This window comes from Aegilops tauschii, chromosome 6 (assembly GCF_002575655.3).
Source record: "Aegilops tauschii subsp. strangulata cultivar AL8/78 chromosome 6, Aet v6.0, whole genome shotgun sequence".
In the NCBI taxonomy this organism is placed as follows: Eukaryota; Viridiplantae; Streptophyta; class Magnoliopsida; order Poales; family Poaceae; genus Aegilops; species Aegilops tauschii.
This window is the reverse complement of record NC_053040.3, coordinates 115,832,465-115,903,839: the sequence shown is the minus strand read 5'-3', so window position 1 is coordinate 115,903,839 and position 71,375 is coordinate 115,832,465. Positions and strand designations below refer to the sequence as shown.

General features: G+C 45.8%; 5 protein-coding genes across 7 annotated transcripts; all 5 read right to left on the bottom strand.

Annotated features, from left to right (window-relative positions):
* Nucleotides 1-24,147: 24,147 nt before the first annotated feature.
* LOC109735494 (OVARIAN TUMOR DOMAIN-containing deubiquitinating enzyme 2) lies at nt 24,148-27,822 on the bottom strand. Its single transcript, XM_020294711.4, has 9 exons — nt 27,558-27,822; nt 26,902-26,997; nt 26,759-26,804; nt 25,937-26,045; nt 25,359-25,450; nt 25,220-25,282; nt 25,014-25,132; nt 24,520-24,595; nt 24,148-24,426 (listed from the first exon to the last, which is right to left on the bottom strand). The coding sequence occupies exons 2-9, from the start codon at nt 26,964-26,966 to the stop codon at nt 24,370-24,372; spliced, it is 627 nt and encodes a 208-aa protein (XP_020150300.1). The 5' UTR covers nt 26,967-26,997; nt 27,558-27,822; the 3' UTR covers nt 24,148-24,369.
* A 3,568-nt stretch (nt 27,823-31,390) lies between these two features.
* On the bottom strand, nt 31,391-34,466 carry LOC109735506 (pentatricopeptide repeat-containing protein At5g06540-like). Of its 3 annotated transcripts, none has more exons than XM_020294724.4 (4): nt 32,980-34,466; nt 32,224-32,296; nt 31,840-31,979; nt 31,391-31,748 (listed from the first exon to the last, which is right to left on the bottom strand). In XM_020294724.4, the coding sequence occupies exon 1, from the start codon at nt 34,406-34,408 to the stop codon at nt 32,987-32,989; it is 1,422 nt and encodes a 473-aa protein (XP_020150313.1). In that variant the 5' UTR covers nt 34,409-34,466; the 3' UTR covers nt 31,391-31,748; nt 31,840-31,979; nt 32,224-32,296; nt 32,980-32,986. The 3 variants fall into 3 exon arrangements, with proteins under 3 accessions (XP_020150313.1, XP_020150312.1, XP_073357251.1); XM_020294723.4 differs by having other exon boundaries at nt 31,874-31,979; XM_073501150.1 differs by having other exon boundaries at nt 31,391-31,979.
* A 2,450-nt stretch (nt 34,467-36,916) lies between these two features.
* Nucleotides 36,917-38,143, bottom strand: LOC109735500 (uncharacterized). The gene has a single exon (XM_020294717.3). The coding sequence runs from the start codon at nt 38,141-38,143 to the stop codon at nt 37,022-37,024; it is 1,122 nt and encodes a 373-aa protein (XP_020150306.1). The 3' UTR covers nt 36,917-37,021.
* Nucleotides 38,144-58,424: 20,281 nt separating this feature from the next.
* On the bottom strand, nt 58,425-59,169 carry LOC109735505 (uncharacterized). The gene has a single exon (XM_020294722.4). It carries the CDS (start codon nt 59,076-59,078, stop codon nt 58,716-58,718), a length of 363 nt encoding a protein of 120 aa, XP_020150311.1. The 5' UTR covers nt 59,079-59,169; the 3' UTR covers nt 58,425-58,715.
* A 474-nt stretch (nt 59,170-59,643) lies between these two features.
* On the bottom strand, nt 59,644-64,352 carry LOC109735493 (probable beta-1,3-galactosyltransferase 2). The gene is made up of 11 exons (XM_020294710.4): nt 63,559-64,352; nt 62,828-62,924; nt 62,567-62,628; nt 62,243-62,454; nt 62,088-62,151; nt 61,323-61,395; nt 61,074-61,194; nt 60,763-60,850; nt 60,546-60,671; nt 60,333-60,442; nt 59,644-60,227 (listed from the first exon to the last, which is right to left on the bottom strand). Exons 1-11 carry the CDS (start codon nt 63,657-63,659, stop codon nt 60,079-60,081), a joined length of 1,203 nt encoding a protein of 400 aa, XP_020150299.1. The 5' UTR covers nt 63,660-64,352; the 3' UTR covers nt 59,644-60,078.
* Between the last annotated feature and the right edge of the window lie 7,023 nt (nt 64,353-71,375).

Here is a 71,375-nt window from a genome sequence, read left to right as displayed (position 1 = left end):
ACAGGCCGGACGCCCGAGGACCCCTTAGTCCAGGACTCCCTCAACGTGCCTGCATCGTTGCCGACGGTAATGGTTGTGAAGTGGTAGAACAAGTTGTAGTCCTTGTCAGCACAAGAGTTTCCCAAACCCACCCACATTTTTGCTGGCTCCTTCCACTCTAACCAGAGCCATCTCGATCTTAGTGCCCTCATAAATTTCTCCATGTTAAGCACACCGAGACCCCCATATTTTAGTGGTCTACACACCATGTCCCAGTCAACCTTGCACATGGCACCAGTTGTCTTGTCCATTCCCACCAAGAGGAAGGCCCTCTGGAGCTTGCTGACGCTCTACAGGGTGGGCAGTGGGACGATGAGGGGGGTCATGGAGAAAACAACTTGAGAGGATAGGACGGGCGTGACAAGATCTGCCTTCTAGTGATGTTTTGGCCATCCCAAATGACTAACTTAGACACCGCCTTGTCCTCCAGATATTGAAAATCCACTTGCCTTAGCTGCAACACGAAGAGCGGAAGCCCCAAATACTTGATGGGGAAGGAGGCCCAGGTGACCAGAGGGGACTAAAGGATGTGCTGCAGGTTGACACTACCACATTGAATAGGGACAACAGAGCTCTTGAGGAAGTTGGTGTGCAGGCCCATAACATTCCCTAAGAGGCGCAAGATGTGGGAGAGATTGTTAATGTCGCCTTTGATGAGCGCCAGGACGACCACGACATCATCTGCATAGAGGGATGTGTTGGGGAACACAGTATTTCAAAAATTTACCTACGATCATGCATGATCTATCCAGGAGATGCATAGCAACGAGCGGGGAGAGTGTGTCCATGTACCCTCGTAGACTGAAAGCGGAAGCGTTTAGTAACGCGGTTGATGTAGTCGAACGTCTTCGCGATTCAACCGATCCAAGTACCAAACGCATGGCACCTCCGCGATCTGCACACGTTCAGCTCAGTGACGTCCCTCGAACTCTAGATCCAACTGAGGCCAAGGGAGAGTTCCATCAGCACGATGGTGTGGTGATGGTGATGATGAAGTTACCGGTGCAGGGCTTCACCTAAGCACTACGACGATATGACCGAGGTGTAAAACTGTGGAGGGGGCACCGCACATGGCTAAAGATAAACTTCTGTGTCTATGGGGTGCCCCCCTCCCACGTATATAAAGGAGGGAGGGAGGAGGAGGCCGGTCAAGGGGAGGCACGCCCAAGGGGGGGAGTCCTACTCCAAGTAGGACCCCCCCCTTTCCTACTTCCACAAGGAGAAGGGGGGAAGGAGGAGGAGGAGGAGAGAAGGAAAGGGGGGTCGGTCCCCTTAGCCCTAGTCCAATTCGGTTTGGGCTAGGGGGCGCGCGCCACTCCTTGGCTGCCCCCTCTCTTCCACCACTAGGCCCATAAGGCCCAATAACTTCCCGGGGGGGTTCCGATAACCCCCGGTACTCCGAAACTTATCCGAAACGACCCGAACCATTCCGGTGTCCGAATGTAACCTTCCAATATATGAATCTTTATGTCTCGACCATTTCGAGACTCCTCATCATGTTTGTGATCTCATCTGGGACTCCGAACAACCTCCGGTACATCAAATCACATAAACTCATAATACAAATCGTCATTGAACGTTAAGCGTGCGGACCCTACGGGTTCGAGAACTATGTCGACATGACCGAGACACATCTCCGGTCAATAACCAATAGCGGAACCTGGATGCTCATATTGGTTCCTACATATTCTACGAAGATCTTTATCGGTCAAACCGCATAACAACATACGTTGTTCCCTCTGTCATCGGTATGTTACTTGCCCGAGATTTGATCGTCAGTATCACCATACCTAGTTCAATCTCGTTACCGGCAAGTCTCTTTACTAGTTCCGTAATGCATTGCTACCTCTTGAGCACTGCGTTGGTTTTCCCTTGAAGAGGAAAGGGTGATGCAGTAAAGTAGCGTAAGTATTTCCCTCGGTTTTTGAGAACCAAGGTATCAATCCAGTAGGAGATCACGCACAAGTCCCACGCACCTACACAAACAAATAAGAACCTCGCAACCAATGCGATAAAGGGGTTGTCAATCCCTTCACGGTCACTTACGAGAGTGAGATCTGATAGATATGATAAGATAATATTTTTGGTATTTTTATGATAAAGATGCAAAGTAAAATAAACGGTGATAAAAATAGCTAAGTGTTGGAAGATTAATATGATGGAAAATAGACCCGGGGGCCATAGGTTTCACTAGTGGCTTCTCTCAAGAGCATAAGTATTACGGTGGGTAAACGAATTACTGTCGAGCAATTGATAGAATTGAGCATAGTTATGAGAATATCTAGGTATGATCATGTATATAGGCATCACGTCCGCGACAAGTAGATCAAAACGATTCTGCATCTACTACTATTACTCCACACATCGACCGCTATCCAGCATGCATCTAGAGTATTAAGTTCATAAGAATAGAGTAATGCTTTAAGTAAGATGACATGATGTAGAGGGATAAACTCATGCAATATGATATAAACCCCATCTTTCTATCCTCAATGGCAACAATACAATACGTGCCTTGCTGCCCCTGCTATCACTGGGAAAGGACACCGCAAGATTGAACCCAAAGCTAAGCACTTCTCCCATTGCAAGAAAGATCAATCTAGTAGGCCAAACCAAACTAATAATTCGAAGAGACTTGCAAAGATAACCAATCATACATAAAAGAATTCAGAGGACATTCAAATATTGTTCATAGATAATCTTGATCATAAACCCACAATTCACCGAATCTCGATAAACACACCGCAAAAGAAGATTACATCGAATAGATCTCCAAGAAGATCGAGGAGAACATTATATTGAGATCCAAAGAGAGACAAGAAGCCATCTAGCTAATAACTATGGACCCGAAGGTCTGAGGTAAATTACTCACACATCATCGGAGAGGCTATGGTGTTGATGTACAAGCCCTCCGTGATCAATGCCCCCTCCGGCGGAGCGCCGGAAAAGGCCCCAAGATGGGATCTCACAGGTACAGAAGGTTGCAGTGGTGGAAATAGGGTTTTTGCTCCGTATCTGATGTTTCCAGGGTATATGGGTATATATAGGAGGAAGAAGTACGTCGGTGGAGCAACATGGGCCCCACGAGGGTGGAGGGCACGCCTGGGGAGTTGGCGCGCCCCCTGCCTCGTGCTCTCCTCGTTGATTGCTTTACGTAGACTCCAAGTCCTCTGGATCACGTTTGTTCCGAAAATCACGTTCCCGAAGGTTTCATTCCGTTTGGACTCCGTTTGATATCCTTTTCCTTCGAAACACTGAAATAGGCAAAAAAACAGCAATTCGGGCTGGGCCTCCGGTTAATAGGTTAGTCCCAAAAATAATATAAAAGTGTATAGTAAAGCCCATTAAACATCCAAAACAGAATATAATATAGCATGGAACAATCAAAAATTATAGATACGTTGGAGACGTATCATGCATCATCCCCTAACTAACTCATTAGTCACATTGCTTGCAAGGCTTATAGTGATGTGCATTACCGAGAGGGCCCAGAGATACCGCTCCGACAATCGGAGTGACAAATCCTAATCTCGATCTATGCCAACTCAACAAACACCATCGGAGACACCTGTAGAGCATCTTTATAATCACCCAGTTACGTCGTGACGTCTGATAGCACACAAGGTGTTCCTCCGGTATTCGGGAGTTGCATAATCTCATAGTCAGAGGAACATGTATAAGTCATGAAGAAAGCAATAGCAATAAAACTAAACGATCATTTATGCTAAGCTAACAGATGGGTCTTGTCCATCACATCATTCTCTAATGATGTGATCCCGTTCATCAAATGACAACACATGTCTATGGCTAGGAAACTTAACCATCTTTGATTAACGAGCTAGTCTAGTAGAGGCATACTAGGGACACTCTGTTTGTCTATGTATTCACACATGTACTAAGTTTTCGGTTAATAAAATTCTAGCATGAATAATAAACATTTATCATGATATAAGGAAATAAAATAATAACTTTATTATTGCCTCTAGGGCATATTTCCTTCGGTCTCCCACTTGCACTAGTCAATAATCTAGTTCACACCGCCATGTGATTTAACACCAATAGTTCACATAACCATGTGATTAACACCCATAGTTCACATCGCCATGTGACCAACACTCAAAGGGTTTACTAGAGTCAATAATCTAGTTCACATCGCTATGTGATTAACACCCAAGAGCACTAAGGTGTGATCATGTTTTGCTTGTGAGATAAATTTTAGTCTACGGGTCTGCAACATTCAGATTCGTATGTATTTTGCAAATTTCTATGTCTACAATGCTCTGCACGGAGCTACTCTAGCTAATTGCTCCCCACTTTCAATATGTATCCGGATTGAGACTCAGAGTCATCTGGATCGGTGTAAAAGCTTGCATCGACGTAACTTTTTACGACGAACTCTTTATGTTGGGGAACGTAGTATTTCAAAAAAATTCCTACGATCACGCAAGATCTATCTAGGAGAATCATAGCAACGAGCGGGGAGAGTGTGTCCACGTACCCTCGTAGACCGAAAGCGGAAGCGTTAAGTAATGCGGTTGATGTAGTCGAACGTCTTTGCGATCCAACCGATCAAGTACCGAACGCACGGCACCTCCGCGATCTGCACACGTTCAGCTCGGTGACGTCCCTCGAACTCTAGATCCAGCTGAGGTCGAGGAAGAGTTCCGTCAGCACGACGGTGTGGTGATGGTGATGATGAAGTTACCGGCGCAAGGCTTCGCCTAAGCTCTACGATGATATGACCGAGGTGTAAAACTGTGGAGGCGGGCACCGCACACGGCTAAAGATTAACTTGTGTATCTATGGGGTTCCCCCCTCCCCCGTATATAAAAGAGGGGAGGAGGGGGCCGGCCGGCCTCAAGGGGCGCGCCCAAGGGGGGGAATCCTACTCCTACTAGGAGTAGGTCCCCCCCCTTTCCTAGTCCAACAAGGAGGGGAAGGAAGGAGGAAGGGGAGAGAAGGAAGGAGGGGGGCGCCGCCCCCACCCCTTGTCCAATTCAGACTGGGGGGGCGCGCCACCTCCTAGCCGGCCCTCTCTCTTCTAAGGCCCATGGTGGCCCATTAACTTCCCGGGGGGTCCGGTAACCCTCCGGCACTCCGGTTTTATCCGAAACACTTCCGGTGTCCGAACAACATGGTCCAATATATCAATCTTTATGTCTCGACCATTTCGAGACTCCTCGTCATGTCCGTGATGTCATCCGGGACTCCGGACAACCTTCGGTACATCAAATCACATAAACTCATAATACCAATCGTCATCGAACATTAAGCGTGCGGACCCTACGGGTTCGAGAACTATGTAGACATGACCGAGACACTTCTCCAATCAATAACCAACAGCGGAACCTGGATGCTCATATATATTGGTTCCTACATATTCTACGAAGATCTTTATCGGTCAAACCGCATAACGACATATGTTGTTCCCTTTGTCATCGGTATGTTACTTGCCCGAGATTCGATCGTCGGTATCATCATACCTAGTTCAATCTCATTACCGGCAAGTCTCTTTACTCGTTTCGTAATGCATCATCCCGCAACTAACTCATTAGTCACATTGCTTGCAAGGCTTATAGTGATGTGCATTACCGAGAGGGCCCAGAGATACCTCTCCGACAATCAGAGTGACAAATCCTAATCTCGATCTATGCCAACTCAACAAACACCATCGGTGACACCTGTAGAGCATCTTTATAATCACCCAGTTACGTTGTGACGTTTGATAGCACACTAAGTGTTCCTCCGGTATTCGGGAGTTGCATAATCTCATAGTCAGAGGAACATGTATAAGTCATGATGAAAGCAATAGCAACAAACTAAACGATCATAGTGCTAAGCTAACGGATGGGTCTTGTCCATCACATCATTCTCTAATGATGTGATCCCATTCATCAAATGACAACACATGTCTATGGTTAGGAAACATAACCATCTTTGATAAACAAGCTAGTCAAGTAGAGGCATACTAGGGACACTCTGTTTGTCTATGTATTCACACATGTACTAAGTTTCCGGTTAATACAATTCTAGCATGAATAATAAACATTTTTCATGATATAAGGAAATGTAAATAACAACTTTATTATTGCCTCTAGGGTACATTTCCTTCACTTTATTACCTCCATAACCGAGAAATATTTCCTTAGTCCTCTTAGGTAACTCAGGATAACTTTGACCGCTGTCCAGTGATCCACTCCTGGATCACTGTCGTACCCCCTTGCCAAATTCATGGCAAGGTACAATAGGTCTAGTACACAGCATAGCATACTTTATAGAACCTATAGCTGAGGCATAGGGAATGACTTTCATTCTCTTTCTATTTTCTGTCGTGGTCGGGTTTTGAGTCTTACTCAACTTTACACCTTGCAACACAGGCAAGAACTCCTTCTTTGACTGTTCCATTTTGAACTACTTCAGAATCTTGTCAAAGTATGTACTCATTGAAAAATCTTATCAAGCGTCTTGATCTATCTCTATAGATCTTGATGCTCAATACGTAAGCAGATTCACCGAGGTCTTTCTTTGAAAAACTCCTTTCAAACACTCCTTTGTGCATTTCCAGAAAAGTCTACATCATTTCCGATCAACAATATGTCATTCACATATACTTATCAGAAAGGTTGTAGTGCTCCCACTCACTTTCTTGTAAATACAGGCTTCACCACAAGTCTGTATAAAACCATATGCTTTGATCACACTATCAAAGCGTATATTCCAACTCCGAGAGGCTTGCACCAGTCCATAAATGGATCGCTGGAGCTTGCACACTTTGTTAGCACCTTTAGGATCGACAAAACCTTCTGGTTGCATCATATACAATTCTTCTTTGAGATATCCATTAAGGAATGCAGTTTTGACATCCATTTGCCAAATTTCATAAAATGGGACAATTGCTAACACGATCCGGATAGACCCTAAGCATCGATATGAGTGAGAAAATCTCATCGTAGTCAACACCTTGAACTTGTCGAAAACCTTTTGCGACAATTCGAGCTTTGTAGATAGTAACACTACTATCAGCGTCCATCTTCCTCCTGAAGATCCATTTATTCTCAATGGCTTGCCGATCATCAGGCAAGTCCACTAAAGTCCATACTTTGTTCTCATACATGGATCCCATCTCAGATTTCATGGCCTTAAGCCATTTTGCGGAATCTGGGCTCATCATCGCTTCCTCATAGTTCATAGGTTCGTCCTGGTCTAGTAAGATGACTTCCAGAACTGGATTACCGTACCACTCTGGTGCGGACCGTACTCTGGTTGACCTACAAGGTTTGGTAGTAACTTGATCTGAAGTTTCATGATCATCTTCATTAACTTCCTCACTAATTGGTGTAGGCATCACTAGAACTGATTTTTGTGATGAACTACTTTCCAATTTGGGAGAAGGTACAATTACCTCATCAAGTTCTACTTTCCTCCCACTCACTTCTTTCGAGATAAACTCCTTCTCTAGAAAGGATCCATTCTTAGCAATGAATATCTTGCCTTCGGATCTGTGATAGAAGGTGTACCCAATAGTCTCCTTTGGGTATCCTATGAAGACACATTTCTCCGATTTGGGTTCGAGCTTATCAGGTTGAAGCTTTTTCACATAAGCATCGCAGCCCCAAACTTTTAAGAAATGACAGCTTAGGTTTCTTACCAAACCACAGTTCATATGGTGTCATCTCAACGGATTTAGATGGTGCCCTGTTTAATGTGAATGCAGCCGTCTCTAATGCATAACCCCAAAACGATAGTGGTAATTCGGTAAGAGACATCGTAGATCGTACCATATCTAATAAAGTTCAGTTATGACGTTCGGACACACCATTACGATGTGGTGTTCCAGGTGGCGTGAGTTGCGAAACTATTTCACATTGTTTCAAATGAAGACCAAACTCATAACTCAAATATCCACCTCCACGATCAGATTGTAGAAACTTTATTTTCTTGTTACGATGATTTTCCACTTCACTCTGAAATTCTTTGAACTCTTCAGATGTTTCATACTTATGCTTCATTAAGTAGATATACCCATATCTGCTCAAATCATCTGTGAAGGTCATAAAATAACGATACCCGCCGCGAGCCAAACCACTCATTGGTCCGCATACATCAGTATGTATTATTTCCAATAAGTCTGTTGCTAGCTCCATTGTTCCGAGAACGGAGTCTTAGTCATCTTGCCCATGAGGCATGGTTCACAAGCATCAAGTGATTCATAATAAAGTGATTCCAAAAGCCCATCAGCATGGAGTTTCTTCATGCGCTTTACACCAATATGACCTAAACGGCAGTGCCACAAATAAGTTGCACTATCATTATTAACTTTGCATCTTTTGGCTTCAATATTATGAATATGTATCACTACAATCGAGATTCAATAAACCATTTATATTTGAGTGTATGACCATAGAAGGTTTTATTCATGTAAATAGAACAACAATTATTCTTTGACTTAAATGAATAACCGTATCGCAATAAACATGATCCAATCATATTTATGCTCAACGCAAACACCAAATAACATTTATTTAGTTCCAATACTAATCCCGAAGAAAAAAGGGAGTGTGCGATGGTGATCTTATCAACCTTGGAATCACTTCCAACACACATCATCACCTCGCCCTTAACTTAGTCTCTGTTTATTTTGCAACTCCCATTTCGAGTTACTACTCTTTAGCAACTGAACCAGTATGAAATACCGAGGGGTTGCTATAAACACTAGTAAAGTGCACATCAATAACATGTATATCAAACATACATTTGTTCACTTTGCCATCCTTCTTATCCGCCAAGTATCTAGGGTAGTTCCACTTCCAGTGACCATTTCCTTTGCAGTAGAAGCACTCAGTTTCAGGCTTGGGTCTAGCTTTGGGCTTCTTCATGGGAGTGGCAACTTGCTTGCCATTTTTATTGAAGTTCCCTTTCTTTCCCTTGCCCTTTTACTTGAAACTAGTGGTCTTGTCAACCATCAACACTTGATGCTTTTCTTGATTTCTACCTTCGCCGATTTTAGTATCGCGAAGAACTCCGGGAATCATTTTCGTCATCCCTTGCATATTATAGTTCATCATGAAGTTCTAGTAACTTGGTGATAGTGACTAGAGAACTTTGTCAATTACTATCTTATCTGGAAGGTTAACTCCCACTTGATTCAAGCAATTGTAGTGCCCAGACAATCTGCGCACATGCTCACTGGTTGAGCTATTCTCCTACATCTTGTAGGCAAAGTACTGTCAGAGGTCTCATACCTCTTGACATGGGCATGAGTATGAAATACCAATTTCAACTCTTGGAACATCTTATATGCTTCGTGGTGTTTCAAAACATTTTTGAAGTCCCGGTTCTAAGCCGTAAAGCATGGTGCACTAAACTATCAAGTAGTCATCATACCGAGCTTTGTCAAACGTTCATAACGTATGCATCTGCTCCTGCAATAGGTCTGTCACCTAGCGGTGCATCAAGGACATAATTCTTCTGTGCAGCAGTGGGGATAATCCTCAGATCACGGACCAAGTCCGCATCATTGCTACTAACATCTTTCAACTTAGTTTTCTCTAGAACATATCAAAAAATAAATGGGGAACTGCATCGTGAGCTATTGATCTACAACATAGATATGCAAATACTATCAGGACTAAGTTCATGATAAATTAAAGTTCAATTAATCATATTACTTAAGAACTCCCACTTAGATAGACATCCCTCTAGTCGTCTAAATGATCACGTGATCCAAATCAACTAAACCATGTCCGATCATCACGTGAGATGGAGTAGCTTTCAATTGTGAACATCACTATGTTGATCATATCTACTATATGATTCACGTTCGACCTTTCGGTCTCAGTGTTCCGAGGCCATATCTGCATATGCTAGGCTCGTCAAGTTTAACCCGAGTATTCTGCGTGCGCAAAATTGGCTTGCACCCGTTGTATGTGAACGTAGAGCTTATCACACCCGATCATCACGTGGTGTCTCGGCACGATGAACTGTCGCAATGGTGCATACTCAAGGAGAACACTTGTACCTTGAAATTTAGTGAGAGATCATCTTATAATGCTACCGCTGTACTAAGCACGATAAGATACATAAAAAGATAAACATCACATGCAATCAAATAAGTGATATGATATGGCCATCATCATCTTGTGCCTTTGATCTCCATCTCCAAAGCACCGTCATGATCACCATCGTCACCGGCTTGACACCTTGATCTCCATCGAAGCATCGTTGTTGTCTCGCCAACTATTGCTTCTACGACTATCGCTACCGCTTAGTGATAAAGTAAATCAATTACATGGCGATTGCATTTCATACAATAAAGCGACAACCATATGGCTCCTGCCAGTTGTCGATAACTGTTACAAAACATGATCATCTCATACAACAATTTATATATCATCACGTCTTGACCATATCACATCACAACAAGCCCTACAAAAACAAGTTAGACGTCCTCTACTTTGTTGTTGCAAGTTTTACGTGGCTGCTACGGGCTTCTAGCAAGAACCGTTCTTACCTATGCATCAAAACCACAACGATTTTTCGTCAAGTGTGATGTTTTAACCTTCAGCAAGGACCGAGCGTAGTCACACTCGATTCAACTAAAGTTGGAGAAATAGACACCCACTAGCCACCTGTGTGCGAAGCACGGCGGTAGAACCAGTCTCATGAAAGCGGACATGTAATGTCGGTCTGGGCCGCTTCATCCAACAATACCGCCGAATCAAAGTATGACATGCTGGTAAGCAGTATGACTATTATCGCCCACAACTCTTTGTGTTCTACTCGTGCATATAACATCTACGCATGGACCTGGCTCGGATGCCACTATTGGGGAACGCAGTATTTCAAAAAACTTACCTACGATCACGCAAGATCTATCTAGGAGATGCATAGGAACGAGCGGGGAGAGTGTGTCCACGTACCCTCGTAGACCGAAAGTGGAAGCGTTTAGTAACGCGGTTGATGTAGTCGAACGTCTTCGCGATTCAACCGATCCAAGTACCGAACGCACGGCACCTCCGCGATCTGCACATGTTCAGCTCGGTGACGTCCCTCGAACTCTAGATCCAGCTGAGGCCGAGGGAGAGTTCCTTCAGCACGACGGTGTGGTGACGGTGATGATGAATTTACCGGCGCGGGGCTTCGCCTAAGCACTACGATGATATGACCGAGGTGTAAAACTGTGGAGGGGGCACCGCACACGGCTAAAGATCAACTTCTGTGTCTATGGGGTGCCCCCCTCCCACGTATATAAAGGAGGGAGGGAGGAGGAGGCCGATCAAGGGGAGGCGCGCCCAAGGGGGGGAGTCCTACTCCAAGTAGGATTCGCCCCCCCCCCCCCTCCTACTTCCACAAGGAGAAGGGGGGAAGGAGGAGGAGAGAAGGAAAGGGGGGTCGGCCCCTTAGCCCTAGTCCCATTCGGTTTGGGCTAGGGGGGGCGCGCGCCACTCCTTGGCCTACCCCCTCTCTTCCACCACTAGGCCATAAGGCCCAATAACTTCCCGGGGGGGTTCCGGTAACCCCCGGTACTCCGAAACTTATCCGAAACGACCCGAACCATTCCGGTGTCTGAATGTAACCTTCAAATATATGAATCTTTATGTCTCGACCATTTCGAGACTCCTCGTCACGTCCGTGATCTCATCCGGGACTCCGAACAACCTTCGGTACATCAAATCACATAAACTCATAATACAAATCGTCATCGAACGTTAAGCGTGCGGACCCTACGGGTTCGAGAACTATGTAGACATGGCTGAGACACATCTCCGGTCAATAACCAATAGCGGAACCTGGATGCTCATATTGGTTCCTACATATTCTACGAAGATCTTTATCGGTCAAACCGCATAACAACATACGTTGTTCCCTTTGTCATCGGTATGTTACTTGCCCGAGATTCGATCGTCGGTATCACCAATACCTAGTTCAATCTCGTTACCAACAAGTCTCTTTACTCATTCCGTAATGCATCATCCTATAACTAACTCATTAGTCACATGGCTTGCAAGGCTTATAGTGATGTGCATTACCGAAAGGGCCCAGAGATACCTCTCCGACAATCGGAGTGACAAATCCTAATCTCGATCTATGCAAACTCAACAAACACCATCGGAGACACCTGTAGAGCATCTTTATAATCACCCAGTTACGTTGTGACATTTGATAGCACACAAGGTGTTCCTACGGTATTCGGGAGTTGCATAATCTCATTGTTAGAGGAACATGTATAAGTCATGAAGAAAGCAATAGCAATAAAACTAAACGATCATTTATGCTAAGCTAACAGATGGGTCTTGTCCATCACATCATTCTCTAATGATGTGATCCCGTTCATCAAATGACAACACATGTCTATGGCTAGGAAACTTAACCATCTTTGATTAATGAGCTAGTCTAGTAGAGGCATACTAGGGACACTCTGTTTGTCTATGTATTCACACATGTACTAAGTTTCCGGTTAATACAATTCTAGCATGACTAATAAACATTTTTCATGATATAAGGAAATAAAATAATATCTTTATTATTGCCTCTAGGGCATATTTCCTTCAGGATGTGTGAAGGGCAGCGTCACGTCTACGAATTTACTGTAACAACCCTCTAATGGTGGCCACCTGAAGGATCTTTTCGAGCGGATCGAGGGCAATGACAAAAAGCAAGGGGGGCAGTGGGTCCCCTGTCGTAGACCCTGCTCGTGGGTAGTAGGTTTGCTGGCAATACCATGTAACAAGATGCGGGAGAGGAGGAGGAAAGCAGCGCAGAGACCCAGGCACGGAAGATGCTTGGAAATACCCACTGTTGGAGGAGGTCCAAGAGATATTCCCATCTCACCGAGTCAAAAGTCTTTTGGATGTCGAGCTTGAAAAGTAGGGTGGGAGTCTTGAGTTTATGAAGCTGGCGTGCAAGGTTTCTCACATACATGAAGTTATCGTGGATGCTTCTTGTTTCAATGAAAGCATTTTGGGCATGCGAAACAAGCATGTGCATGTGTCTAGCAAGCCTTGAGGCGAGGATTTTGGCAATGATTTTGGCCACCACATGAAAAAGATTGATGGGGCAGTAGTTGGCGATATCCTCGACCCACTCCTTCTTGGGGAGAAGAACAACAATTGCGGAGTTGAGCTAGTTAACCATTCACAGGTTGCCAAAAGAGGAGATCACCCTCATGATGTCGACTTTGATGATGTCCCAACACTTCTTGAAAAAGGGATCGGTGAAACCGTTCGGCCTCGGTGGCTTGTCGCTTGGCATTTGGTTAATGGCATCCATAGCCTCCTACTCTGAGATGGGCTCCCAAAGAGACGTCAAGTCTTGGGGGTCCATGTCAAGCTCTACTCAGTTGAAGTCATCAACCAAAGCCCCACATTTGCCCATAATATCAAAGAAATGCACATGAATTATGTTCTCCTTGTGGTCGTGCTTAGTGACCCAGCCATGGTTATGTTTTATCCAATGGATGTGATTTTTTATATGTCTCGCGTTGACCTGACGATGGAAGAACTTAGTGTTGGCATCACCTCCTTAAGAATAGAAATTCTCGCGCATTGCTATTTCCGTGCACGCTCAAGCACAGCTAAAAAAATAATTCTCTTAAGTCTAGAGCGGAGATCAACCTCCGCACAGTGATAGGGGTGGTTGCTCGTGTGCAATGTCGAGGTGAAGGATAATCCATAGAGCGACATGGTGATGGATTTTGGTGTTGGAGAACAGCCTTCGGCTCCACCAGGAGAGACGGTTGCCAACTTTTTGAGCTTATAGTGAAGCGCCTGGAAAGGCTCACAGTGCCCAGAGGGCTCGCTCCAAGCATTGGATACCACCTCATTGAACCCCGGCGGGGAGACCCAAAAGTTCTCAAACTTGAAGGTTCGCCGCCTCCTCAGTCCAATGGCGTCTTCAAGCAGCAGGGACAGTGGTCAGAGAGTGAGGAGTGTAGGGCATGCAAGATGTGTGTGCTGAATTAAACGCCCCAATCTGTACCGCAAAAGGATGATTCGAGCTTGCACATAGTGGGTTTTTGTCGCTCATTACTCCAAGTAAAATTAGTGACATCAGCATGACACGATCACATGGTTATTGGGCAGGCCCAACAACGGCTCCTGTAGGCGACCCTATGATAGGAATCACAAGTGACACATAGCCGCGCCCCATTGAGGGTGCGTGCTGCGAGACGGGGCGTGGCTGTACCTCACTTGTTATGACAGCGAGCATCCCCTCGCGTTAGGCAGAGCGTAAAGTGGGTCGGCCCAGTAGAGAATGTTTATTAGCTTATGTTCTTTTCTTATTTTTGTTTTGTCCTTTTTTTTGTATTCTGAACTATTTTAAAACTCAATTTAGTTAAATTTCTAAAAGTGTCCATCACACATTAAAAAATATTCATCCAGCGTACAAATATGTTCGCGCAACTTTTAAAAAATGTTGGTAACAATAAAAATGTTTGTGACATTTAAAATAAGTTCGTGACATTTAAAAAATATTATATGCAATGTAAAATAAATATTCACATAATTTAAAAAATATTTGTAACATTCATAAAAAATGCACATGGAATTTTTAAAAAATTCCATGCATTTCAAAAAAAATGTTTGTACAATGTAAAACAAAGTCCGTGTATTTTAGGAAAAAATGTCTTATCATTTTTAAATAAATCCGCATATTTCATAAATATTTTTGTGACATTTTTTATAAAATGGTTATACAATGTAAGTAAAGTTTGTGCAATTTCAAATATTAGTCATGCCATTTAGACAAAATGCTCAACGTGCATTTGAAAAGATACATGTTCCAAAAAAATGTTCATAATATTTATTTAAAAAAATTATCATATTTTTAAACAATGATCAACATGTATGAAAAAAAGTTTCACATGTATACACAAGGTGTGTTTAAGAACAAATAGACATGTATTGATAAAAAAACACCAAAGAAAATCAGTCACATAGCACAAAACATACAGAAAAAGAGAAAACATGTCTAAGGTTGTAAAACCGGTCCGTACAACCGTCCCAAAACTAGTTTAATGGGTCGGCCTTGTAAGACAAGAGCGCATCAAGCGCTAGAGCACGGTGACTATATCTCACATTAAGCGAGACAGAAGGATCTCTCATGTCGAACGCTGCAGTAACGGGCCAGCCCAATAGCGGGCACTTCAAATAAAAGGAATTAAAAAGGGAGCGTGCGGGGGATTCCAACCTTGGTCTCCTGGTTGATTGCAAGGACTGCAAGCCACTGGGCTTCACTCGCGTTGGTGATGAACTAGTAGGGCACTACTTAAGGCGGAACGAGCCGCGTTTCCACTTTTTGTTTTCCGTTTTTCCAGGTTTGGGGGGGGGGGGGGCGATTTCACTTCGACGGCCTCTGCATCAACTAGGGATGCACACATCCTTTCAAGCATGAGTATCAGGATTTTTAATTGGCTACACACCAAGCCTAGTCCTCAAGAATAAATGCATGAGTACCAGGAAAGCCTGACCCTCAAGGATAAATAGGAATCTAAATTCGCCTTAGTGAGGATTTGAATCCAGGTGTTGGGTTTGTACATCCACTCCCCCAATCAGTTGATCTAGGATCACTCCCCAGATCCCGTCGCCGGTCTACACCCTCTTCCCTCGCCGCGGCCAGGCAAAGCCCGTCTGGGCCAGCGGCGGCAGGACCTTGGCGTCCTCGCGTGTGTGTGGGCTGCACGGGCTGGCTATTCCATGCTGAGGCGCGGCGCAGGTGTGGGGCCCCGTGCCGTGGCGGCGCTCGGGTCTGACGGTTGTGCCTTGCAGCGGCGATGGCCTGTGGAACTGCTGGGCGACGGGCTACACGGCGGTGGAGAGTGCCTTGGCACGACGGACAAATCATGTCAATAGGCAGCGCAGGCTCCGATAGTAAGGGCTGGTGGCTGCTGCTCTGCCTCTTGGTGGTGGTGGCTATCGGCAGCGGTGGGTCTCTGGCCGTGGGCGGGCCTTCAGGCGCGACAACGGGTTGGAGCGGCAGGGAAGATGAGTCTCTCGTGCCCCTAGTGGTCTTTGCGCGAAGTCACCATTCTACCTTTGGTTACTCCTCTCTTATCTGGCCATCAGCGAGTTCCAAACTTCTCCTTCGAAGAAAACAAGGACTAGCGTATATGGCGCTCTTTGGACACCTTGATGGGATAGGGGCCGGTCGTGTGCACCCGCAACATCAGCATAACCAGCTTCACCAGGGTATCGCAAAGCTTTGTTTTTGTTGACTTGACACCTTGGGACATGTCTGCACCAAGATTTTAAAAGATCAACACATGCGGAGAACGCAATGGCATGATTGGAGGACCTGTAAGTGGCGAAGGCGGGGTCTTGGATGTGATGAAGACTTCGATTCACACGCAATTCTTCAGACTTGGCTTACAGGATATGTTCCCGTCCAGACCGAGCACGAGTTCCTATGAGCTTGGTGGTACGTGACTCGTAGTAGTAGACTCCGAAAGTGGGGCGACAACATTGGAGGACTTCTTTGTTGGTGGTGCTCCTTTGAGTACCGAGTCGTGATTTCCAGGGTGAAAACCCAAGGTCTGACCTTTATTGATTGTGTCTCACAGGGGCCTTGTTGAAGGCATTGTTTCGGAAATGCGGTCTTTCTCCAAGGTGAAAACATACGATCTTTGATCAGGCAACGATAACGCTTGTGCATTGTTTCCTTCCCAGAGGCGTTACTTTTGGAGTACCTTCTTTCTAGTCAGGGTGTTGTGTTTGGTAATGGTTAGAGTGCTGCTACTGCACATGATTGATCACCGTGGCAAGTTTTTCTTCCTCTTTTTCCCTCTTTTAATTTCTTATTGGACTATTGCATCCTGGATATTTTTTGGCATCTTGTTGGTGCAGAGACCGAGTGTAATTGGTATCTACTTGATATTAACATATTCCCCTTTAAAAAACATACCTTTTGTTTTTTTACCGATTATCTCTGTTTTGTGGTTTTTTCCTTTGTTTCCTTTTTGCTTTTTTCTTTGGTTTTCTTTATTTCTTTCTTGGTTCTCACCGGGTTTTCCTTTTTAGTTTCTTTTTTTATTCGGTTTTGTTTCTTTCTTTCTCTTTTTTATCAATTTTTTTGTTCCCTTTTTTCATCTTCTTAGTTTTTTTGTTTCGTTTTCTTATTTCTTCTCTGTATTTATTATTTGTCTCTTTTGGTTTCATTCTACATTTTTCATATATGACAAGTATATTTTTCTGATACACTTTTAACTTTTTATCAATATAAATTTAACATTTTTTAAATATGTGGTCAACATTTTTACTGTACACTTAAAAAGAATCAAATGCTTGATTAACATTTTAAAGACAAGTTTAACATTCTTTGAATATATAGTCACATTTTTTCATACATATTTAACATTTTTTGAAGACAAATTTAACATTTTATGAATACATGGTCACCATTTTTTATGCACATTTAACATTTTTCAAATACAAGTTTAACAATTTTTTGGATACATGATCAAAAATAATTATTTACACATTTAAAAAATTAAAGACAAATGTAATATATTTTTAGTACATGGTCAACATTTACTTAACATTTTTCAAAGACAAGTTTAACACATTCTTTGAATGCATGCTCAACATTTTTTCTGTACACATTTAACATTTTCAAAGACAAGTTTAACAATTTTTCATACATGGTCAGCATTTTTTCTATACACATTTAACATTTTTTTAAATACACAGTCAACATGTTTTATATACACATTTCACGTTTTTTTCAAATACAAGTTTAAATTTTTTCGAACACTTGTTCAACACTTTTTAAATGCTTGGATTAACATTTTATAATTAAATGGTCAACATTTTGTATACACATTTTAGGTTGTATATTTTTTGTACATGATAAACATTTTTATATACACATTTGCCGTTCTAAGTAAAGTGTTTTTTGATATAGAATATCTAAAAATATAAATAAAGCAAAAGAAAATAAAAAAGTAGAAAAACGAGAATATAGCCTGTATCGTCTGATCAGTGGCTCGATGGGCCGGCATAATCGGGAGCTCGCCTTGAGCGAGACATTTTCTAGGCTCGCTGTAGGGAGACATATCAGCGCCCGCGCCAGAGCGAAGGCCAGGTTGCATCTTGCAATAAGCAAGATGCAGCTTTCGCTTGATTGAGGGCCGCTTGGACTGGCCTATCCAATAGGGATCGTTTAGTGATATTTTTAGTGAGGCTTGGCGTTTTCCCTTTCTGTTTTCTGTTTCCTTACTTGTATTTATATTTGGAAAATGCCCCAAATACAGAAATACATATGGAAAATTACTTTATTTAGATATTAAAAAATATTCACTGTGTATTAGAAAACAATTCGGGGAGTGTTACAATTTTGTTCTCGTGGTATTTGAAAAAGCTTGGTATAGTTTTAAAAAATTGCGACATTGAAAAAAATCATGATATTTTTATAAATGTTCATGCAATGTTGAAAAAATTCATAACGTCTAAACAAATATTCATGACTTTAAATAAATTTTGACAACACTAAAATAATATTTTCACTTTAAAATCATATTCATGATACTTTTGAAAAATGTTCAATATGTGCTTAAATGTTGACCGTGTATTAATTTTTTTATGCCATTTAAAAAATGCTCATAAACATACACCAAAATGTTTGCACATTTTAAGTATATGTTCATGACATTTTTGAAAACTATTTGAAGGTGTGTTTAAAAAATTTCGTCGTGTATTAAAAAGATATTCAACGTGCACTTTGCAAAATGTGCAACATATATTTTAAAAAAATATTTACCTGTATCTAAAAAACATTCAACCTATATATGACAAATGTTCCATGTGTATTTAGAAAAAGTCAACACTGTATTTCAAAGATAGAAATAAAATAAAAAATATAATACTAAAAGAAAACAAACAAATAAAAACATACAAATCTGAAGAAAACCGATAAAAACACACAAAAAACAGGGGGAAACCACATCCAAGGTTCCAAACCGGTTCGTCTAACCTACCAAAACAGCTCTAGCGCCCGCCACTAAGGCGAGCGCGCACCAAGCGCGACGGAGAGGATACATCTCGCACTGAGCCAAACGTCCAAGCGGACTAAGAACCCATGAGGAATAAGAGCATCCACAACCGGACCCATCAAACCCTCCCCAAAGGTCCAGGCAGACAACCCAGTCACCGTCCGATCACAAATGGCCATCCAACGGGACACCCCACACCCATCCCAAATGCCCAGGCTGCCCTGTACCCCTCAAACCTGACCCATAAGTGGGGTGGATATGGGGACGCCCGGACATGTCTGCCACGTCGGACTCGATAGGCCAGACACATCCCAAATCATCCCCAAGCTAGCCCGATCTGCCTTCTTCCTCTCCTCTCTTCTGCCTCGTGCGCTCTGCCCCTTCCCTAGCTCCGCCACCACCCTAGCTCCACCGTCGTCTCCAACCCATGGCGTCGCCACCACGACCCCAACCCATAGCATCATCATCCGTGCCACCCCCGGACACTGTCACCGCCATCGGACGTCGCCCCGATATGTCCTACTCCTTCGAACATAACCCTCACCTTCTATGTTTTTGATGAAATGTCCAGCCTTTTTTTCCTTACTTGTAGGCAAACGATGGATGCGTAGGATGATGAATATGAGAACAAGGACCTCGACGAATTAATATACAAAGAGTTTGTCGATTCATCAGATTTGGACAACCAAGATGCTAAAATGATGACGATGATGGTGATGAACATCCATGAAGAAATGGAGAAGCAAATGGAGCATGTTTCGAGCTTCAAGGGTTCGATAAAAAAAGGGTAGGAGAGTTGTTAACCGTGATAGATTGTTGGTGCACGGCATCAGTACAACGACTACTTCAAAGCAGGCCCAACATACCATGATGATTTTTTCGCCGCCGCTTATGGATGAGCAAATATTTGTTCTTGCACATAGTGAGTGTCGTGGAGGAATATGATCCTTACTTGAAGCCAAAGAAGGATTGTTGCGAACAAGTCCTTCTCTCCTATGCACAAATGCACGGCTAGTCTCAAGATACTTGCATATGGTAAAGCCACATACGGTCGTTGATGCTAAAATATGGATGGGAGAGACGAGATGCCTTAAGGACACGGTGAAATTTCCCCTCACTGTGGTGAAGGTGTTTGGACCAGCCTACCTGAGAGAACCAACTGTCAAGGGCACAAAAAAGTAATTGGCAATTGGAGCATCATGAGGTTTCCCAGGTATGCTCTGTTCAGTTGATTGCATTCATTGACAATGGAAGAACTGCTCGAAAGGTTTGCGCGCGCAATATCAATGTCACACCAAAGAGGCCACCCTCATACTTGCAGTAGTGGCATCAAAGGACTTGTGGATTTGGCATGCGTAGTGCTCCAGCGATCTCCATTGTTCAAGAGACTTTGTGACGGGATGCTCCATTGTTCAACTACACTATCAACGGGCACAACTATCAAATAGGGTACTACCTTGCCGATGGTATATATCCTAAGTGGGCGGCGTTTGTGAAGACTGAAGAGTGTATCCGAGCCTCGAGGTAACAAACAATGTCTCTTTGCACAAATGCAAGAAGGTTATAGGAAGGATTTGGAGAGGAAATTCAGAGTGCTCCAAACTCGTTGGGGTATTGTTCGTGGAGCTGCAATTATGTTGGAACCAGAGACACTTTGACAGCTGACGACATATTGTGTAATCTTGCACAACATGATTGTGGAGGATGATGGCAAAGGGGCAGTCAACATGCATGACTTTGAGAAGCGCAGGTACAAATCCGCTTTCCGGAACAAGATGCGGAGCATATGTTCTAAACTTTCTAGAGATGTGTCGACAGTTTCAAGATCAACAAGTACACGTGAAACTACTCAATGATCTTGTGGAGTATACATGGATCCACGCTGAAAATCATTGAATTTTATGTTTGAATCATGCATTTTGAATAAATTTTATACGTGCATGTGTTTGCACGGATTTGAGCTTTGGAAAGTGGGGATTATGGTTGCAAGGGAAGACATTCAAGGGGTCAGTCGACACTCTCCATGGACGTCCGAACGCGCCCACGGATGTTATGGGGGTGGCGGATTGGGCAGCCCGGCTATAGATGCTCTAAGAGTGTGTTTGGTTCGGGAACGAAGTGTAATGGAATGTCATGGTTCCGTTCCAGTGTAATGGGTCCGTTCCATTATCGTGTTTGGTGCGGATAATTCGAAGGAATGGAATGGTTACATATTGATGTTTGGTTTGATGGATGGAATGAAATGGATTTGTAAGTGGCCATCTATCCATGGAGATAAACATTTTTACTTTTTAAATCGGTGCCAAAGTTTCACGTAAAACAAAGTCATTGTACATTTAACTTTTTCTTTTCTGGATAAGCAGTTCCTGCAACTGAAGTTTGCCTCGCAGAACTGAACCGCGACAACAAAACTGCAGTCTGCCTCGCTGAACAGGGGTGTGAGAATCACCGAATCGGACTCAAGCAATTTTTGTTTGAGCATCAACGAATAGAATCCATCCATCCACGCAACGAACAGGGGTGTGAGATACAAGAATCGAATTCAACCACAAGATAATCAGCAGCTACAAGAGAAGAAAAACAACAGCCGAGCGTGGCGACCGGCTGGATAAGCGGCTTGGCCTTGGCGTCCCCACGCGCGACCACGGCCGGCTTCTCCGTCGAGCACGGCGGCGCGGCGCTTTCCGACGTGTGGCGCCGCTGTTGCCCTGCTGCAAGATCGACACGAACCCGCTCGCCCGCCGCGCGTGGTTCAGAGGAGAGGGAGACTGTGCTTCGGAGGAGGATGAGACGAGGGAGCCGGCGTTGTAGATCGAAGGAAGATGGCCAGCGGCGAAGACCGGAGAAGGAGGGCCGGCGGCGCAAATCGCGGGAGAAGGAGGGGATGATCGTTCCACCTGATAACCGAACGCGAGAACGAGGCCTTAGAATGGGTTGGACCCGTGACATTCCGGCTCATGACTGCAACCAAATACATCCTAAGAGGGCGAAATGCTAATTAAAAGGTATCCCTTACAAAGGTCACTCCCACCTTTTCTGTGGTAGTGTGTCACTTGTCGCAATCCGAGAGTTTGGGTGAGACCACGCACTAGAGGCACGGGTGGGTTTGTTTGTGTTTTTCCGTAGATTCATTTTTCAGAATGTTCTTATCTCTTGAACCGTGTGTCCAAATCATGAACCGTTTTCACCATTGCGTTTCTCGTGTCAAGATATTTAAAATCAGATTACATGTTCGTAGGTTGCGACGAACTTATTTTTGAGCAAATCTATGCTTCCAACTAGTAGTAACTTGTACTACCTCCTTCCGGGTTTATTAGGCCCCTTTGTATTTTGGGTCCAACTTTGACCATGCATTTAAGTAAAAAATATATAAAGTATTTGTTACACAAAGTATATTATTGGATTTGTATTTGAACGAGGTTTTCTATGGTATAGTTTTCGTGACATATAATTTATATTTTTTAGTTAAATTCAAGGTCAAACTTTGGCTCAAAATGAAAGGGGGCCTAATAAACCCGGACGAATGGAGTACTTCACACCGAAGCACATATGTGCTTCACTTATGTGGAAACACAATTATCTTTGTTTGTGAAATGTGGAGACATAATCATCATGCATGAAGCACAACTATGAATCACACGAAAACCAAAAAACCGGGGTAAAAAAGAGAAGAACCAAAAACCAAAAAGAGAAACAAAAAATGAAAATAAAAATATCAAATTTCCTAAAAAAACAAATAACATGTGAATGTGCTTTTCACATGAAAAACACACATGTGCTTTCATACGGAAAGCACGCATGTGATTCACGCCGAAACACAACTGCACTTCATGAAGAAGCACACACTCCTGCTAGACGTAAAAAAAACCCAAAGAAACTAAAGAGTCCAACCCCCCCCCCCCCCCCCCCCCAAAAAAAACCAATAAAAACAAGAAAACTAAGCAAATTTTGTAAACCCAAAAAAGTCAAGAAAAACTTCTAAGAATCTCAAAAAGCATATGCAAAAAACAAAATTTAACGTACTCCTACGGGTGCGCCTAGCGCACGACACGTGGCACCGTTGGGTGCTCCTGCGGTATCCGCTGCAACTCTCCCGCAAGGGGTTCATGTGGGATAGTCCATCTACTAAGAGGGAGAAAATGGAATTAGGAAACAAACAGATTAAATCAACATTCTCAGCCCATGGGTAACTCTAAAGCTTGTTTAAGGGCCGTTTAAACACACAAACACATAATTCGAGGGGATCGAGCAAGTTGCCCAGCCCGAATCCCCGAAATCACTGATTAAGGGGTACCTTTTGCAAAGGTCACTCCACCTTCTTTGGTGCTGACAAGTTGCACACTGTCGCAACTTTGCATTTTCCCCTTTATTTCATAGATACATTGTTTCAAAATGTTGAACCGTGCGTCCAAATCATGAACCATTTTCATCATTGAATTTCTCGCCCCGAGATTTTCAAAACTAGATCGCATGTTAATAGGTTTCCATGATTTTTTTTTTCCAAAAAATTGGGAATAAAGAAACTGAACCGAAAAGACCAAACCAAACCGAATAAAATGAAACCCAGCTGTGCTTTTTCTTTTTTTTCATTGAAAGGGCAGCTATGCCTTTTCCTTTTCAGAAAGCACAGTTGTACTTCTCGCAGAAGCACAGGCGGCTGCATTTTTTTATTTTTGGAAAGCACAGTCATACATCTCATGGGACCATAGGTTGTGTTTTTTTTCGAGGAAGCATAGCTGTGCTTTTCTTTTTTCCGGAAAGTGCAGAAAGAAGTGTTTTTCTCACCAAAATGTAGGGAAAATCAGGCAAAAACCAAACCCCCCAAAAAATAAAACAAATAAACACATGCAGAAAGAAAAACAAAATCCCGAGGGTGCATCCAGCATGCGACACATGTTGGTGGCTGGGCGCACCAAGTGGCGCTCCCAGCCCAGGAAAAGTGCCCGCTGGGTTTCCCCGAAGGCATCTCACAGCAACAGAAGAGCATCAAACTTAGAGAAGTAAGTAGCATTTCAGTATCGCACAAGAAATGTATGAGATAGTCCATGCCAAAAGAAATTTCAGAGGAAAAATCCTTCTATTATCATGTGGAGCCACTTGAAGGACAAAAAACAAAAAAAACAAGATCACAACAGATTACTAGATACATTGATCACTGGATCTTCAATGCTTCAAGTTAGCAGTCAATATGAACATCAAAATCAATATCCAAACTGGAGCTTATTAAATTTACTCTGTAACAAATTAATATTTTGCAATAGTACCATTTCAGGCCGAAGAAGAAAACAATTGCAACAAATGAGTGCACAACAACAGCGGAAGAAGAACTAGTATATCTTCTATGGTCATTTGTATTCTTGGAAATTGACATGGCCGGTGGCTTGCGCGTGTTCCACAGCTTCCTGCAACGTTTAAGGGCTTTCAGTATCCCTATAAAATAGGTTTCCCCACAGATTGGTAGAAATATTGTGCGGTTAAGGCATTGAGAGTCTCACCTTTTGACCAATGACACCAATTTGGCACACGCCGCAGCGCAATGTAAAGTTTGCGGTGTCTGTGTAGCTCCTCTTCCTACAAATTGCATGCCCAACCAAAGTCAGTAACATTTCTACCAAAAATATTATCTTGGTTTATAGTCAGCTGACAGATTACAGCTGCTTTCTGACAATCTCGAGACCAGAAGGGTAAGCTAAAACGACTACTCGTGATCATGCTGACAGATTAAAAAAAGGACTAGGAACTAAAGCTATTTAGCACCACATTAATTACAGAACAGGTCACGTGCATTTATTTTTAATTATTATCAGTGCAAATTTTACATCGTGTTACAACACCCTCCATATGCATTACTCATTAGAATGTTCAGTTCAATTGCTGACCACTGACCATTAGCCACAATCAATGTTTGAAGAGTTAAAAATATAAAGGTTACATGCTGAAATAAGCATTATGGTTCGGAACACTTAAGTGATAATAGACAAATACATACCTATGTGCCTCCTTCGCTAAGTTAAGAGCAAGGCCTTCTACTGGACCAATGGAACGGTTCTGGTCAACAACGTAGATGGTCTGATCAAATTCTTCTGGTGCCCCTTCAGCTGGAGACATCTGAATTTTTGTTGATAAAAACAGATAAAATTAGTTAATACCGCATTGTGTCGTTTTCAATAGTGGGTTGCTATCACAAAAACTTACTGCTAAAGCATCGTAATGCAACCCATCATAAATGAGCATTGCCCTCTCATTGTAGTTCTTCCCCTGTATCAGTGGATGTAAAGGTAAGAACTAGCAAAAGATTCTGAACAAACAGAAGTAAACATATAGAGCCACCGACCTGACCATACAGATCACATCGTGTTGTCTGGATGTCATATGCAGCAATTTCACGCCCATAATATTCTGACAGAATTGAAAGTTCTATGGCACCTTTACAATGAAAAGAAGTGAATTAGTGAACTAAGCAGCAGCACACACTGACATATGATGAAAACCGCCATCAAACAAAAACTTATATGAAAATTAGTGTTTATGCCTGTAACAGATGTAGAACAGATACACCTCCACTGACCAACTGGAGTGCGTCATGTTACAAGTGGTTGCTTTGCACCACAAGAACAACAGAACACATGAACTAATTACAGAGGTAGTAGTATATTACTAATGGAGGCTTATAGTTTTATGGTAGAGATGCCTAACGAGGAATACTGAGTTCTTGAGTCATGGCAATTTTCTTAGGATAAGATCCCGATATTATGTTTTTCTCTTGGGGCAAGGAGGATGTCTAATGCAAATTCTGGGACATGATATGACTGCATCGCTACCAGTCTTCAAACAAAATTGTACAGGAGCATTTCAAACTAAGTAGTTTCAGCATCGATATTGCTGCACATGAATCATAGCACTGAAACTCACCTCCCCACTTCTCAGGGTCCATAATCCAAGCACAATACGCTTCATTTGGTTTTCCAAGAAATGCTTCGTTGTACTTTTCAGGATCACTTGCAACCGCTGCTGCTATGACCTTCAAGCAAACAGGGAATAAGAAGTAGCAAAGTCAGCACTGTAAGTTTAGAAAGGTAAGCAAAGATGAGATAACACGTACAGTCCAACAATTTGTAAATAACAGTTTCTAGCTAAAAGGAACATCATGGTGTACAAGATAATGTTTTATTGTTTCATTTATCTGACCTACACTAATGTCATCTTCAATCGTGTTGGCTTTTGTTTTCTACAGATAGATTGTACAGACAGAACACATCTAGGTTATTGACACACATGATTTGAAGGACAAAATATCGTGGAAGTATTTGAAGGACTGATGTTTTGAAGCTGCTGGTATGTGAATGATGCACAATTACTTCTGCATTGGAGGACTGAAGCTTATCATTCAAAAATCGATCTAGGGTACTTGTTAAGCATGCTATGCTCATTCTACTGTACATTAAATGTGTTGTGGTCTCAATTTTCTGTCAAAACCAGTAGTGTGATGACTTGCAACTGCATTGATTGGAACAGCTTTTCTGGATGAGATGGTCTCATGCCGTTTTGACGACAATACCGAAATATCTTAAGAGTCATATATGAGTTGCTGGATGTTAATTGAACTGATATAGATAAAATTCTTCTAGAACGTATATAATGACATATTTTGATCAACTGATGCGATAATGTTCAGTTGGCTCTGACAACACAGCAGTTGTGCCAAATTGCCAAACAGATATCAGAATCAGTTACCTGTCTGAGCTCAGAAGCCTTATTTTTGTTATGCTCCATCACATAACTGCACCAAGAGAGGTGTTGAGAAGCACAGTCAGCGACCGCATCATCTACGAAATCGTTTCCTTACTAGTGCAACATATACAGGTGCGGAATCATACCCGACGGCATTGAAGAGGCAACTGTTGTCTGAAGGGATGACTCTCCTCACAACAACGCCTTCCATTTCCACGCAGCCAGGAAACACGTCTGAATCGCTGAAACGGCGAACAAAGATTCAGAACTGCGCTCAAATAGGACTGGTACTGCACACATCCCAATCGACTTTTTCCACTTGGAATTAGACGTCAGATTGAAAATAACGGAAAAATAACAGCAAATACATAGTAATGCATACTACTACTCGAGACAGTGTACATTTTCACTTGGAACAGGGAGAATATGCCCAGGTTGACATCGTGACGTAACAACTAACAACAGCAGGCATTGCGGACGCGTGATCTGCTAATTCGAACCCCGCGTAATGGCGAGGTACCACGCCCGAGCGGCAACTCCTACCGGCTCGGCGCTATAACGAGGCAAACGAGACGGTACACCATAACCAGGCAACCCACCCACTCGCCAACTACCACCAAGAAACGACCAATTCGAACCAATCCCACACTATCAGGTGGCACGGCAGGCAAGAGGCGTCAAGGGATTCGGACGCTCGCGAGCTGCGGCAAAGGAGAAGCAAGCAGGCGGAATCGCGCGCGCGCGCACGCACACACACACACAAACCTCGCGAGGAGCGCTGGCGGGACGAACATGTACGTACCGGGAGGCAGGGCGAGGGATTCGGCTCAGGCGCGCGGCCAGGCGGCCTTCCGGTGAGGTAGAGGAGGAGGAGTCGGCGGCGGCTGCGTCGGAATCGACGGAGAGCTCTGAATTGGGGGAGGGGTAAGAGGAGCGCGGGGGACGGGGAAGGAGGTGTATGAAAATGGGCGAGGTACGGAATGGAAAAGAAAGAAGGCGACGGGAGGAAGCAAGGAACCTGATCTGGAGGGAGGGAGCGGGAGGCAAGTTGGGCGGATCTGGCACGCCTCTGCTTTCGGTTTTGGGACTTTTGGTTTTCGCTCCTGGGGCTTGGCTGCGGTGGCCGAGCTCCCCGGTCCAGGTGTCCTGCCTGGCTCGAGGTGACCTACTTTGCCTGAAATGTTATCGGCTGCAAGGCACTTGAGAAACTGACCAACGGGAGAACACCATCCTCCTCCAGCCAGCCAGCCAGCTTTTCCGTGTCCTACATGCGTTTCATAATGGTGGAACTTCTTTTAGGGGTAAACCGACAGACAAGACGGCCCAACCGTAGACCCCATCCCCATTTTTCGTCCTCGCTTGTCCGTTCTGCTCTATTTCCAGCCCAAAGTTGTTCTGGACTTGGGGCAAAAGTGGACAGAAAACGGACGCGCTCACCTCCTCTTCGTCCGCTGTGCCCGGGCGTGGCCCACATGTCACCCTCTCCCCTCTTTTCTCTTCCCTGGCCCACGAGCCCATCCACCCACCACGAACGCATGCAGCCACGGGCGCGCGTCGACCAGAGCGGCACGACGCCAGGCGCGGGCGAGCGAGCTAGCGCGGGCGGACACGACGACGCAGGCTGGCGCGCAGGCGAGCGGGAGGACGGTGGGGGTGCTGCGTGCGCTCCGGGGGCAGGGTGCGATGTTGCGTTGCGGGCGCAGCGGGGCGCGGCGCGGGCGGGGTGGCCGAGCGCGGCGGGACACGGCGGGCGCGGCGCGGGCGGGGTGGCCGAGCGCGGCGGGCGCGGCGCGGGCGGGGTGGCCAAGCGCGGCGAGCAACGCGCAGCGCGAGCTCGAGGCGGCGACGGAGCTGCGGCAGGCGGGCGTTGCTGCACGCGCGCGGCGTGAGCTCGAGGCGGGGCGGGGCACGTCGGGCAAGTAAAGGGGGTTCTAGTATATATTGGTCGAAATGTGCGGGGCGCGAGCGGGGTGGCCAAGTGCGGCGCAAGCTCGAGGCGACGTCAGCGCGTGCGAGCAGGCCGGGCGAGGCGGACAGTTTTGGGATGGGGTTGCTGCATTGGGTGCATGCACGATCCTAGAACAAAACACGGACATGGACGTTCGTTTTTCTGTCCCAAACGGACAAAATCCGAATGAAACGGATAAAACGGACGTCGGTTTAGGGTCTAGCGTTAGAGTTGGCCTTAGGAAGCCTGGCCAGCTTGATTAACCATCCAATTGCCACATGCAAAAGCCAGACAACGCTAGACCCTACAGATAGGAGCGACACTCTTTGAGCAAAGTTTTTCTTCTTCTTCTTCAGAACAGCTTCGAGCAAAGTTCTCAGTATTTTGCCAAACAAAGGCAGAAAGAATCTCCAAAAAGGAACATGCCTCCTAGCCAGCCCAAGAGCCACCATTGTACTACTGTTTGAATACAGGAACAGGTCCCTCAAAAAAAAAGAATATATGGACAGAGCCCATTGCTTTTGCCCACCGCCGCCAGAGCAGGCTGCTGAAGGCACCTTTATCCGGTTGTTTCCCTATTCCTTGTCCCTACCCCCAACAACTTGCCTCGCAGCTTAGCATGCACGCACATGGATATGGCTGATACGAATAACTGAAAAAGAAATCTAATCCACATTTCGGCAATGGATATACAACACCACACAAGAAAAGGATAACTCAGCACCCATCATTTCGTCAAAATATTTAGTACTGTATGTTATGGTGTCCAAGCAAGATGCCCACAAGTTGCCACCGGAGCACAGCAGCAGTAGCATTCAAGTGGGCGGTGCCAGAGTTCACACATACACCAGGAATTACCTTCTTCCCGGTTTAAAAGGCCCACGCATATACCTAGATGAACGATTTGAGCAATGTTTATATCTCACAAAAAATATACCGTTAGAGCAACTCCAACGGGGCGACCCAAACGGACGCGCGTTTTGTCCGTTTGGGTCGGCCAGACGGACGTACGCGTCCGCATTTTAAAATGGGTCGGCTTGACCGTCCAACGGGGAGGCCGACCCAAATGTGCCGCCGTGAAAAAAAAAAATAAGTTGCACGAAATAAACATAATTAAACATAAAGTGGCCGGTCAAACGCCGGCCAAAGTTCACCTAAATCTAATAAACATTAAAAAAAAGTCTGCTGCCGCTCGACATGCTGCCCTAGACGTCGTCGGCCTTGCTCTTGCCCTTGCCGTCAACGCCGCCGTCGTCGGTGAGGTCGATGAAGACTGGAGCAGGGCCAGCCCACCCGAACGCCGCCTGGTACGCTGCCAGGGCAGCCTCCTCCGACGTCTGCTGGGGCGGCGGCATTGCGGCAAGCCGCACGCGCTCCTCCTCCTCCTCGAGCCGGAGCGCCTCCGCGTCGCGTTGGAGCATGGCGTCGTAGCGCATCTGCTCCTCGCCGTCGGCCTGCTCCTGGCGGAGCCAATGCTCCTTCCATCACTCGAGGTGGGCCGCCTCCTCCTCCGGCGTCGCGGCGAAGTGGACGGGAGGCGCGCTCACCCACTCGCGGTACTGACCCGTCCACGAGTAGGCCTCCTCTGGCCAAGTGGGTGGAGGTGGGGAGCGCTTACACGTCGGCTCCGGCTTGGGCTGGACGGGCGGCGACGGTGGCGGTGGCGGCACGAAGAGCGGGGTGTGGACAAAGTCCCCCGCTGCCGACAGGGCAAGGGCTTGCTCCAGCCCATCCCAGTGCGCGTCCTCCTCGAGGCGGCTAGCCTCCAGCGCGTGCTGCAGGGCCTCCTTGAGGGCGGCTTGGTACTCCGCCTCCGCCTCCATGTCCTCCGGCTCTACCTGCAGGGGCGGCGGTGGGAACGGCGGCGGGACGGCGTCCACACCCGAGCGCCGTTGCTCCTCGTGTTCGAGGGCGAACCAGGCCTCCCAGTTGGCGGAGTCGGCGGCGTACTCTGGCAGCCGACGCTGCTCCGGCGTGAGCTGCGCGCGGCGCCTGCGCACCTCGTCGTCGTGCGCCCATTGGGTACGAGGAACCGCCGGCACCGGGATCCGCTGCGGATCCAGATGCCAACGGTGCGGCAATGTGACATCGGGGTACGGCAATGGCTGCCTGTACTCCCAGTGCCACCGCGCTTGGTGCACCGGGATGTGCAGGCGCCGGCGACCAGGGCGGAAACGTGTCGCCGCCGAAGAAGGAGGAGGGGGAAGGAGAGCACGGGAGGACGAGGCGCCAGGGGTGCCCTTGCCCTTGCCCTTGCTGCTGCCGAAGAGGCCCATGGCTAGGGTTTGCGATCGCCGGCAAGGAAGCAAAGGGAGTGGTGGGGGGGGGGGGCAGATGTGGACGGGAGAAGTGGATGAGGCCGACCCCGCCGCACGCGTGGTTAAAAAAGGACGCTTCCACTGGCTGACGCGTGGGCCCGCTGTCGGTGGTCGTCATAAATAAGATGACCGATGGCGGTTGGGTGGCCGCCAGGTGGGGACGCGGCGGACGGCGAGGAGACGCGCGGCGCGTCCACTTCGCGTCCGCGCCGACGCATTGCAGATGCAATTTTGGACCGGAAATGGGTCGGCACGGACGCCAGGCGGACATAATTTGAGTTTGGGTCGACGCGTTGGGCCGCCACTTTTGTCCGCGCCGATCCAAACAGACGCGGGCAGACGAAATGGGTCGCCCCATTGGAGTTGCTCTTAGAGACTTCACATCTGACATTTTTCTAATGATATACTTTCGTAACATACAATTTGTATTACACTGGCCGAATTCCCGATCTAGGGTTGCGTGTGGGTTTAAACCGGAAAGGACGGAGTAACATGCTCGGGGGCCTCTGATGGCATACTTCTCCAGCTCAGTTCAGGAACATGAATTCTTTTACCGGAAGGACAAGTTCAGGGTGTCCTTGTATTGCTAACGAAGAAGGTCAAAGTTACATGACCGCATGAGCCCTGGCCCTGGCCACACATTTCGATCCCCAGCCAGGCGATTTGTAAGGCAGTTTAAGTACAATGCATTTGACTGGTTCAGCCTCAGGCTTTCTCCGTGAAAATGCTGCAAGAAGGCATCACGCCTGGGTGTATGAGTGCATGGTGTGTATTTGTTCGGATGGAAACGGTGAATAAGATGGTATACTTTGTCTTACCTCCTAAATGATAAGGGGAAGTTGGTGTGCTTACCGTGCCGTTTCATTAGAAGGGAAGAAGTTTACGTATGAAGTTTAGTGTTTCCGTGCGCGCTATGGAAAGCTAATCTGCCAAATATGCTGCCCAGAGACCTCATCTCCTGTTAGATAAAGCAAACAGAAGTTCAGTCAGTCAACGTACTTATGATTCCACAGGTATAATATGCTCGCTACTTATACTCAATAGTAAAAACCACAACAATTTCAACACAGTAACAAAATGGGTGACACACTGGTATCTCGGAGGGAGTACTTTTCTTTGACATAATACGCTGATATCTACTTCATAAGCAAAGAAGAGATAGTGATGCCTTGTCGTAAAAGTAACTGACGAGACTTTCTTACCAGTTCGCATGAAAATCAGCCATTTTGCCAGTCAAGGTTAACAGTGACAACAAAGTGGATTTCTCTCTAAAAGCTGCATTTGAGAAGAATACAAAAACGAAAGATCAGCTAACCAAGATTCGAAAATCAATAATGACTGGCATGATAATAAGAAATTCTCATGGGAATCTAAAACAGAGAATGAAATATTAGATAGGCTAAATAATATTAACTCAAAGTACAAGTGGAAACATATGAAAATCAAACCCCATATGAGGACATAATATTTAGTGGAATCATAGGATTTACAAGGTCCTATTAGCCCTAACTGATGCTCATCAAGAAAGGAGAGTATGCACATAAGTCAAGTTTTGGAGCACAAGAATGTATGTCTTGCTACATAACAGAAGTATAGGCAAATGTGTCATCCAAACTTACTCTATCAAAAAACGATATTGTCATTCTTATTGCCCATACAGATATTGATCTCTATCCAGCAATCAACATGCTCAAAATCTAGTTTCTAGAAGAGTAGTGGCATGTACTCCCTCCGTCCCAAAATAAGTGTCTCAACTTTAGTACAAAGTTGTACTAAAGTTGAGACACTTATTTTGGAGCAGAGGTGCAACTTACACATTCATTTCTCAACTTACATAACCATGAGAATCATGACATCTTGAAACAAGCAACATTTGATAAGGTTACTATGTATTTATGCGATGACTTCCTAATCCATACAGTGACAAGAGCAACTCAATTGAAAATGGGTACGCTCACCTCCAAATTACAAACTCATGAAAGGAACTTCTGATGCCACCGAACTCTGACCAGGTGGCTTTCTGGGTATGGTACCATTTCTTATCTTCCTTCTAATGGAATCAACTTCATGCCATAAGTTCTGGTTAGCGTAGATGTTGGACAGAAGCACACCAGCACCTCCTTTATAGGAACAAACAGAATCAATCTTCTGGAGAACTAGTTCCCCAATCTCCAGATCATTATTGACACTGCATGCACTCAGCAATGCTCCAAGAATTGCCAAGTTTGGTTCAAAAGGCATGTTGTCAATAAGCTCATAAGCACGTGAAAGAAGCCCTGCCCTGCTGAAAAGATCCACCATGCAACCATAATGCTTAATATCTGGGTTGACCCTGTATTCACTCGACATGGAATTGAAGATTGATATCCCCTCATCCACCAGTCCAGCATGGCTACAAGCAGACAGAACCACAATGAAGGTGGTTGAATCCGGCAGTACTCCCACCTCTCGCATGCTTAAAAACAAAGCAACCGCTTCGTTGCCATGTCCATGAGAAGCCAACCCTGAAATCATGGTTGTCCATGAAAGTAGGTCCTTCTCATGCATGAAATCAAACAGAGCACGAGCTGACTCTATGCTACCACACTTTCCATACATATCCATCAGTGCATTCGTCACAATCAAATCGCCTCGCAACCCCACCTTCTCCACGTAGCCGTGCAGCCCCTTAGCATACTCCAGGGAGCCAAGACCAGCACCGGCAGAAGCAACCGACACCAACGTTGCCACGTTAGGCCTTGCAACCTCCTCACTACCCCTCATTTCCTTAAAGACCTCAGCAGCTCGAAGGTGCATTCCAGAGTCCACATAACCAGAGACCATGCCGGTCCATGCAACCAGATCCCTGGCCTGCATTTCATCGAACACCCTGCCGGCGGGAACAGCCAGGCCACACCCAAAGTACATGTTCATCAGCGCCGTCTGCGTGAAGACGTGGGAGCTGTAACCAAGACGGACGCTCTTCCCGTGCAGGGACTGTCCCAGTGGAGTGTCACTGCCGGAACAGGCATGGATCAAGAAGGGGAGGGTGTAGTTATCCGTGGGAACGCCTCGGCGCCGCATTTGTTCGAACAGGCGGAGGGCGAGGCTTGGAGGCGACGCGCGTATGAGCGAGTTGAAGGAGAAGGGCGAGAGGGAGGAGGCTGGAAGGTGGGAGAGGAGGAGGAGGGAGAATGTGAGGGAGAGGCGCGAGGAGGCGAGGATGAGGCGGGAGGCGACGAAGGGGTTGCCGGCGAGGCCGGAAACGAGGCAGTGGGAGAGGACGGGTAGGAGGGCGCAGAGGGAGGCCGGAGGAAGGAGGAGCGGGAGAAGGCGGCGGTGGCGTCGGAAGAGGGCGTTCGCCGCCGCCCATGCCGGAAGGGGAGGAGAAGACGACGGCGGGGCCATGTAAACGACAGTCCGGAAGGCATATCCTTTGTTACGTATTCTTGAGGGGAAAGCGTATATGTACACAAGAGAAAAAAAATACTTTTCTAAATATAAGTCTTTGTAGAGATTTCAGTATGGACTAAATATAAGTCTTTGAGGAGATTTCACTATGGACTACATACAGAGCAAAATGAGTAAATCTATATTTTAAAATGTATTGAGATACATCCATATGTGGTCCATACTGAAATCTCTACAAAAAGAACGGAGAGATAGTACCCATGCTATCCCACCTTCCCGCCTCCTACCGCTCGCCCTTCTCCTTCAACAGTTCAACTCACCCAGGTTATCATGAAACGGTTCCAACTTTTCTCTCACCACCCGCTCTGCACAGGCGATTGTGAGGCGATCTTCTCTGCCTCCTTCCTTCGCCTGTGTGGCTATGGGTCCTCGGCCCCTTCAGCTACCGCTCCGGCGGCCCGAGGGGCCGGGGACCCGGCGACTTCGCTTCGACAACAAGATATGATAGGCTTAGTTTTTCTCGAAGGTGTTGCATTTGTGGTGGAATCAGCGCCGCGTCGGAATAAGATGACTCTATTTCTTCCCCACCCTAGTGATGCTTCGATCAGCAACGCCCGAAAGCAGGTAGCCCCCGTGTCTCGTCGGACTTTGGTTTTGACGATGTTAGGTTATGGTGGCTGGTGCTTGGCGTCTTCTTGGACGACATCGTCGGCTGGTCCAAAGTATGCAGGTGTCTTGGAGTGTGGTGTGCGGATGGCGACGCTCTTCTTCTCCGATCACGTTGGATGAAGACGACGTCGTCAAGATCTGGCAGACTTGGGGATGGTCCCCGACCGACATGCCACAAAGACTCGGTTCCGTCGCCTCCAACGGACCGTTTAATCGGTTCCCAAAGCAGCATGGTCTGCAATGGAGTTCTTCTAGATCTGGATGTGGAGGCTACTTGTGTTTTTCTTCAACAGTGCCATGGTGACGGCGATGATCGACGTCGGTGATGATTAGGTTGGGCATATGGATCTCCCAAAGTAAAGTTGTAATTTTTTTTTTGGAGTCCTTTGTGCAAATCTCCAGGACACTAGGCACTCTATTTGTCTCATGGAGTGACCACATATGTATACATTGTAATTTGTTTGTTTAATGGACAATGTGGTAATTCCTTAACAACAAAAACTCAGCCAGGTTGTGCTGCATTTTCTGGATGGGCAGTGGGGATTGGATTGGCCAAGATCAATTCTAGTACATCTTGGGAATTAGACACTGGACTCATATCATCAACACCAAGGTGTTCTCTTTTCTTGAATAAAGAGGAGAGCATTGTCTTCCTCTTACCCATGATTGTCCTTGACAAAATACACATGAATCAAACAAGTGACCAAATGTTTCACAAAAACAGAGGTAGCACCGCTCTAACTTATACTTTTTTTGAGAGTACGCAATCGCGTACCATATTTTTATAGAAGGAGAGAAACAATTTACAAGAGACCTTATTTTGGTGCGGACACCAACCAAGGTACACCCACACCGACCACTCTATCTAGCCTAATCTCTCACGGAATGTTGTAAAGCTCCAACTCCAGCAAGCGGCATATTCGAGTCTCTGATGTCTTCAATACACCCACAGCAGCACACATACATGAGTTTTCTGCAATGTTATATCAATGGACCAGGCCATACATACAAATGTAAAGATCACTCGACACAATATCTAGTAGTAGTGTGAGAAAATAAATCTGAGCACGGGGGAGCCATGGCCCCAGCTCGTCCCCGGCCAGCTCCGTCTCTGCTTCAACTCACTCATCCTTCGCCTCAAACTCTTGCCCCCATGCTTGTTTGATCAAATAGTTGCCTAGTGTTTTTATAAACACATGCACCTTCTTGATTGGTGTTTATTCTGATAACGTGTAAGGATGTGCCACGTGTCCTATTGATTTTATTGTGGGAGAAGGAAAAAATGTTATCAAAAATAGAAAATAGTGATAATACTTAATTATAATTATAAGTTGTCATGTTTTTTCTGACAACCTTGTAAATAAAGCATTTTCAAGGCAATTTTATTGTTAGAAACCTTATGATAGCATCCGGCTAGGCGGCTACCCTATCAATTGTTAGGTACTCTCCCACCTTCCCACCTCTTCGTTCTCCTTCCATTCAATTCACACATGAGGCGTTCTTTTGGACTCATACATCCTTCGTCCGTACATATTTTGACATCACAAATAGTGACAATGTTATTTTACAATTATCGGGCATCAAGTTTTTTTGGATTCACATATAAATTGTTTTCAAGTCGTCAAAAAACAATATGATTTCGTTTTGATGAGTGGCCTCTTTTCCATCTGGTTAGCATCCAACTTTTGTTATAGAATTTGGTGAGCATCCAACCGTGACAAACCTTATAACAAAGTTATGTGACAGAAAACATAATGAACACTTCATAAGTCATCTGAACATATTGATAGTGTATCATTATTATTATGATGATGTATGTACACATAGTTGCCATGCTAGACCTAAGGCTCAATCAAATTATTATTCACCATCAAGTGAAACACTAACTCTAATTAACATTTCGACATAAACTTGATTAAATCATTGAACGTCCTCAGTAATCTATGCAAAGAAGTTGCACGTTGTCCCATAAACCCCTTCCATTTCGTAGAAGGCGCCATGGCCATGACCAACGCCATGATCGGTTTGGTTGTAGCCATAGCCAGCGCTAAGGTTATTGTAGCCATAGCCCGCGCCAAGGTTACTGTAGCCGTAGCCATGGTTGAAAGGAAGAGATAGAGGTGGCGGCGGCGGCGGCATCATGGGTGTAAGCGTATAGCTGACGTTACCGCCCATCAACGTCATCGTCGGGTCTACGGAGACGTCATTGCCGCCGCCGCCAGCGCCGTCACCAGTGAACGGGCCGGAGCCGCCGAGGTAGTGGAAGAGGCTGCTGGCGTCGCTGCCGAGCCTCATCGTCGTCGCGTCCATGGCCACCTCTTGGCTGCGGGTGCCGTCGGCGGGGAAGGTGCCGGAGCCATGGTAGTCGAAGAGGTTATTGCTGTAGCCGCCGCCCGTCAGCTTCATCGTGGTGCCCATGGCCACCTCCTTATGACCGCCGGCGGACGGGTCCCCCGTGTACGACGAGCCGGGGCCGAGGTAGCCGAGGAGGTCGCCGGGGCCGGCCGTGCACTGCTGCATCATGGCGTCCTGGGCGAAGATCTCGTGCGCGCGCATCCCGGCCTCCGCTTGGACCCTCTCGAGCGCGGCGAGCGCGGCCTCGAGCTCCGGCAGCTCCCAGCGCCGCATGTCGCCGTCGATCCAGACGCCGGCCGCGCGCACCTCCGCCTGAAGCTCCTTGCCCCTGCGCGCCTCCGCGTCCCGGGCCTTGATCAGCTCCTCCTCCTGGCGGAGGAGCTCGCTCAGATCCGTCTGCTGGCTCGCCGCCTCCGCCTCCGCGTCGCCGGAGGACGAGAGGAGGAAGCGGTCGAGGACGGCGTCGACGGAGGTGTGGCCGTAGGTGTAGGGCTTGCCGGCGGGGGAGAAGACGATGAGCGCCACCTGCGCGCCGCAGAGCACGGAGAGCTCGAAGGCCTTCTTGACGAGGCCCTTGCGGCGCTTGGAGAAGCAGACCTGCAGCCGGTTGGCGTCCTCGATGCGCTCCATCGGGATCTTCTTGCGCCCCTGCGTCAGCTTCTTCGTCCCCCCTTCCTCCCCGCCGCCCCTCTCCGCCGCCCTGACCATTCTCCACGACGCACGCCGGAGCGATCGGTCGATGGCGAGGGCGCGTTCGCGTGTATGGAGAGAGGCGGAGCCGTCGGTCTACGTGGCACGTGCGATGCAGAGGACGCCCCCACGTATATATAGGATGTAGGATGCCAAGGAAAGAAAGGAATGATTTTCACCAGAAAGGAAGGATCCCGACGACATTGTGATTGATTGACCGATGCACAGATCGTGAGTTTTTCTGACTGATCTGTCAATCAGTAGAGAATGCTGGGTTGGATGATCAGGTTGTCGCGGCGGAGTTTCCATGTTCACGTCGAGAAATCGAATTTCTGGCCAACGGTTGGTCGCCTCGCCGGCGACACCACGGCCGGGGCCGCCGGAGCGGGGCCGGATTGCGCGGTGCTTCCTCTCGTGGCAGGTAGGTGTAGCACCAGACGTCGCGTGCGCATGCAAACCGAATGCAATGGACACGTACGTGGTAGTAAACCGGCGAGTGTACCGGTACCACTTAACGTGCGAAGTACGTTGCACGCGTCTCGCCGTCGGATGCGCTCGGTTTCCCGGTGAGATCAAGCACGCGATCCGGTCAGGGTGAACGGCTAGAGACCTTGAGTACGGGCTAGGCGACTGGTTTGGTTTGGTTTGGATCTGGAAACGCCGTTCATAGCTTCACCATACTGAGAATTAATAGTACAAGACCCACAACTGCTGGATCTTGGTAGGAAATGCCTGTTTTGTATTATACTCCCTCGGAAAGTATATAAAAAGTGTTGATTTTGTCTTGAGCATGTGTTCTTGCATTGTAATCTTTCTCCCTCTATATGGTCTATATTGTCTCTGTGGGATCCGAGTTATATCGACCTTGCGATGTTTCACATTCGAATGGTAAATTATTATTTTGAAAAGAAAAGACATGAGTGATAAATTTAGATGAAATATGTTTATTTGGTTTTTCAAGAAAAACTCAAAATAGTTTCCACCCCACTTTATAAATAAAGACATCATCATATCCATACATCAAGTTCAAATGTAATGAAATGAAATAGTCTACTAGGTCATCAACACAAACACGCCCAAGAAAAGTATATGAGAGAAATAAAAGAAAAAATACCACCAAATGGCCACAAACTAAGGGGCCTGCTGCAAGGACAGACGTCGAGCGGCAACATGCATCGCGTCCATCATAAGTCACAGACGCTCACAGGCGCGCTGCCTAGACAGCGGGTGCCAGTGTTGCAAAAATGCAAGGAATTTGAAAATCGAGTGAGAAGCCCGTCTAAGAAAGACCCTCTCAATCAACATCTTATTGCGCGTCGTCCATAGTGTCCAAGCTAGCACCGCAAACACAAGCCAGGAGAGACGTCTCCTCCTACCGGTCTGGTTAATTCTGGATTGAAGGGACTCAGCCAGGTCCAGGGCCTCCCAATCAAGTCCTAGAGCCTCATATACAAAACTCCAAAGAATACTTGCCGCCGTGCAAGAGTAGAGGATGTGGGTCCCCGTCTTCGGGACTACACAAAGAGGGCACAACCCATTCCCCGGGCCGTATCTCTTGATCACCTCTGTCCCAGATGTGAACCGATGCCTCAACAATTGCAAACAAAAATTTTGATCTTCAAGGTCAAGGTTGCTTTTCCCATAATGGAAGTAATAGTCGGTCGACGACACAGAACATGGTATGCCGAGGCGACAGAGAAAACACCCGAAAGGGCAAGATGCTAGGAAATAGTGTTTGGAATACCACAAGCACCGGCGGTAGGGCAGCCCGCAAATTAGCCCACTCTACGGTCTCAACGTTGATAACCCACAAATAGAGGAGATCGCAACGTAGAGTATTCAACCCAAATTTATTGTTTCGACACAAGGGGAGCCAAAGAATATTTGCAAGTATTAGCAGTTGAGTTGCCAATTTAACCACACCTGGAGAACTAAATATCTGCAGCAGAGTGATCAGTAGCACAGTAATATGATAGTTTGATAGCAGTGGTAGCGATAGCAACAATAACGGTAACAGTAGCAGTAGTAGTTTTATAGTAACTATAACAGTAGCAGCAACAGCAGTAGTAACTTAGCAAAGATCAATATGTGAAAAGCTCGTAGGCATTGGATCAGTGATGGATAATTATGTTGTATGGCATTCATCATGTAACAGTTATAACCTATGGCGACACGGAACTAACTCCAATTCATCAATATAATGTAGGCATGTATTCCGTATATAGTCATACATGCTTGCGATAAGAACTTGCATGACATCTTTTGCCCTACCCTCCTGTGTGAAAGAACATGCGGTGCCCCCATGTTTGGTTTTGGTAATTGATGACAATCTCTATGGACTAATGGTTGCCTTGAGTTATATTTGAAGGATTTGTCCATAGACTTTTCTTGGAGTCCATTTGTTGGTTTCAAGGAGAGTGTGTGATGACCAAGGTGCTTTTCAAGGAATTACCTAAAGATTGGTCATGTGAGAGGTTGATCAAGACTAAGTCAAAGAGTAAATCAAAGTGATCAACTCACAAACCGTACAAGATGTACCAAGGGATCAAGTGATCCCATGGTATGGTAAGCATTGTACATTACGCTTTGTATGCTAACCCATGGTATTCGTGAGAGTTCTTTGTGGGTTAGGTTGCGGTGTGCAAGTTCAAGTGGAGCATCACGAAGAGATCAAATGCTTGAAGCTTGCCGTCCATTGTGGTAACAATGGATTTGTGAAGATGTGCGGAAGAGTGGCTCACCCATAGTGGAATATGGGGAGCAATCAACTAGTCTTCATCGAGCCAACACAATAAAGAAAGGTGGTCCAACTTGAGGGAGTCAAGATCGTCATCATCTAGCTCAAGTGGACCATGTGCAAGGCAAAGGTTTGCCCCTGATAGGTTTTCTATTTTACCGGTCTCATGGTGGTAGTTGGGAGACCGGGTTATAGGATCGATTGCCGTACTATCAAGGGGGCTCTCGTTGAGTAGTTTGATCGTATCGTTCGTAGAGAGCTCAAACAATTGCATCCTTGCATCATCTTTCTTGGTTCTTGTTTGGTTCTCTTTGTGAGATTTGGAGCTTATGGTCATCTTGATGACAAGCTCTAGTTCATCAAAAACGGAGTTCACATGCATCTTCTATGATGTTTTCGATGTTGGAGGTTCTGTCGGTTCTTCTCTGTTGGAGGTTTCCCTCCTCTTTTTGTTAGGCATACCTTCCCTGCCTCTTCTTACTATAACCAGTCGTTGTTTCGATGCTACGTTGTCTTGTTTCCAACAAGCTTGAGTTTGCTCAATTCGGAGCTCATTTGCAGAAGTTATGGCAGTTCTGGTTTTATGGGATCCGTCTGTTGTCTTTAGCTGCGTTTTGGAGGCATCCAAGTGCTAAAGCCTCTGTGGCGTGCGGTAGTACTGCTCAAGGGAGCGGTAGTACCACAGGGGCCAGCGGTAGTACCGCTCCTGGTGAGCGGTAGTACCGCTGCCTCTAGCCCAGAACGCTGGCGCGCACGGAAGTAGGCGCGGAAATAATTTTTTACTTCCGCGCCCTACGCGGTAGTACCGCTCCTGGTGAGCGGTAGTATCGTTGCCTCGTGTCCTGGTGCTGTTGCGCGCGGTAGTAGGCGCGGATGTAATTTTTTACATCCGCCCTTACGCAGTAGTACCGCTCCCTGTGAGCGGTAATACCGTGCCGACTTTATCTCGTAGCTAGCTCCAGCGGTTGTAGGCGCGGCAGTTATTTTTTACATCCGTGGTCGCGCGGTAGTTCCACAAGGGCAGGCGGTAGTACCGCTCCTGCAGTAGTACCGCCCTGTTGCCCCTTTGCAGTGTTGTTTCATTGGGCTTCTGCCGCCCTAGCGGTAGTACCGCTCGTAGGAGCGGTAGTACCGCTCTGTGCGGGCTGTGAGCATAACGGTTGGATTTTCCCCCTCCTATAAAAGGGGGTCTTCTTCCCCAATGAACCTAATCCTTTGAGATCGTGTTCTTTCCCCATTGTTGACCTTATTTGAGCTTGCTAACTCTCAATCCCTCCATGGATTCTTGCTAGTTTTTGAGGGAAAAGGGAAAGGAGATCTAGATCCACATTTCCACCAATCACTTCCTCCTCTATGTGAGGGGAACCCCTTGGATCTAGATCTTGGAGTTCTTGGTGTTCTTCTTCTTGTTCTTCCTCTCATTTTCCTCCCTAGCATTAGTTGCTTCGGTGGGATTTGAGAGAGAAGGACTTGGGCACTCCGTGTGCCCTTGCCATTGCATTTGGTGCATCGGTTTGAGTTCTCCACGGTGATACGTGGAAGTTACAAGTTGAGAATATTATTACTCTTGGGTGCTTGGTACCCATGAGCTTGTTCCTCTTGGGTGCTTGGTACCCTTGAGCTTGTTCCTCTTGGGTGCTTGGGCGCCCTAGACGGTTGGTGGTGTTCGGAGCTCAATCATTGTGGTGTAAAGCTCCGGGCAAGCGTCGGGGTCTCCAATTAGGTTGTGGAGATCGCCCCGAGCAATTTGACGGGTACCGGTGACCGCCCCCAAGGGTTGCCAAAGTGCACGGGTTCGGTGACCACCCCCAAGGGTTGCCATTTGTACGGGTTCGATGACCGCCCTCAAGGGTCCCTTAGTGGAATCACGGCATCTTGCATTGTGCGAGGGCGTGAGGAGATTACGGTGGCCCTAGTGGCTTATTGGGGAGCATTGTGCCTCCACACTGCTCCAAACGGAGATTAGCATCCGCAAGGGTGTGAACTTCGGGATACATCGTCGTCTCTGCGTGCCTCGGTTATCTCTTACCCGAGCCCTTTACTTATGCACTTTACTTTGTGATAGCCATATTGTTTCTTGTCATATATCTTGCTATCACCTAGTAGTTTATCTTGCTTAGCGTAAGTTGTTGGTGCACATAGGTGAGCCTAGTTGTTGTAGGTTTTGTGCTTGACAAATTAACCGCTAGGTTTATTTCGCATTTGTTCAAGCCTAAATCGTAATTATTTTAAAGCGCCTATTCACACCCCCCCTTCTAGGCGACATCCTCGATCTTTCACCGTGGCAGCGGGGTCCATAAGGAAACTAAGAGATATTAAGGCTCCTTTTAATAGAGAACCGGAACAAAGTATTAACACATAGTGAATACATGAACTCCTCAAACTACGGTAATCATCGGAAAGAATCTCAATTATTGTCACCTTGGGGTATGCGGATCATAACACGTAATAGGTGCATATAACTTACAAGATAGGATCAAGAACACAAATATATTCATGAAAACATAAAGGGTTCAAATCTGAAATCATGGCACTCGGGCCCTAGTGACAAGCATTAAGCATAGAAAAGTCATGCCAACATTAATCTCAGAACATAGTGGATACTAGGGATCGAGCACTAACAAAACTAACTCGATTACATGATAAATCTCATCCAACTCATCACCGCCCAACAAGCCTACAAAGGAATTACTCACTCCCGGTGGTGAGCATCATGAAATTGGTGATGAAGAAGGGTTGGTGATGAGGACGGTGATGAATCCCCCTCTCCGGAGCCCCTAACGGACTCCAGATCTGGCCTCCCGTTGAAGAACAAGAGGTGGCAGCGGCTCCGTATCGTAAAACGCGATGAAACTTCTTCTCCTATTTTTTTCTTGGGAAATAGGAATTTATAGACATGAGATTAGGGTCAAGGGAACCACGTGGGCCCCACAAGGCACCAGGGCGTGCCTAGGGGGTGGGCGTGCACAGGTGGCTTGTGGGCCACTGGTGGCTCCCCTCCAGTCGATCTTCGCTCCAGTATTTTTTATTTATTTCATAAAAAATCTCCAAAAAGTTTTGTCCAATTCCGAGAACTTTTATTTCTGCACAAAAACAACACCATGATAATTCTGCTGAAAACAACGTTAGTCTGGGTTTGTTTCATTCAAATCATGCAAATTAAAGTCCAAAACAAGAGCAAAACTGTTCGGAAAAATAGATACGACGGAGACGTATCAACTCCCCCAAGCTTAAATCATTGCTTGACCTCAAGCAATTCAGTTGACAAATTGAAAGTGGTAAAGGAAAACTTTTACGAACTCTTTTGTTCTTCTATCCATATATATGCTTAAATAGTACCCAGTTTTCAGCAAAGATCATAACTAACTATGCAAATGATAACTCTTAGAAATTATTTTCACTCATATCAATGGCATATCAACTAGCGAGTAACAATAACATATCTCAAATGCCAACACTTTGTCAAAATAATCATGATATAATATGACAACATGGTATCTCGCTAGCCTTTTCTGAGACCGCAAAACATAAATGCAGAGCACCTCCAAAGTTCAAGAAGTGACTAAACATTGTAATTCATGGTAGAAGTGATCCAGTCATGATGCACACAATATTAACTATACACAATGCATAAGAATGACAATAGTGCTCTCAGGACTGGTGCTTGTTTTAGAAGGTGGTGACTCAATAATAAAAATAAAATAACATGAAAGTAAATGGATAGGCCCTTCGTAGAGGGAAGCAGGATATGTAGAGGTGCTAGAGCAGCAGAGCTTGAAGCTTAAATGAGAGATAAATGTAATTTTGAGAGGCATGCCTTTCTTGTCAATGTCATGACCGAGAGTTTTCAATATCTTCCATGCTAAACTAGTTAGCGGCGGTTCCCAAGAGAAAAGGTAATATTTACTCCCCCTCCGCTGAATCATCGGGTGCCCTCCATACCAACAACTTTTCGGGGGAGTTTGTTTCATTATTTTGCGATCTGATCATGGGATTGGGCATCCCGATTACCAGCCAGCCCCTCTCGTGTAAGGACAAGTGAATAAACACTCATCATGAGAATAACCCGCTTAGCATGAAATATAATGGCAGCCCCCTGTCGTTTCATGAGCGGTATGGGCACACACAAAAAATGTTGATCTGAATGTTTAGAGGTGACACATGCAAATTTACTTGGAATGAAAGAGTAATAACGCATGTAGGTAGATATAGTGGACTCATCTAGAACAACTTTGGTTTAGGCATCTTTGAGATATGTTAGTTGTACAACAACTATTGGCTTTGATATGTGAATCATTGAGATGCATAGGCATTTTTGTTGTACTTATTTGAATCTTATGAATTGGTTGTGAATCTTGCAAGCTGTGAAACACGACATGATAATGTAGATGACAACAACCCTAACAAGCTGTTCAAACTTGGTAGTATTGTCTGTGTGGAAGTGCGGCAAATGAGCTAATCGCGTGCATCCTGAGAATAATAACTCTAATTGTTTTGCATGTTGATTTTATGGCATAGATAGAATGAGTCAATGCTTTTCTTATTTTAAGAATAAAATTTAAGTAAAGCGACCACACTAACACTCGCTATTATAGTGCCAACGCCGACCCTCTCATGAACGGACGTGTGGCTGAAATAGGTTTCTCGGCTTCCACGCGGATTTAATGGAGGTGTTTGAATGCGTCGAGGAGGCGTGTTCTGCCGGGCGTGTAGCAAGCGAGGGAGGAGGGGGTAGTAACTGTTGCCGACTGTACCCACTACGTTCACTGGCGATTGCAGTTCCCCAAGAGTGAAAAAACAAACTTCTACCGCTGCCTACTCACTACGTTCATTGGTGATTGCAGTTTCCCAAGATTAGAAAAAAATGAACTGCTACTATCCCCCCCCCAGTACCCCACTACACACCGATCATCAATGTAAATAAGTATCCCTTCACTGTCCATATATCCCCATCGTCTTCACCTTACCCCTGCCCCCAATCCCCACAAAATGAGAACCACCACATCAACTCTGTGTGAGTCTCCAATGGTGATCCGAGGGGTGAGCCTGCTGGATGTGGACTTTATCAAGGAGTTCACCTTTGAGTTCACCACTCAGACCGATGGCAGCACCAAGCTGACTGTGATGTACACCAATGATCTGGACTCGGTGAAGCACTGCCTCGCCAAGTTCAAGTTGTACCTACAGGAGGAGAAGCACAACGTCGCGGGACTAGTCCTTGTTCCCATCCATCTATCTTCTGACACGGACCAGCGAATCATCGTTGCCCAGGTATGCGTGCTGGATGAGGTTCTCTTCTAGCACTAATATAGGGCCATCAGGAGTTCTGGAGCACTCACCCATTTCATCGGCACCGTCAACTACACCTTCGCTGCGGTGGAGAGCAGAAGAATGCCACTGTGCTTTACGATTTGGCCATATGGTGCAAGAAGCTCATCGACATCCAGAAGCAATACAAGATCATCGACAACGAGCAGGAGAAGGACTTCGTGGTTGACCTCGTCGCGGCCATCCTCGACCCCCACTATGCCAACATGAAAGAAGACGTGGATACGAAGGACGAACATGTGGGAGATACCTCTGAATCTAGCCTACAACACGTATGCAGCCAAGGACGCATACGCATGACGACATGTAAAGGTGGATCTTGGACATGAGGGCGAGTGTGCTTAGCGTAACTGAGGAGTACACGGACAGCCATAGCGTCATGACCAAGCGTGCCAGGAAGATCTGGATGGTGTAGTTTGTCTGTTTAAGCACCTTTATCATCTGAGTGTTTCATGCATTAGCTTATTGCTACCTCTGAAGGAAATATGCCCTAGAGGCAATAATAAAGTTGTTATTTATATTTCCTTATATCATGATAAATTTTTATTATTCATTCTAGAATTGTATTAACCGGAAACTTAGTACATGTGTGAATACATAGACAAACAGAGTGTCACTAGGGTTAAGTTTCCTAGCCATAGACATGAGTTGTCATTTGATTAACGAGATCACATCATTAGAGAATGATGTGATTGACTTGACCCATTCCGTTAGCTTAGCACTTGATCGTTTAGTATGTTGCTATTGCTTTCTTCATGACTTATACATGTTCCTATGACTATGAGATTATGCAACTCCCGAATACCGGAGGAACACCTTGTGTGCTATCAAACGTCACAACGTAACTGGGTGATTATAAAGATGCTCTATAGGTGTCTCCGAAGGTGTTTGTTGGGTTGGCATAGATCGAGATTAGGATTTGTCACTCCGAGTATCGGAGAGGTATCTCTGGGCCCTCTCGGTAATGCACATCACTATAAGCCTTGCAAGCAATGTAACTAATGAGTTAGTTGCGGGATGATGCATTACGGAACGAGTAAAGAGACTTGCCGGTAACGAGATTGAGCTAGGTATTGAGATACCGACGATCGAATCTCGGGCAAGTAACATACCGATGACAAAGGGAACAACGTATGTTGTTATGCGGTTTGACCGATAAAGATCTTCGAAGAATATGTAGGAGCCAATATGAGCATCCAGGTTCCGCTATTGGTTATTGACCGGAAATGTGTCTCGGTCATGTCTACATAGTTCTCGAACCCATAGGGTCCACACGCTTAAAGTTCTGTGACGATCGGTATTATGAGTTTATGTGTTTTGATGTACCGAAGGTAGTTTGGAGTCCCGGATATGATCACAGACATGACAAGGAGTCTCGAAATGGTCGAGACATAAAGATCGATATATTGGATGACTATATTTGGACATCGGAATGGTTCCGAGTGAGATCGGGAATATACCGGAGCACCGGGAGGTTACCTGACCCCCCGGGAGGTATATGGGCCTTATTGGGCCTTAGCGGAAAAGAGAGGAGAGGAGCAAAGGAGGGGGCGCCCCCCCAAGCCCAATCCGAATTGGGAAGGGGGCCGGGCCCCCTTTCCTTCCTCCCTCCTTCCCTTCCTTTCCCTCTCCTACTCCAACTTGGAAGGGGGAATCCTACTCCCGGTGGGAGTAGGACTCCCCTTGGCGCGCCCTCCTCCTAGCCGGCCGCCTCCCCCTCCTCTACTCCTTTATATACGGGGGAGGGGGCACCCCTTGGAGACACAACAATTGATCATTGATCTTTTGGCCGTGTGTGGTGCCCCCTCCACCATATTCCACCTCGGTCATATCGTAGCGGTGCTTAGGCGAAGCCCTGCGTCGGTAACTTCATCAACATGGTCATCACGCCGTCGTGCTGACAAAACTCTCCCTCGAGCTCTACTGGATCGTGAGTTCACGGGACGTCACCGAGCTGAACGTGTGCTGAACACGGAGGTGTCGTACGTTCGGTACTGAGGATCGGTCGATCGTGAAGACGTACGACTACATCAACCGCGTTGTCATAACGCTTCCGCTTTCGGTCTACGAGGGTACATGGATGACACTCTCCCCTCTCGTTGCTATGCATCACCATGATCTTGCGTGTGCGTAGTAATTTTTTTGAAATTACTACGTTCTCCAACAACCTCTTGAGCATGCGTTGGTTTTCCCTTGAAGAGGAAATGGTGATGCAGCAAAGTAGCGTAAGTATTTCCCTCAGTTTTTGAGAACCAAGGTATCAATCCAGTAGGAGGCTACACGCAAGTCCCTCGTACCTACACAAACAAATAAGAACCTTGCAACCAACGCGATAAAGGGGTTGTCAATCCCTTCACGGCCACTTGCAAAAGTGAGATCTGATAGAGATGATAAGATTGAAAGTAAAGATTGCAAAGTAAAAATAGATTGGAAACGTATATGATGGAAAATAGACCCGGGGGCCACAGGTTTCACTAGTGGCTTCTCTCAAGATAGCATAAGTATTACGGTGGGTGAACAAATTACTGTCGAGCAATTGATAGAAAAGTGCATAGTCATGAGAATATCTAGGCATGATCATGTATATAGGCATCACGTCCGCGACAAGTAGACCGACTCCTGCCTGCATCTACTACTATTACTCCACACTCGGTTCAATTAAAGTGAGAGAGACAGACACCCGCCAGTCACCTTTAAGCAACGAGTGCTCCGAACGGTGAAACCAGTCTCGCGTAAGCGTACGCGTAATGTCGGTCCGGGCCGCTTCATCTCACAATACCGCTGAACCAAAGTATGACATGCTGGTAAGCAGTATGACTTATATCGCCTACAACTCACTTGTGTTCTACTCGTGCATAGCATCAACGCATAAAACCAGGCTCGGATGCCACTGTTGGGGAACGTAGTAATTTCAAAAAAATTCCTACGCACACGCAAGATCATGATGATGCATAGCAACGAGAGGGGAGAGTGTTGTCCACGTACCCTCGTAGACCGACAGCGGAAGCGTTATCACAACGCGGTTGATGTAGTCGTACGTCTTCACGATCCGACCGATCAAGTACCGAACGCACGACACCTCCGAGTTCTACACACGTTCAGCTCGATGACGTCCCTCGAACTCCGATCCAGCCGAGTGTTGAGGGAGAGTTTCGTCAGCACGACGGCGTGGTCACGATGATGATGTTCCACCGGCGCAGGGCTTCGCCTAAGCTCCGCAACGGTATTATCGAGGTGTAATATGGTGGAGGGGGGCACCGCACACGGCTAAGAGATCTCAAGGATCAATTGTTGTGTCTCTGGGGTGCCCCCCTGCCCCCGTATATAAAGGAGCAAGGGAGGAGGAGGCCGGCCCTAGGAGGGGGCGCACCAAGTGTGGAGTCCTACTAAGACTCCCTAGTCCTAGTAGGATTCCACCTCCCATATGGAATAGGAAAAGAGGAAGGGAAAAAGAGAAAGAAGGAAGGGGGCGCCCCCCTTCCCTAGTCCAATTCGGACCAGACCAAGGGGAGGGGTGCGGCCACCCTTGAGGCCCTTTTTCTTCTTTCCCGTATGGCCCAATAAGGCCCAATACGTATTCCCGTAACTCTCCGGTACTCCGAAAAATACCCGAATCACTCGGAACCTTTCCGAAGTCCGAATATAGTCGTCCAATATATCGATCTTTACATCTCGACCATTTCGAGACTCCTCGTCATGTCCCCGATCTCATCCGGGACTCCGAACTCCTTCGGTACATCAACATACATAAACTCATAATAAAACTGTCATCGTAACTTTAAGCGTGCGGACCCTACGGGTTCGAGAACTATGTAGACATGACCGAGACACGTCTCCGGTCAATAACCAATAGCGGGACCTGGATGCCCATATTGGCTCCCACATATTCTACGAAGATCTTTATCGGTCAGACCGCATAACAACATACGTTGTTCCCTTTGTCATCAGTATGTTACTTGTCCGAGATTCGATCGTCGGTATCTCGATACCTAGTTCAATCTCGTTACCGGCAAGTCTCTTTACTCGTTCCGTAACACATCATCCCGCAACTAACTTATTAGTCACAATGCTTGCAAGGCTTATAGTGATGTGCATTACCGAGTGGGCCCAGAGATACCTCTCCGACAATCGGAGTGACAAATCCTAATCTCGAAATACGCCAACCCAACAAGTACCTTTGGAGACACCTGTAGAGCACCTTTATAATCACCCATTTACGTTGTGACATTTGGTAGCACACAAAGTGTTCCTCCGGTAAACGGGAGTTGCATAATCTCATAGCATAGGAACATGTATAAGTCATGAAGAAAGCAATAGAAACATACTAAACGATCGGGTGCTAAGCTAACGGAATGGGTCAAGTCAATCACGTCATTCTCCTAATGAGGTGATCTCGTTAATCAAATGACAACTCATGTCTATAGCTAGGAAACATAACCATCTTTGATTAACGAGCTAGTCAAGTAGAGGCATACTAGTGACACTCTGTTTGTCTATGTATTCACACATGTATTATGTTTCCGGTTAATACAATTCTAGCATGAATAATAAACATTTATCATGATATAAGGAAATAAATAATACTTTATTATTGCCTCTAGGGCATATTTCGTTCAGCATCTAGAGTATTAAGTTCATAAGAACAGAGTAACACATGAAGCAAGATGACATGATGTAGAGGGATGAACTCAAGCAATATGATATAAACCCCATCTTTTTATCCTCGATGGCAACAATACAATACGTGTCGTTTCCCCTTCTGTCACTGGGATCGAGCACCGCATGATTGAACCCAAAGCTAAGCACTTCTCCCATCGCAAGAAAGATCGATCTAGTAGGCCAAACCAAACTGATAATTCAAAGAGACTTGCAAAGATAACCAATCATACATAAAAGAATTCAGAGGAGATTCAAATATTGTTTATAGATAATCTTGATCATAAACCCACAATTCATCGGATCTCGACAAACACACCGCAAAAAGAGTTACATCGAATAGATCTCCAAGAAGATCGAGGAGAACTTTGTATTGAGATCCAAAGAGAGAGAAGAAGCCATCTAGCTAATAACTATGGACCCGAAGGTCTGAGGTAAACTACTCACACATCATCGGAGAGGCTATGGTGTTGATGTAGAAGCCCTCCGTGATCGATTCCCCCTCCGGCGGAGCGCCGGAAAAGGCCCCAAGATGGGATCTCACGGGTACAGAAGGTTGCGGCGGTGGAAATAGGGTTCCGTGGTGCTCCCGGATGTTTTCGGGGTATATGGATATATATATAGGAGGAAGAAGTAGGTCGGTGGAGCTACGAGGGGCCCACGAGGGTGGGGGGCACTCCCAGGGGGCAAGCGCGCCTCCCTGCCTAGTGGCCTCCTCGTTCGTTTCTTGATGTCCACTCCAAGTCCCCTGGATCACGTTTGTTCCAAAAATAACTCTCCCGAAGGTTTCATTCCGTTTGGACTCCGTTTGATATTCCTTTTCTACGAAACATTGAAATAGGCAAAAAAACAACAATTTGCACTGGGCCTTGGGTTAGTAGGTTAGTCCCAAAAATAATATAAAAGTGTATAATAAAGCCCATTAAACATCCAAAATAGAATATATAATAGCATGGAACAATAAAAAATTATAGATACGTAGGAGACGTATCAAGCATCCCCAAGCTTAATTCCTGCTCGACCTCGAGTAGGTAAATGATAAAAACAGAATTTTTGATGTGGAATGCTACCTAGCATATTTCTCAATGTATTTTTCTTTATTGTGGCATGAATGTTCAGATCCGAAAGATTCAAGATAAAAGTTTAATATTGACATAAAAATAATAATACTTCAAGCATACTAACAAAGCAATCATGTCTTCTCAAATAACATGGCCAAAGAAAGTTATCCCTACAAAATCATATAGTCTAGCTATGCTCTATCTTCATCACACAAAGTATTTAATCATGCACAACCCCGATGACAAGCCAAGCAATTGTTTCATACTTTTGATGTTCTCAAACTTTTTCAATCTTCACGCAATACATGAGCGTGAGCCATGGATATAGCACTATATGTGGAATAGAATGGTGGTTGTGGAGAAGACAAAAAAGGAGAAGATAGTCTCACCTCAACTTGGCGTATCAATGAGCTATGGAGATGCCCATCAATAGATATCAATGCGAGTGAGTAGGGATTGCCATGCAATGGATGCACTAGAGCTATAAGTGTATGAAAGCTCAACAAAAGAAACTAAGTGGGTGTGCATCCAACTCGCTTGCTCACGAAGACCTAGGGAATTTTAAGGAAGCCCATCATTGGAATATACAAGCCAAGTTCTATAATGTAAAATTCCCACTAGTATATGAAAGTGACAACATAGGAGACTCTCTATCATGAAGATCATGGTGCTACTTTGAAGCACAAGTGTGGTAAAAGGATAGTAACATTGTCCCTTCTCTCTTTTTCTCTATTTTTTTTTGTTTGGGCCTTCTTCTCTTTTTTATGGCCTCTTTTCTTTTCTTTTCTTTTTTTCGTCCGGAATCTCATCCCGACTTGTGGGGGAATCATAGTCTCCATCATCCTTTCCTTACTTGGGACAATGCTCTAATAATGATGATCATCACACTTTTATTTACTTACAACTCAAAAATTACAACTCAATACTTAGAACAAAATATGACTCTATGTGAATGCCTCCGGCGGGGTACAGGGATATGCAATGAATCAAGAGTGACATGTATGAAAGAATTATGAATGGTGGCTTTGCCACGAATATGATGTCAACTACATGATCATGCAAAGCAATATGACAATGATGAAGCGTGTCATAATAAATGGAACGGTGGTAAGTTGCATGGCAATATATCTCGGAATGGCTATGGAAATGCCATAATAGGTAGGTATGGTGGCTGTTTTGAGGAAGGTATATGGTGGGTATATGATACCGGCGAAAGGTGTGCGGTATTAGAGAGGCTAGCAATGGTGGAAGGATGAGAGTGCGTATAATCCATGGACTCAACATTAGTCATAAAGAACTCACATACTTGTTGCTAAAATCTATTAGTTATCGAAACGAAGTACTACGCGCATGCTCCTAGGGGGATAGATTGGTAGGAAAAGACCATCACTCGTCCCCGACCGCCACTCATAAGGAAGACAATCAATAAATAAATCATGCTCCGGCTTCATCACATAACGGTTCACCATACGTGCATGCTACGGGAATCACAAACTTTAGAACAAGTATTTCTCAAATTCACAACTACTCAACTAGCATGACTCTAATATCACCATCTTCATATCTCAAAACAATCATAAATAATCAAACTTCTCTTAGTATTCAATGCACTTATATGAAAGTTTTTATTATATCCATCTTGGATGCCTATCACTTTAGGACTAAAATTTTAACCAAAGCAAATTACCATGTTGTTCTAAAGGACTCTCAAAATAATATAAGTGAATCATGAGAGATCAATAATTTCTATAAAATATAACCACCACCGTGCTCTAAAAGGGAGTATAAGTGAAGCACTAGAGCAAAATTTTCTAGCTCAAAAGATATAAGTGAAGCACAAAGAGTATTCTAATAAATTCCGATTCATGTGTGTCTCTCCCAAAAGGTGTGTACAGCAAGTATGATTGTGGTAAACTAAAAAGCAAGGACTCAAATCATACAAGACGCTCCAAGCAAAACACATATCATGTGGTGAATAAAAATATAGCTCCAAGTAAAGTTACCGATGGACGAAGACGAAGGAGGGGATGCCTTCCGGGGCATCCCCAAGCTTAGGCTTTTGGTTGTCCTTAAATTTTACCTTGGGGTGCCTTGGGCATCCCCAAGCTTAGGCTATTGCCACTCCTTGTTCCATAATCCATCAAATCTTTACCCAAAACTTAAAAACTTCACAACACAAAACTCAACAGAAAATCTCATGAGCTCTGTTAGCGAAAGAAAACAAAACACCACTTCAAGGTACTGTAATGAAATCATTATTTATTTATGTTGTTAAACCTACTGTATTCCAACTTCACTATGGTTAATAACCTCCAATACTAGCCATAGATTCATCAAAATAAGCAAACAACACATGAAAAACAGAATCTGTCAAAAACAGAACAGTCTGTAGTACTCTGGATCTAACGCAAACTTCTGGAACTCAGAAAAATCTACCAAAATAGGAAGACCTAGATAATTTGTTTATTGAACTACTTCAATTGGAATCAGTATTTTATCACGTTCTGGTGATTTTTAACAATTGTTTTCGTGTGCAGAAAGTTTCTGACTTTTTCAGCAAGATCAAATAACTATCATCCAAGAAGATCCTATAGGTTTTACTTGGCACAAACACTAATTAAAACATAAAACCACATGTAACCAGAGGCTAGATCAATTATTTATTACTAAACAGAACCAAAAAGCAAGAAACAAAAATAAAATTGGGTTGCCTCCCAACAAGCGCTATCTTTTAACGCCCCTAGCTAGGCATAAAGGCAAGGATAGATCTAGGTATCATCATCTTTGGTATGCAATCCATAAGTGGCTCTCATAATAGATTCATAAGGTAATTTTATTTTCTTTCTAGGAAAGTGTTCCATGCCTTTCCTTCACGGAAATTTGAATCTAATATTTCCTTCCTTCATATCAATAATTGCACCAATCGTTCTAAGGAAGGTCTACCAAAAATAATAGGACATGAAGGATTGCAATCTATATCAAGAACAATGAAACCTATGGGCACATAATTCCTATTTGCAACAATAAGGACATCATTACTCCTTCCCATAGGTTTCTTAATGGTGGAATCCGCGAGGTGCAAGTTTAAAGAACAATCGTCAAATTCACGGAAACCTAAAATATCACACAAAGTTTTTGGAATCGTGGAAACACTAGCACCCAAATCACACAAATCATATCATTCGTGATCTTTAATTTTAATTTTAATAGTAGGTTCCCACTCATCATAAAGTTTTCTAGGGATAGAAACTTCTAATTCAAGCTTTTCTTCATAGGATTGCATTAAAGCATCAACGATATGTTTGGTAAAAGCCTTATTTTGACTATAAGCATGCAGAGAATTTAGCACGGATTGCAACAAGGAAATACAATCTATTAAAGAACAACTATCATAATTAAATTCCTTGAAATCCAAAATAGTGGGTTCATTGCTATGTAAAGTTTTGACCTCTTCAATCCCACTTTTACCAATTTTTGCATCAAGATCTAAAAACTCCGAATCATTGGGACGCCTTTTAACTAAAGTTGACTCATCTCCAGTCTCATCCTTATCAAGATTCATATTGCAAAACAAAGATTTAATAGGAGACACATCAATCATTTTTAGATCTTCATCCTTATTACCTTCTAGATCCTCCGGTTTGGCGGCCATCTTATTAACTAAGGTGGCCTGCTTATCCGAAATTTGGGCTATTAATTTTTCAAGATGAGCAAACTAAGATTTCAAACCATAAAATTCTTTAGACATATCATCAAGCTCTTTATTCATGTACTCCATAAAACTTTTTTGTTCTTTAAGCTCGTTTCTAAAGAAATTATTATGCTCAAATTGCAAAGTCATAAAGCTTCTAACGTTGTTTTCAATTTCTTTCAACCTTTTAAGGTAAGGATCAACGTTTTTAGGTAGGGCCATTAGGGCAAACAGGCAACAAGAAGCAAAGCGAAGAAGAGGCGAACGGAAAGAGAGGGCGAATAAAACGGCAAGGGTGAAGTGGGGGAGAGGAAAACGAGAGGCAAATGGCAAATAATGTAATGAGAGGGATAAGAGTTTGTGATGGGTACTTGGTATGTCTTGACTTGTGCGTAGACTCTCCGGCAACGGCGCCAGAAATCCTTCTTGCTACCTCTTGAGCATGCGTTGGTTTTCCCTTGAAGAGGAAAGGGTGATGCAGCAAAGTAGCGTAAGTATTTCCCTCAGTGTTTGAGAACCAAGGTATCAATCCAGTAGGAGGCTACACGCAAGTCCCTCGTACCTACACAAACAAATAAGAACCTTGCAACCAACGCGATAAAAGGGTTGTCAATCCCTTCACGGCCACTTGCAAAAGTGAGATCTGATAGAGATGATAAGATAATATTTTTGGTATTTTTATGATAAAGATTGAAAGTAAAGATTGCAAAGTAAAAAATAGATTGGAAACGTATATGATGGAAAATAGACCCGGGGGCCATAGGTTTCACTAGTGGCTTCTCTCAAGATAGCATAAGTATTACGGTGGGTGAACAAATTACTGTCGAGCAATTGATAGAAAAGTGCATAGTCATGAGAATATCTAGGCATGATCATGTATATAGGCATCACGTCCGCGACAAGTAGACCGACTCCTGCCTGCATCTACTACTATTACTCCACACATCGAGCGCTATCCAGCATGCATCTAGAGTATTAAGTTCATAAGAACAGAGTAACGCATTAAGCAAGATGACATGATGTAGAGGGAGGGATGAACTCAAGCAATATGATATAAACCCCATCTTTTTGTCCTCAATGGCAACAATACAATACGTGTCGTTTCCCCTTCTGTCACTGGGATCGAGCACCGCATGATTGAACCCAAAGCTAAGCACTTCTCCCATTGCAAGAAATATCAATCTAGTAGGCCAAACCAAATTGATAATTCAAAGAGACTTGCAAAGATAACCAAACATACATAAAAGAATTCAGAGGAGATTCAAATATTGTTCATAGATAATCTTGATCATAAACCCACAATTCATCGGATCTCGACAAACACACCGCAAAAATAGTTACATCGAATAGATCTCCAAGAAGATCGAGGAGAACTTTGTATTGAGATCCAAAGAGAGAGAAGAAGCCATCTAGCTAATAACTATGGACCCGAAGGTCTGAGGTAAACTACTCACACATCATCGAAGAGGCTATGGTGTTGATGTAGAAGCCCTCCGTGATCGATTCCCCCTCCGACGGAGCGCCGGAAAAGGCCCCAAGATGGGATCTCACGGGTACAAAAGGTTGCGGCGGTGGAAATAGGGTTTCGTGGTGCTCCCGGATGTTTTCGGGGTATATGGATATATATAGGAGGAAGAAGTAGGTCGGTGGAGCTACGAGGGGCCCACGAGGGTGGGTGCACGCCCAGGGGGGCAGGCGTGCCTCCCGGCCTCGTGGCCTCTTCGTTCGTTTCTTGACGTCTACTCCAAGTCCACTGGATCACGTTTGTTCCAAAAATAACTCTCCCGAAGGTTTCATTCCGTTTGGACTCCGTTTGATATTCCTTTTCTACGAAACACTGAAATAGGCAAAAAAACAACAATTTGCACTGGGCCTTGGGTTAGTAGGTTAGTCCCAAAAATAATATAAAAGTGTATAATAAAGCCTATTAAACATCCAAAACAGAATATATAATAGCATGGAACAATCAAAAATTATAGATACGTTGGAGACGTATCACCTATGTGTCATAATTATCTGTTTTATCCGTAATATTTCGTCTAAGAACCCATGAACCTGTTTTTTTAATGGCTATGAATCTGTTTGCTCATATATGTAATAAGATTACTAGTTCACTGGACTGGTGTGTTTCCTTTCTTTTAGGTCGATTTGATATCAACTGCGTTGTGGCTTCCCAGCCCAGGTTTCTTTTCATATGACATCCGTGGCCCACAACATGCTTATGGGGATCTAGCAGGTGTATCATTTTTTGTGTGCATTTTTTTAAGTTCGAGTGCGGTTTTCTGTAGGTTGCATAGTCATTCTTTTTGCCTAGATTATCAGGTGGTCATCTTTGGTCACAAACAACAAGAACAAGTTAAGTTTCATACCTCTTGCGTCAGTCCTTCTGGCAACCATTAGATTAAAATTCAACGGCTGGTGTGCTTTGAATCTCCTTCCTCTCGACATAGTCTCTTTCTCAGGTGGATCCAGCAGGTCTCGTACACAGACATCTGGGACCAACCACCTATTCATTTGTATTTCTTTACTTTATTCAATCTTTCGTCCTCTTTGTACAACGGCTGGCCACGCACGCCCCAGGCCATCCCGGTAACCCCCCACCCCCACCCCCACCCCCCATCTCCTTTTATTCTCCAGTGACGATAGCTCCACCAGTCACCTTCTCCATTTGTTTCACTCAGAAACACCATGGGTTATAAGACCATATCAAGTCACTGTCAAATTCAATCCTTACATTCGAGGTGGATAGATTCATTGTTTGGCGATATCCGTCCATATGCATAGACAGAGATCAATATTTGTCCTGCTCTATCCGTTTGATGAGAATTCTTTTCTCTTGACAAAACCGGTCTATGCAAATTTATTATATGAAAATAAGAAACTAAGAAAGCTATATAACAGAAGGAAAACCAACGCACCCAGCTACAGATGCAAGTCACAAACTTGTAAATTTGGATCAATTCTACGACACAAAATTAGACCGGAAAGGTAGCAGATCTAAAACAGTCGCATCAGATCCTAAAACTGTTGAACGGAAGAAAGTCCAGCGAGCCATCTGCACAGAGTTCTAACTACTTGCGAATCTAAACGCACGGCCGCGGCTGATCCCGGCCCCCGTCAGCGCGCGGTGGCGAGGCCCCACGACGGCGCGGGCGCGTCCAAGAACGCCTCCGGCGGCGGCAAGAACACCACGCACCTCGCCGCGGCCATCCTCCTCCTGAGCGGGTACCGCGCCGCGCCACAGAGGCCCCTCGTGGGCCCCACCAGGAAGTGCGGCATGCCGTCCTGCCGCTGCTGCTCCGGCGCGGGGGACGGAGGGGCGGACGGGATCGGGAGGCGCGCCGCCGCCGACCGGAGGGAGCGGGCGACGATCCTGGAGTCCCGGAGCCGGGCTAGCGCGCCGGGGCGGAGGAACCGGCCGTGGCTCGGGCGCTCCTCGTCCGCGCGCGGGGCTGCGCGGGCGCGGCGGTCCATGGCCATCGCGTAGGAGGCTCTGTCGTCGGCGCTTGCGGCGAGGAGGCGCGGAATCGTGCGGAGCGAGGAGGATTGGCGGGGGGGCGGGGGGAGAGATTTAATACGGACGGACGGGACGACACCAGCAGTGGAGGGAAACGATGGCGGGAACGGAGAAACAAGGAGGGAAAATTGTAAAAAGGAGACGAAACCATTTGCTGGCGCTACGGGCACGCAGCGTCGGCACAACCGCGCAAGCAGACGAGCAGCGTGTCTCTGACAGGTGTGCCCGGTCCGTACCACCAATTCAGATTTTGTTCCTGGAATGGGATCTTATCTTTTTCTCGTAAAAACAGGAATCAGATCTTTCTTTTTTTGCCTTTTCATAATCTCCTACGCCTTTCTATGATGAAGTGACTGGCACATTTGTGACCTTTTTTTCCAGTTCATGATTTTTTTTTTGCCACGGTACTTCATAATTCGGAATTTTTGGAAACTAGGGTGCAGTTTCTGGCTTTCGGCAAGAAGAAACGTCGCTTAAATCCTAAAAAGTGGCAAATCACATCATCACATAGTTACAAACTTCAACATATTTGGAACGGCAGATCATGAGTTTTCCCTTTCATTTAGAGTGAGCCTCAGCTGTTACAAAACCCAAAACTAGTCCAGAATGCACTGAAATGCAGGATTCAGGGACGTTTTATTTCGGTCATACATCTGTGGTAGCCAAACAGCACAGGAGATCGGTACAGAATGGCCACCTGCAACATTTTATCCACCAAAAGAATGCGGCGACGGCTAGCTCGGATACCCTTCTTCGCCTTCGCCTTCGGCGCCACCGGCGGACAGACGCTACGTAAAATTGTGGTCCGCTTCGTCGGTGTCAGCCAGTCCCACGGTCAAAACCACAGCTATACCTACAGGATGAATTACATACACGGCACCGTGGGGCGATCTAGTATACAACAACTAACAAACAGGACAGGAGAGGAGAGCTTCCTCTGCTTCAGTCAGGGTTCCGGTCGCGCTAGAAAGTGGAATTCCACAGCGCCTTGTCGCCCTCGGCGCACTTATTGTGCACCTCCCAGATCCTGCCTTCCGAGTTGCATATGCCGCTGCACTTCCAGTCGAATGACGCCGCGCAGGTGTTCCCTGCCTGAGCTTTCCATTCGCAGTCTGTGAGCAGAGTTGAGGACAAGATGTGATTCAATGTCCTCATCGACGTGCTATTATCATGGATATTAAGCAAGAGTTATAAGGCATGGAGTTATGGAAGCTCACCGGGTGGAGTACCGCAACAGAGTCTCCGGTCATCAATGTGCTCAACATCTAACCCGAGGAACCAAGATCCTAGCGAAACGTCCTCGTTTATATACTTGTGCAGGACGTGCCTAGCATTAAAATGAATTTTGCAGCAAAAAAGTTAGCTTTCACCAGAACCACACAGTAATAAGATTGAAGGGCGCAATTGCATGAGAACTTATGATGTCTCACTTGTTTATAGATATGTAGGTTGCTAGATCTTTTGAAATGGCGTATAATTGACCGGTAGCATGTCGGAAGTACTTATTTCCTGGCTCGCCGAATTTCCAATGCTCAGGCTCATAGTATCTCACACCCCTGGAGAAAAAAAGCCAACAGATCTTAGCACCTTTGACCTGCAAGAGAAGGAGAGATCCATACAATGTAGGGCTTATAATGTATTACTTACTTTTCAGATAGGACAGGGCCAGATTTCATGCACCCCATATATACTCTTGGCTTCCATGCCTGTTTGGACAATATCTGTCCAAGCGTTGCTGCAAATGCAAATCTGATGTCAGAACCAAGGCCTTTTTCGCGCACAGGAATGCACATATTATCCTAGTTAGGGTGGTGAACTACACATACAAAGGGTACATCATTGATAATCATCAAGAAATTAATGAAGAGCTTTGAATACGGAAATGACAGATGCACGCACACACACTCATTTAACCCCTAACTTTGGAGCTGTAAAGGGCATAAATATAGAGATTTTACCTATGTTCACATGCACGTCGTCATCAACTTTCACATAAAAATCTGCATCCCATAATGAAACAGCTGTAGCAAAGTATGTCTTAGTTTTGCCAGATAGGGCAAGGTATCCTTCGACATGATCCTGCACAACGTTGTAACCACAGTAAACAGGGAGGACAAAATAGCATTTCAGTCCAAATGAGGACAACAATAACAGCGTCACTCCCATGTGAAACCAATATCCTTTTTTTTAAGTAACAAACAACTTACTATCTTCATGAAATCCCCATGTTTCCTGTCCTCTGCTTCAATTGCTCTATCAATAATTCCGCCTGCTATAGCACTGCACATCATGTGGAGAATGAGGTTATGCATGCCTTGCCATAAACATACATTCCTTCTCATCTACTATAAGCTATGCATGACTTAACCTTCATATATCGCATAAAAAATATTTTAACAATATCCTCTCCTTTGATAAATACCTTGTCCAAACTCTGAAGCAATTTTTGAAGTGGAAAACTGAGACTACACTACTTAACAACCCATTATTCTACAGCCTTCTCTTGCAGAAGAGGAGAACAAATAAAAGGACCCCTCAAGATCAGCATGCGGATATTACTAAACTCAAAAGTTGTGATTTTGGTCCCAGTTTCATGTACATTTTTCCAAAGATGCTATATTGCATTCACTAACTCAGCAAATCGTTTATCTGTACCGGCCAGAAATTACATTTGGAAGCTGCTACTAAATCATATCATGCAGTTGCATTCGACAAATTTTTATTTTTTTTCAAAAGCAAAATTTGAATGAAACCGCTCCTAAATCATATCATGCAGTTGCATTTCGCAAAAAAAAAACTGGCAAAAGATATACAACTGCATTGGCCAAAAAAAAATTGTGATAAAGGAGTAAGAACTGTGTACAATTTATGATACGTTATTACCATGAATAAATAAATAATCTAGAACTTCTCACTATTCAAATATCATGCCTTGATAGTTAAATGCACATAAAAATCTTTATGCATCATACCTGTGACCAATGACAAACCGAATTATGACCCCCTTCTGTTCTTCAAGTTGTTTCCTTTTCTCACCTATTTTCAGACTTTGTTATTAGTTATTTCAAAGTTCACAGGGTAAGAAATATTCCGAAGCAAGTTTGCTATAAAGTTGAATGTCAGCAACCTCGAGGCATCCAGGTGTAACGTATGGAATCTCTTCTCTTGCGACTGCTAAAAGCGGTATTGATGCCAATGACCATACGGTACTTTCTCCTCCCAATCGACTCAGAAACTTTGAAGTCTTCTGAAACAGGGGAACCGTTGAGCAATGACTCTTGCAGGGTTCTAGCAGCCGAGAGTTCCGTCTCCAAGGTCGCTATTGTCTTATCTAGTGTCCTACAACCAAAACATTTGGAAATGCCAGTCAGTCAGAACAATTATCTTCATAAAAAGATACTTTCAATAAAGGAACAAATATGTGCTCAAGAAAGACAAACTTGGTACGTACTGTACATCATGATGAGTATCTTGATCTGGTAACACATCTTTATATTTTTGCAGTTCTTGAACCTAGCAGCACATGATAATCAAACTATGTATTAGCGATTACTGCAGGTGGTACAATATAATAAATTTACAATACACATTACACAGCAGCAATCTGCTTTTATAACACTGACTTGTGCAGCTGCTGTACAATATGAATATTAATGTGCAATTATGGAATACTTGACAGAAATTAATGGAGGGAAAAGTACACCACCAGTACCTTTTTTGAACCACAATCTGCAGCAACTAGAGCTTTGCCTTCCTCGACGCTTTGATTGGGTAGTGGAACCTCAGTTGCCTCAGGCAGTGTCCACATTCTGGATCAAGCAAACCGAATGCAAAAGAATCATTTCCTAAACTTTGCGGTCGAATAGCATCGCAATGGAAAAGTCTAGTCCAATTCAAGAGATCGAACAGAGGTAGACGTTCATAAGATTAAGATGTGATCACATTTTACAGTTCTGGGTAGGAGTACAGTTATTCAATGTTGGAGGATACATCACCTAGCAATAACTCGTCTCTACAATTATATCGAGATTCTGCGCAGGATCATCCGCACCCCGGCCCCAATTGTGGTAAGGAAAAATGGCCTGATGTGGCAGCAAACCCACCGAATTTCTAAATTCATGGAGCCTTACTTAACGCACCCGCAATTCGGCAGGATCAGAATCGGACTTTGCGTAACCAGATGAGCAAAAAACACGTGGATTATTCGATGGCGGGGCAGAATGAAGAGGCTGCCGACAGAATGTAGAAATCCCCAAATCAAGCCTTGGCAACCCCTATCTGCCATCCGATCTCTAACCTCACAAATTCGAGGTGCAGAGGCTGGCGAGACGCCGCGGATCTTGCGCTAGGCCGAGCTGAACTCGAGCTCGCGTGCTGAGCTGAGCTGGGAATCTTGAAGAGAAATTGAAGAAGCGGGAGGGAGAATTGGGGGAGCTGGTTTACCTGTTGGTGAAGAGCAGGCCGAGGCAGAAGCTCCCGAGGCAGAGGAGCACGGCCCACCGCTTGGACACGCCTCCATCGCCTCCGGCTTTCCTCCAGCTCATGGTGGCCGCCGCCGCCGCAGACCGTCGCCGCCACCGACAGCGCCGTCTCCTCCTCTCCTCAGTCCCTCACCTTCTCCCACAGTGCATGCAGGAGCAAGAAAGAAGGAGCCCTCGTTCTTGGCTGGTTGCCCTTGGCGGTCTCGCACGCACGCACCTCTGCGCGGCTCACCTCACCTGGTCACCTTCCCCCCCACGACGGGTCATGTGGGTGTGGTGCGGAGGTCAGTCAGTGTCCACTGGCGCACGCCATTAGCCCCGCCCGCATTGATTAATCTAAACGCGACAGCGGGGGACGGTAAGCCCCGAGGTGGGGGTGGATGGACGGACGGTCCGTCGGCAGCGTCAAGAAAACAACCGAGGAGCGGCAGAGGTGGTGGTGGCGGGTAAAACAAACAGCCAGTCGAATCGAATCAAGCCGGCCACTTGTTGCCGGATCAGAGCTCGGCGCAGGGATGGTTCTCCCGGGATTCGAGATCCTCGAGGTCGCGGGAGCGCGGTCCCGCGCTGGTTTTTTAATGGCGTGACCTCGTCCCTTCCCGGCGCGGATAGATGGATAGATGGAGTTCCACGAGGACCACGGTGGCTTTTCACATGCGTCTGCAGTTGTGCTGCTGCTGCTGCTGAGCTCCCTCCACTTGCTTGCAGCCGAGGGTGATGGTGGGGTGGGGTGGGGTGAGGGGATGTGGAAGGCTCAACCGCTCTGTGTTCCCCGTGCTGGTTTTGGTGTGGCGTCGCTGTCGCTGCACGGCTGTAGAAGGGATGCTGCGGTTGCGCGGTGGCATGGTCAAAATCGCGTTTTCGTACGGGTCTAATAAGGGCATCTTCAACCCTCACCGGCAAATTTGCTCCGGTACGCGGTATGCGTCCGTGGACAGGGAACAATCCGTCGATATGGATGTTTCTGACTTAGCAAACGACATTCTTGCAAACCGGCTGATATTCATTAAACTTTTTAAAAGATGGCATAAATCATCCATACATAACATGCAAGTACAACAATGTCTCAAATTCAATGTCCATCAAGTTTTCGATGGATCATGTCGTCTCACATATACTGCCCTTTCAGCTTCATCCAATAATGTGTACGTAAACGACCATTTCTCTATCTTATGATACATCACGGCAGCGCGTACAGACTGCACAATGTGAATAGCAACATCGAGTGAAACAATGCGTCAATCGACAAGTTGAGAAAGAAGAAGCAAAGCTTATGATCGCCTCATCTGCCGCAATGGCCACCTTGCCTCTAGCTGAGCAACTATGTGACAAAACCTGGTGACGATGGTTTGGATGGCACGCCATCGATACGATAACGACCTCACATTGCGATCATAGATAATGTGCATGTCGTAGGGCGCAATGTGCTTTCGCTCATGAAACGATTCATGCACTTGCTGCCAGAAAGGTGCCGCCTCTGCTACAGCCTACGAAATTTGCGGATACAGCCATCCATGCATCGCACAACAATTCATCCTCCATGGTTGAGTACCCCCACCATCCTTTTTACTCTAAAAAACGAAATGGCGTCCGAAAATAAGCTTAATGGCATTTGACCGAACACCTGTCGGACGTGATGGCTGCCATGGAGGTCGTCGACAGGGTGGCGGAGTGTACCTGGGTACAAACGGCTCCAGGGTGGACAACGCCGTCGTAAAAGGCGAGCGGGCGCGTTGGTATTGGTTACGAACGTCTAGCAATGCTTGTGTGGCAGCTGGAGAGGTACAACGGCGGCGGCAGAGGTGAAGGGTGCGGATGCAAAGCAAGGGGAAGAAGCGGCGGAGTGAAAGAAAATGGGGCCGTGAGGGCGGATTTAGTGGGCCTAGGGCGTCGTAGTCCAACGTGGTTGATGTCTGGACTCCCACAGAAACCAACCCCACTTAGTCTTCACTTTGTGGGAGAAAATGCGTCCGGACCACTGAGCGGATTGATATAGGCTCGCGCTGGATGGCTTCCACGGTTCGGACCGCACGGTCTGGACATATGCGGGCGGTTTGAGGGTCGGCGTTGGAGTTGCCCTTAAGAGCATCTATAGTCGGACTTGGCAAATCCGTCCCCCCCTATACACCCGCGGGCGCGTCCGCCGGCCCCTCATATGGGCTGTCGCACATCCACATATCTCAAATGCGGAGCTTCAAATCCGTACAATCCATGCACATCAATCATACGATACAAATTGTTCGAATTCAATAGTTCGAAATAAAGCAAAGGAAATCATAGTTCAACAATCTGGATATGCCAAAATGAAATAAATGTCCAATCATGACGGATGTCTTGTTTGCTGGCCGGATCACTCGGCGGACGCCATCCATGCCGCCTGCTCCAAGGTCATCCTTGCATCCTACTCCGCCTGCATCCGGGCTGCATGCTCCGCCTGCATCCTTGCCGCATGCTCCGTTGCTGCCGCAGCCGCCCTTGCCGCCTCCCTACGCTCGTTGATCCCCTTCTTCTCCACAAGTCACTTCTTTGCATGCTCATCCAAGAGGGTTTTGTCCACTCAACATGATCTTTACATCCTCCGATTTTTGTGCGAGGTGCAACCTCTCCTTCTCAAGCTCAATCTCTCCAAATGTATTGGCCTTCTCGAGCTCCCATTTGATCACCTTCTCTTGCTTCTCCAACTCGATCTTCTCCCTCTCAATTTTCAGCTTCTTCTCCGCCCTCTTCTGGTCCCAATCCATCATCTCCTTTTGCGCATCCAACATGAGCTTGAACTTCTCCTCTTTTCTTGTTCTCCCTGGCCGAAAAAATGCACGTCCATGTGGAGGACAATTTTGTAGCCGCGGCGTCGCTGGAGGCCCTTGCCTTCTCCTACTTGTTCCCCATGACTTGTCGGTTATCCTTTGGCACATTGGCTCTTTCATTCTCGATGGCAATATCATCCTCTTCATCACCGGTGGACGGATGGATGGGGTGCGGGGTTCGGGGCGAGGCGAGGGGGGCAGCTGCTTGTCCATGTTCACATCTCCTTGTGACGCCACCGCCGCTTTCCTATCTCGCTGCCGGCGTCACCGCATCCTTAGGGCGACGTTCTCCGCCTTGCACGATGGACCCGAGGACGGGACGCCGACGGACGAGGAGGATGCAGTCTCCGTCGCGGCGATCGGGGATGGGCTAGACGACATCTAGGGCGGTGGATCGGGATCAGTGGTGAGGATGGGGAGCAAGGGTGACGGACAACGAGGGCTCGGGTGCGGGAAAGGTAGGAGGGAGGCGGAGGGGGAGGGTTTGGTGGATTTGGTGCAATTTAAAGCGTGGTAAGGCTGTCGATCCGACGTGGCGGACGCGCCCGGGCACCCCATATTTAGGCTGGATACGAGGGGTGCCCGTCAGCCTGGTCGTTTGAGATCCGTTTAAGGAGTCCGTATGGGTCGAATTTTTGTGACCGACCAGTGACCGGACTGTCCATCCGGACGTTTGAGACAGGTTAGGGGCGCCCCGCTGTAGATGCTTTAAGTTGTAGATATCAAGCGTGCATGTTTGATACTAGTCCAGCTTAGCCTAATTTAGTTTATTTACGCTGCTGCGGAAAATAACAGCACAATTTCATAACGTTGTAAAAACAACATGAGGTTAAATAAACAATAAACTTTCTTTTTGCGAAAAAACAAACAGTAAACTAACGGAGCTGGTTAGTAAAACTGGATCATCTTTTTTTTGACAAAGTATGATTTTACTGATTTAAAATGGAGCATCAAGGGAGTAAAAATATAATAAGCGCACACCCCACCTTCGAATAATTAGGATCCACACAATCAACATCAACGCACACACGCACACACACACAGAAAAAGAACACACTAACAAAAGGCAAAGTCATACAAAATCAAGCTTATGCCTACAAAAGGAAAAAGAAGAAAAATCCCAAACCAAAGAGATCGATAACTACAAAAGGAAAAAAGAAAGAAAATCTCAAAACAAAGAGATTGATAACTACAAGAGGAAAAAGAAGAAAGAAAAAAAATCCCAAAACAAAGAGATGGATAAACTATGTCACTGACCATATCCAAAGGTCAGATTCTAGGTTTTCGACCTAAAGAACAAGTCTGAGCTTGTTCGAGCAATGTCTTTAACAAGGTAACAATGCAAAAACATCACCATTGCCAAGTATAACAACTCATGTCAGACCTAGGGTTTTCATCTCATAACTCTTATGCATCATTTTGCTGCACATGTCGGGGGACTCCTCCTTTAAAAAAAACTTGGAACTCGAGATCGTGTACTCGATAAGCGCCACCAAATGTGGTATATAGATATTCGATCGCACTTACTCTCACGATGCGCGCAACTAACTAGTAATGCAAAGAGAGGGGATAAAACGACTTTCCAATACATGAGGATGGATTTTTTTTAATTTAGTTTACTTGGTTCCTTAAAACCCTTTTAGAAATTAATGCACCTTAGAAAATACTTCTAGACATTTATAAATGGCCTAGAGGGGAGTTTTTGAAACTAAAATGAGCTTCCAAAATTAGTTTGGGTGGAAAATAATTTCCCTATGGTCAATACAAGTACCTTGGCTTACTCATTTTTTCTTGGGTTTTCGAAAAAGGTTTAGCAATTATATAAGTCCGTAGTTATTTTCCTATGGTAGAAAATAATTATAAATTCCTTTTTCTGAGAATTGGTAGTTATAAATTCCTAGAAATTTGAAATGGACCATCTCACCACTTCTGACCCATTCTATCTTCTCTCTCTGCAGTTATGCAATAGAATAGGCCCATCTACTCTTCTCTCCATTCATTTTCTTTACTTTCCCTTGGGCCTATTTCCCCCTAGGGCATATAGCTCTTTCCAGGCAAGCAGACGCGCCGCATCCTCTGGCGTTTCCTATTTAGCGCTTGTAGCGCCAATTCCTACGAAATTACTAATTAAGAGGTACCCCTTGCACTACATAAAAAAGACACATCCGTGACATTCTGGGCCGAACGATTTTTTCTGTCATGCTTATGACACTTCTATGATGATAATATTGACAAAACCCGGTATCATCATAGATGTGGTGGGCTCCTACTTCTATGACAGAAAATGGGCTTTTCGTCCTGGGCGGGCCGGAGACGCAGCTGCATGACATTCTTTGGGCCATCCATGATGGAAAAACCGTAGTAGAAGCGAGGGCAGGAAAATATCGGGGAGTTCCCAGTTACGGTGGGTGGTCGGGGCCAAGCGATGCGCGTTTCTCTCGTACACATACGCACATGGGTGCGAGGCGTTGGGATCTAACTGAACCCGAGCGAGGCATTCGCCTACTGAACCCGAGTGATTGCACTGCAGGCTACGCGTTACTGAACCCGAGCGATCAATCGATCTGGCTGTTAACTGAACCCGATCAAGCGATTCCTTCGCTACTGCTGCTAACTGAAGCTGATCGAACCCGCTGCCTCTTGATGAATAGTGAGCGTTGTTGGGGGTTGGATGAACAGTTCCCGGTGGGGGTTGGATGAACAGGACCCCGTGGTAGTAGAGGCCGTTGCCGCTGGATGAACAGGACCCCGATCGAGCCGGTTGGGGGTGGATGAACAGGACCCCGTGGAGGACTGGATGAACAACAGTCGGTGGAGGGCTGGTTGAACAGTAGGCGGTGGAGGGCTGGATGAACAGTATCCCGTGGAGGGGTGGTTGAACAGGGCCCTGTGGAGAGGGCTGGTTGAACAGTAGCCGGTGGAGGCTGGATGAATAGGAGCCCGTGGATGAACATTAACTGTGGAGGCAGGAGGGAGACGCCGTGGATGAACAGTCGCAGGTGGAGTCTGGAGGAGGTCGACGGTGGATGAACAGTAGCCCGTAGAGGCTGGAGCGAGGTGATAGGTCCATTTTACATATGCTTTTATATTGATATTTATTGTATTATGGGTTGTTATCTATCTAGTTATTAAGCTCCCATTTCCTAGCCTCTGGTGGCTTGAGGGTTGTGTAGGGCATTTTTAGGCCTGTTTATCAATGTGTATCTCCTTTTTGTCCGCTTGACACTAACGGCATGACGTGTAGCGTTGTAATGCCCCTTGCCACTATACCATATGCTGCACAGTCAATAATTAACAACTCAATTTACCGCAAGCAATGCTTAATGCTGCAATTAATGCTTAATTAAATAGAAAAAAGAACATATTATCTCATGCTTATGAGCCAATTTATAAACCGGCCAGGATGGATGCCTCACTAGACCAAAATGTTCTGCATGCGTACTATGCAAAAAAAACTAACTTTTGCATCTTCGAGGTTCAAAAAGCTACCACCAACAGGTGATGTAGATATAAAAGTTTACATCACCTGGCCCAAATGATGTAAAATATAACATCTGAAGATGCAAATTTGCATCTCCACGCCGGCCCCTGTTCATTTTTTCCCCACCGTACGTCTTCTTTCTCTTGCCACCCGCCGCAATGCCGCCGCCGCCCGTCCAGACACCGCAGCACGCCGCCGTCGCCCTGCACTAGATCCGGCCGCCAACCATCCCCGTCGCCGGTTCCGCGACTCCATCGCCGCCGCTCGCCCAGCCACCGCACCACGCCGCTGTCGCCCTACGCTAGATCCGGCCGCCAAACACCCCCGCCGCCGGTTCCGCGACTCCACCGCCGCCGCCCGCCTCGAATCGGGCCTGATTCGCCACCGCCATCGTCGCCCGATTCTTCACCGTCGTCGCCCGATTCTCCCCCGCCAACCCCCCACCCCGAGCTCCCAATCCACCGTCGCCCGCCTCCAAGCCCCCGCCCCGAGCCCTATCCCCCTCTGCTGCCCAATTCGCCAACGCCGCCGCCGCCGATTCGCCACTGCAAAGCCCATCCCCCGAGCCCCAATCCGCTGCCTGCCACCTAGCCTCCGCCCCAAGCCCCCACCCCACAACGACCGCCACCAAGCCCCCGGCCCGAGTCCCCACTCCACCGCAACTGCCCAGATTCGACAACTGCGCCGCCGCCGTCGATGCCCCGTCGTCGACATGCCGCCGCCGAAGATCCCGAAGAGAAAAACGAGGTTATTCCGCGTGCGGGTGAAGCCATCCAACAACTTTGGCATGGAGTTCTATGACCAGGGACGCCGCTTCTGCAGCATGTACTACACCACTGACGAGGCCGCGCGCGCTTACATTGGAAGCAAGGAGTCAATGGGAAACATGCAAAAAGTTAGCAATTTACCCTCTTGCATCCAACCAGAGTGTAATTATGATTATAGATTTACCATTCTATTCTTCCAATTTTGTAATATTCCATGTAATAACCATTGAGCAAGAAATTAAGCTCGGGCGTAGAACGAAGCTCACACAGAAAATTGTTCATTAATTTCGCTAGACAGATACTTTTATAAAAATGTTTAAACATGATAGCCACTGCTATATAGCACAATTAAATGACTTACGCACGGCGAGCCAACCAACTGAAATAGACCGCGTAAAAAATAAACATAGGGGACTTAACCCATGACCGAAGAATAGGCGCGGCAAAGCGCGCGTCGTGCTCTAGTTACACATTATATCACAATACGTATGCCTATTCTCTCTTATTTTATAAGGTTTACATGAAGAGGGAGAATGCCGGTAGCTGGAATTCTGTACTGGAAAAGGAGCAAATATTAGAGACCTATTTTGCACAACTCCAAAAGTCCCGAAACTTCACGGAGCATGTTTTTGAAATATATAAAAATATTGGGCGAAGAAAGAACCAGAGGGGGCCCACCAGCCAGCCACAAGGGTGGAGGGCGTGCCCTACCCCCTGGGCGCGCCCC

What these genes read in the sequence shown, in the direction of transcription:
- LOC109735505 (XM_020294722.4), bottom strand. Translation starts at nt 59,078, where the DNA reads ATGGCCATGGACCGCCGCGCCCGCGCAGCCCCGCGCGCGGACGAGGAG.
- LOC109735494 (XM_020294711.4), bottom strand. Translation starts at nt 26,966, where the DNA reads ATGGAAGGCGTTGTTGTGAGGAGAGTCATCCCTTCAGACAACAGTTGC. An exon ending in AGGCTTCTGAGCTCAGACAG is followed by an intron (nt 26,046 to 26,758) that starts GTAACTGATTCT and finishes GTTTGCTTGAAG; the next exon opens with GTCATAGCAGCAGCGGTTGC. An exon ending in TTGGTGTCATTGGTCAAAAG is followed by an intron (nt 24,427 to 24,519) that starts GTGAGACTCTCA and finishes TAAACGTTGCAG; the next exon opens with GAAGCTGTGGAACACGCGCA.
- LOC109735493 (XM_020294710.4), bottom strand. Translation starts at nt 63,659, where the DNA reads ATGAGCTGGAGGAAAGCCGGAGGCGATGGAGGCGTGTCCAAGCGGTGG. An exon ending in CGGTTTGTCATTGGTCACAG is followed by an intron (nt 61,396 to 62,087) that starts GTATGATGCATA and finishes CATGATGTGCAG; the next exon opens with TGCTATAGCAGGCGGAATTA. An exon ending in CTGTTGCGGTACTCCACCCG is followed by an intron (nt 60,228 to 60,332) that starts GTGAGCTTCCAT and finishes CTCTGCTCACAG; the next exon opens with ACTGCGAATGGAAAGCTCAG.
- LOC109735500 (XM_020294717.3), bottom strand. Translation starts at nt 38,143, where the DNA reads ATGGTCAGGGCGGCGGAGAGGGGCGGCGGGGAGGAAGGGGGGACGAAG.
- LOC109735506 (XM_073501150.1), bottom strand. Translation starts at nt 34,408, where the DNA reads ATGGCCCCGCCGTCGTCTTCTCCTCCCCTTCCGGCATGGGCGGCGGCG.